We start from the raw sequence: 72,089 nt of genomic DNA on the forward strand, positions 1-72,089 counted from the left end.
TTTCTAATGCCTTATATCTGATGGGTCCAGTAAGCCAGTGGTATATCAGTTTGGAATACAAAATCAAGGTATGGGCTAGACTAAGGATGGGGGATCTATTCGGAGATAATTGGTAGTTTGAAGCCTGAGGATAGTGCAGAGTTGAGGAAAAAAGGCCTGAAGTCCGAACTGGGAAAAGATCAATTATTTAAGGGAAGGGCAGATTTCTAGAGCACACTGAGATTAGCTTCTCCTAGTCCTCCAATAAAGTCATGACAAATAGGGGCAGGAAAGTAGCTAGGAAGAGAATGTTCAATGGTGTCCAATGTTTCAGAGATGATAAGAAATGAAAAAAAAAATAAACTTTTCCTGGTGAAGAGATCATTGGTGACTTTGTTTAGAACAATTTCATTTAGCGGGGAAGGTTGAAGTCAGACTGCATTATACCACGTTAGAAATGAAAATGGAACAAAAAGGAATGTTTTTCAAACAATTTGGCTAAATTGCCAATGATGTAGATTAATAACTATATGAAAAGATGTTCATATTGTTAATCAAATAAATAGATTATGCAAAAGTATATAGTATAATTTCACTTGTTCCAATTATCTATCACTACATAAAAGGCCACCACAAGATGCACTGGCATAAAACAGTATACTTATTAATGTCGTGAGTTAACCGGATTTAGCAAGTGATTTTTTTTTATTAATGAGTTGATTTTTCCATGTTTTTTATTGGTGCATTATCATTGTACATAATGATGGGATTTGTTACACATTTGCACATAATACAATGATGTAATTTGGCCAATACCACTCCCCAACACTTTCCCCTATAGGTGATTCTTTCATGTTTGTGGAGTTCCTCTCTCTCTCTCTCTCTCTCTCTCCCTCCCTCCTCTCTCTCCTCTCTCTCTCTCTCTCTCCTCTCTCTCTCTCTCTCTCTCTCTCTCTCTCTCTTTCTCTCTCTCTCGGTACTGGGGATTGAACTCAGGGGCATTCTAACACTGAGCTACATCCCAAGCCTTCTTATTTTTTGGTGGCAGGGTCGCCCCAAGTTGCCCAACCTGACTTGGAACAGGGACAGTCTGCAAATTCATCTGAATTTCTCGAAAATGTCAATAGGGCTGGAGATGTGCCTCAGTAGTAGAGTACTTGCCTAGCATGCCCAAGGCCCCAGGTTTGATCTCCAGCAACACACACACAAAACACACACAGTCATTGGAGGCTTATTCTAGATTAAAGTAAAACAAAGCAACATGACAACAAAATGCATGATCTTATACTGGGTCCTATATCTGAGGGGGAGAGTTATCAAGGACATTATCAGAACATTCCCTGGGGGAATTTGCATTTGTTAATTATAATATTCTGTCAATATAAAATATTCTATTTATTATGACTAGGTAGGATAATGTCTTGTCATGGAAATGTCAACAAAATTTCAACATGTTTTAAGGATATAATTTACTTTTATTAAAGATCCATGAATTGGGAAGCATTTCATCTACACAATAAGGGAAGCAACTTCGTGAAATTCTGTCTCAAAATAAAAAAAGACTTGGTATGTAGCTCAGTTGTAGAGTGTCCCTGAGTTCAATCCCCAGTACTGGGAAAAAAAAGTACATATAAATATATACACACATGTATATATATATATATACACACACACACACACACACACACAAATACATACACACACATATATATATGTGTGTGTGTATATATATGAATGATATCCTTGATTATTGGAGATCAGGAAGTGAAGGGTTTCCAGGTCAGACGATTTTGAATGTCAATGGGTTGGCTGCTTCCTATTCTTCAGCTCCCAAGGAGTTGTGCTTCTCCAGGCCTATTCTCAGATTCTTAAGTTCATAAGCTCTTGATATCTTCCAGGAAATTCTCTTTAGGCATGGTGAATTTCTGTCATTGCAGCTGGGGACCCTGAACATAAAGCTAGCATGCATACAATACACATCGCAGAAGGGATTTATTCAACACAGTTTTAAAGTAATCAATTGAATATATCTTGAAATATGTCAAGAGTATTATGGTGTTTATGCCTAGTTGTTGTCAAATGAATTCTAGTGCACTTTAACAATCTGTCTCTCTTTGCATATGACTAAATATAGGATTAATCCTTTGCCCCAAACTGCTCTTATTTTGTACCTTCTTGTCATTCACTTCATGTACACTTCAATTACATTATATAAATAAAGCACTTATTATATAAATAAAACACTTTGGAATTCAGGGGCTGAGGGACACATGGCAAGAACCTGAACTACTAGCTTGCACTTTGAATACATTTGCAAGGCACTGACAAAACTCTTTAGGACCACACTTCACTTCCCATAAAAACAAGTGTACTTTGTACAGGAAAATTAGGAAGTGATGAAAATAATAGAGCAACATAGTGTTATTCTTCAAGAAGGTTATTAAAAGGGAAGAAAATATTTTGATGATTTACTAGGCACAGTACTCATTTGATGTCTCATTTTAAATCCTCACAACTCTGTGATAAAAGAATTGTTTATCTCCATTCTTCAGATGAAGGATCTGCACATGCACTGTGGGGTTGAACCTGGGTCATGGCCAAAGCTGTTTTTTTCAAAATGTCATGTTGCCTTGTAGTGCATAAGGTATGAAGAGGCCTTTCTGAGAACACTGTTTCCCAGAATTAGAGCAGAATGTAAATAAATGTATAAGGCAAAATATTACTGACTTCCTCTTTTCCCACTGGAACCAAGGAGGGTACTGAAGGAAGAAAAAAAGGTTCCTGCTGGACCAAAATCCTTAGGAAAAAGCAAAGGAATTTTGCAGATCTGCTCTTGATCAAATATCTAAGAAAGAGGTTTGCCTGGAAGATGCTTTGAAAGAAAAGGAGAACGTCATACTTATGGAAAAGCTATCCACCATCAAGAGGAATACAGAAAGTACAGAACTGAGATTCAAATGGCTAGGATGGCAAGTAAAGGTGACAACTTTTATGTACTAAGGTATTAATAGTGTGAGTCCAAAGATCTGAAAGGTGTTGCAGTTTCTTCATTTTCTCTTGCTCTTCAGTGGCACCTTTATTAAACTCAACGGGACTTCAGTTAACATTCCAAGGATTGTGGAACCATATCTTACATGGAGGTAACAAAACCTCTATGTGTCATTATGGTAAAATCTGTAGTTTGATTATGGCGAAATCAATAAGTAGCCAATTATTTTGATAACTCTACGACTGCTAGATCTCTTGATAAATATGGCATCATCTGACTGTAGGATCTAATTCATGAGCTTGGTACTGCTGGAAAACTCAGAGAAGTCAACTTCTTGTGATCCTTCAAATGATTTTCTCCATGAGACAGAATGAAAAAAAAAAAAAAAAAACAACTCCCTATTTTTATTTTGTATAATTTGTAGAAAGTGAAGATGATATTATCAAGAGACAAAATTACAATAGATTCAGATTAAATATCTTAACTGGCTTTGTGATTCTAGAATCAGGCAACATTGTAAGATGGGATAAGTGTTCCAGTGAGCTAAGCAGAAGAGGTTGGCTTTACATACAGAAAAGGACCAAAGAAAGCAGGAAAAAAACAAACAAATAAACAAACAACAACAACAACAAAAAAAAAACACAAAGAATGGATTGGTCATCTCAAAGTTATTTTCCTTGTGTGAAAGGGCCAGGGAGACAAAACAATGGAAAAATAACTGATTTTTCAAAACAATAGAAAATTTTCATTATTATGCAGATTTAAACTGGCCTGTTTGGAAAATTTGGTTGTTAGGTCTCTGTCCTGATTTCTTTGGAAGATTGAATTATTTAGTTTTGGTTTAGTGAGATGTAACTTTAGTAGGAGTGACTGTTTCGATGAGTCTGATCTGTTGGAGGCCAGAGCAGGAGTTTAGTCCAAAACAAAGACATCCTATAATTTTAACAAATACAACAGGAAACACCATAACATCAGGTTTATTAGATGAACTATTATTAGATAGACATCTACCATTATTTTTGTAATATGGCCAATTAATAAACTGTCACTGCTTTCAAACTGGGAAAACAACAACAAAATGTTGACTTATTCCTTCAGGACCAGAATATACTAGAACAGCACTTTTATAATAGAGGACAATACCATTAGCTTCTATGCTTGCTTTCAGACGTTTTAAGATAAGCGATCCTATTCTCAATGAGGAAAAATACCAAGTAAGGAACAAAAAGCAATTGTGGAAAACAATTTTTAAAACTGTACATTGGCGTTAATCACAATTCAATCAGAGTGAGTGCCCTGAGACAGGGACTCCTGAGGTGTGGGACAAACCTCTCACGTCTAAATTCCACGTCCAAGTTCTTTCTAGAGGAGAATACCAAAAACGACTTCGACATTCTTCCAGATCGGGAATACATTACATGTTTCCCAGTAGGGCACCCCAAGGTGTGAACCACTCCCACAAGAGGGTTAGGCAAAGAGGTAGAGAGCGTCAGGGGTAAGGCCCGGCCCGGCCCGGCCCAGTTACGCACAGTCACGCACTGGCAAACCTCGCGCCTGCGCCCATGGACGTGCTACTGTAGGCGGAATTCGCACATGCGCCAGGTAGGAACCTTGTTTCTTCTCTCCCAACCTTTTTCTCCGGGGCTGGCTTAGTACGGGAGTGCTTCCGGGCTGGAGGGTTTGCTTCCGGAGAGCGGGAAGGCTGAAACGCGGTGCTTAAACTGGAGCCAAATTTGCAAGTTTCTGAGTGGAGAAGACAGTAGCCATGGACAGGTCAGCCCTGATGGTGAAGACTGGGCCCAAAGTCTTGTCCCTGTTGCCTGTTAGCGGAACGGAATAACTGAAACCAGGCTTCCAGAGGAAGCCGGGGAGGTCCGGGGGACTGCTCACAGGACTCTTTCCCCGGGCTGGGAGATTTAGCAATTGATGAAGGACAGACTGTCTGGCTTGGGCGCGGAAAGGGACACCGATAAGGATAATCTTTTACGTTCGTACCGCTGCTCTGCGCTTTGTTCGGCGCTTCTTCACAACAACTTTGTTTACTCGTGAGGTGGGCGGGGGTATGTGGTAGACTGGCAATGGAAACGCTAAGTGATCAGTCCGAGATCACAACGCCGGTCAGTGACAGTACTGGGATCTCAGCCTGGACTTTACGATTAAAAAATGTGCAAGCATGAGATAGAGTGCTTTCTAATGACCTCCTGATTATGCTAGTAGCCTCAGTTTCAAGAATCTTGCCTTCAGGGAATTTATAGTGTAGCAGTGCAAATGGTAAGTTTTGTACTGCACTGTGGGGAAAGAAATGAAGGAGCCAGGAGGTCTCCCTGTCACAGGGGTATCGGGAAACTTCTCAAAGAAAGTAACTTTTTTTTGATGGTGCATTGTTAATACCCAAAACTTGAAGCCAGCTCTGAAGTGAATATCTGTAATCCCAGCTACTTGGAAGGTGAGGTAGAAGGACACAATTTGGAAAACAGCCTGGGCAATTTAGCGAGACCCTATCCCAAAATAAAAATAAAGAAAAAGGGCTAGAGTTTTATAACCCAGTGATAGAGCACTTATCTAGCATGTGTGAGTTCCAGAGTTCAGTCCCTAGTAATCCTAACCCTCCAAAAGAGAGAGATTTCTGCAATTAAGAAATTACTTGATTCAATAGGGGAAGAAAGATTTACTTTCATGAAGTGATTATATAAAACAATGTTATATATTCCAGTGTTGAAGTAGGACAAAGTAATATCCTGAGTGATAGAAAGTCAAAATCTTTGTGTAGTTATGACTATAAGAAGCAGAAATTGGAGCCAGGAGAGGATTCTTGGCAAGAATATCTAAGATTTGACTATTGGTGATTTGTATCATGATTGACTTAGGGTTTTTTGCACCAGTCATGATGGTAAAGATTTTTGCAAATGCTATATTGGTTGTTTTTGCAGGAGATATTAATGGTTGAACCCAGGGGCACTTAACCACTGAGCTACATCCCCAGCTCGTTTTATTTATTTATTTTTAATTGTGAGAGGGTCTTGCTAAATTGCTTAAGGCCTCCCTAAGTTGCTGATGCTCATCTTGAACTTGAGAAACCTCAGCCTGTCTCCCAAGTGGCTGGGATTACAGGAGTGTGCCCCTGAACTTTCAGCAAATATTATATTAAAAGAATATAATTATACTGTTTTAGGAGTGGCTTTGCAGAGATGTCATCCCCTGTGATCCGGGAGGCAGAGGTGACACGGACTGCCCGAAAGCAGAGTGCACAAAAAAGAGCCTTAAGTATCCTTTGCATTTTAAGGATCAGTATACAATTGTAGCATGTTTTGAATCAATGTTGTAGAATTTTCTTATGAGAGGTATTAAACATTAACTGTAATAAAATACTGTAGAAGTTAGTTTTGTTCACTCCGTAGATATTTGGTCAACATAATGCTCTCACTGAAATTCAATGAGATTAATATTTATGCTTCCTTGATAAAAGGGATGTTCTATTTTACTGCGATGTTGTAGTTAGAATTTCTTCTTTAATTTGAAATCTGGCTGCAAACTATAACATCAGTATATAATTATCTAAGATTGACATCAGAATTTGAGTGGCAGAGGAAATTAGTTACTTTACACTTTACATAAAAAAGGTAACCCTAAAATACACGTTCTTGAAAAATGTATTCATATATTTTGTGTGGTAAAACTGTGGTTAGTTTTGAGTTTAATGATCTTTTCTCTACAAGGCAAACTTTTCTTAACTCTTCCTGAAGTCCGGGCTTCTCAAGATGAAAATTTTGGAAATACTACACCAAGAAACCAGATTATCCCACGAACTCCCAGTTCATTTCGACAGCCTTGTAAGATTGTTTTTGCTTTTAAAGCATTTAATAATAATGATAGTTAAAGTAGCATCTAGGATTTATTGTGCACATAATAAATATTTGGTTTTAATTGAGTAAGCACAAATAATAATGATTACAGTTATTTGTTGAACTCTTACTATGTACAAGACACTGTTCTTTACATAAATACACAATAACTATGACATAGATATTGTTATCTCTATTTTAGAAAACTAGAAGTGATAGAGAAGTTAATATGAGTATTTCTGTATATAATGGAACTAAGATTGAAATGCTAGTCTTGTTTATTCTTAAGTACAAGCCCACTATATTGTACTGCCTCAGTATGCTTTATAAAATTGGAATATGAAAGATCCCTTGACTAGTGTTTGTTTTTTTTTAAACTGATCAGTTACAGTATAATGAAATATCTCTACTGTGTAAAATTTTTCCTGATAGACTAAGTATCAAAAGTTCAAATTTAGAAAAATAAGTTAAATTTTCATAGATGTGTTAATATTTAAATATTTATTTGGCTAGAATCCAGATAATTGAAAAGTGAAAATTATTCTCTATTGTTTGCTTGCTTTGTTTTAATAATCAATACTCCCACAATTTGGGTTCTTTTTTTTAACCTCCTGTTTGTAGTTACTCCACCAAACCGAAACTTTCTAAGGCATCCAGATGTTTCCTGCATTCTTGGAACAGGAGGGAGGTCTCCCCGGCATACACAGTCTTCAGGGTTTTTGGGAAATCTGTCCATGGTATGTATAAAATTAATGCTAACTGGGTACAGTGGCACCTTCCTATAATCCCAGCTACTCACGAGGCTGACGCAGGGGGAAAACCCCATACACATTCAGTCACAGACGTAATCTGTGTTATATGTATATAAAGAGAATTTGACTAAGTTGGTTTTTTGTACTCTAGGGGTAAAATAAAAAATTTTGGAAAAATGGGATGCGATGGATTGCTTTTTAGGAATCATAATGTCATAGTATTGAAAATACCAGAAGAGATGTTATATGAACTATGATGCAGAATGGCTTCACCTAGGTATTAAAAATAGCCTATTAAAAAAATTGTTGCTAAGAAGAAAGGAACAGAAAGTTTTTGTTGGAGTAAGAATATCATGGCACACTTAGTTCCAAAAACAAGATAAAAATCATTCTCCTATCTTTGGCTCTGAGCTTTATTAAACAGGTCAGAAATTTTATTTTTATTTCCGTAATTGTTGTGCTGGGATTGAACCCAGTGGTGCTTAACCACTGAGTGACATTTCCAGCCCTTTTTATTTTTTATTTTGAGACGGGGGGCAGGGGTTTTACTAAGTTGCTGAGGCTAAACTTGAACTTGCAATCCTCCTGGCTCAGCTTCCCAAGTCACTGGGATTACAGGCAAGTACCACCACACCTACCCAGGCACAGAGATATTTATGCACACATTAAATTGTCTAAGGTGTTTTCTGAAGAGTAGTTTTGCCTGTTAAACATCTCCTTATTATAGGTTTAATCTTTTTTTTTTTTTTTTCTTTCTTTTTTTAAATATGGTGCTAGGGATCAAACTCAGGGCCTCATGCATGATAGGCAGGAACTCGTACCAATGAACTATACTCCCAGCCCCAAATCTACCTTTAATATTGATTATATTGGCCCTGGGAATATAGCTCAGTGGAAGAATGTATGCTTAGCATGCACTAGGTGTTGGGTTTGTCCTTCGTAGCACTACAAAGGAAAAAGGAAAGGAAAGAAAAATATACTTTGCTTATGAAACTTGTTTATTTTGACAGTGTTTGGGTTTTTTGTTATTGTTTCACTTAAAAACTTGAGTGAATTTCCTGTTTTTGGGTTTAAGCAAAAGAAGATGACTTTTATCAATGTACTGCTTCAGAACTACAAAATTAATAGTAAAATTTTTTTTCTTTTATAGTCAAAGGTATTTTCCTGATGTTGCCAATTTGTATGTCATGAGAGATAATATTGGGTATAGATTTCCCTGAATTAAATAAAATTATTTGCTTTAATATTTTTATCATATGTCTGCTACCAAGATTTAATTACAGACCAAAGTACTTTCTTAAAATGTCATTACTACTTCAGATTTTCAGTTTGATTCTTATATTATTGAGGATAAGTACTCAAAAGGAAACAAATTAGTAATCAGTCTCCAATAGCAGCAACTAAGCTCTGCAAAGCCCATAGATACTTTCTCATGAATATCAGTACTCACCTTTGCATTTTTTCCCTTGGGGAAAGTGTTTTAAAGATGACATTTTGACATTTTTTTTTTTCTATACCTGGATTTTAAATAAAGGTAAATTTTTAAAAACTTTTATTTTGGGTACTTTGAAACATGTCAAAAATGTAGAGTAATATAGTAAGTCCCCATGTGCCCATTGCTGAGCATCAACAGTCACCCATAGATGGCCAATTTTATTCATGTACCACCACATGCATTTCCCCTACATTACTTGAAAATTTCCAGATATAACCATTTCATCCATAAATACTTCAGTTCCTGTCTCTGAGATATGAGGATACTTTCTTTAGTATTACTATTAACACATCTAATCAACACAGAGTAATTTATCATTTCAGATATTCATTTAGTCAAATGATAAGGATGCTTGAGTGGTTTTGTTGTCGTGGTCATAGGGTTTACTTACACAAACTAAGATAAGATGCTACAATGTGGGTTGGGGAGATGGCTCAGTTGGTAGAGTGCTCACCTCGCAAGCACAAGGCCCTGGGTTCAATCCCCAGTACCGCAAAAAAAAAAAAAAAAGATGCTACAATGTCACTAGGTGATATATATATATATATTTTTTTTTTTTTTTTTTTTTTTTTTTTTTTTGGTGGTGCTGGGAATTGAACCTAGGGCCTTCCTTGTGCATGCGAGGCAAGCACACTACCAACTGAGCTATAACCCTAGCCCTAGGTGATATAATTTTGTGTGACACTGTCATATATGTGGTTCATTATTGATTAGAATGTTGTTATGTGGAACATAATATATAATACATGATATAATACTGACAGTAGTCATTATAGTATGTATTTCAGTAAGTGGCTTGGATTTCCTCTTGTATCAAAATTTTTAAGTTCTTTTGTTTAAATCAGGATCAGACAAGATGAACACATTAGACACTTATGAATTTTTAAGTTTTCTGTGTATAGTTCCTCATCTTTTTTTTTTTCAATTACCATTAATTTATTAGAGAAACTGAGTTATTTGTCCTGTACAGGTCCCCAAAAGTAAAAAAAAATCAAGGTGAACTTACAGGTAGGACTTAATTTTGCCTATTAATATGAGCATAAATTTTATAAAATGTAATCTTAATTGGCTTTTTTTTTTTAAGGCATGAAATAGTACATTGAAGAAAACAATTTAAAAACCCATAGACTCTTTAACAAAATAAAGCCTGCTAGCTGTCTTTTAAAAATGAAGATCATATATGTAATGCTTAAAGTTTTTTTAACTTTATTTAGTATTAAAATATTTCTTCACCTAATAACAATAGCTCCACTGCTTTTCTAAATTTTTTTCAAGGTAACTAATCTGGATGACAGTAACTGGGCAGCTGCATTCTCGTCACAGCGTTTAGGGCTCTTCACAAACATAGAGCCCCACAGTGTAACAGAGGATGTAAATCTCAGTGCTGTTATGTTACGTGAAGATGATCCTGGAGAAGCTGGTAAAATGGCTATGAGCTTTGTGACAAAGTAACTTTTCATTTTATAGAGATCAAGGAAACTATCTCCTGTTCCTGAACATTATTAAATATTTGGGGGAGGGGATGCGATAATTTTTTTTTTTTTTTCCCAAAATACTGGAGACTAGAAGTCAAAGATGTTGGCAAGGGTTACTTTCTGTTAAGACTTCTGTCCTTGACTTACAGGTGGCCATTTTCCTCCCATGTTCTATATAGTCTTCCGTCTGTATATAACATTATTATGTAGGTTTTTCATCATTTTAGCATCATAAGCTAACATAGATGAATGCTAGTCAGTGTGCTTACCATTAATACCATGGTCCTTTCCATCGTCCACTAAAGAGTTATAGTAATCATTCCCATTTTAGAGGAAAGGAAACTGCTGCTCACAGGGGTTAAATTAGCTCGCTTTGGACTGGGATTGTGGCTTAGTAGTAGAGCACTTGCCTAGCATGTGTGAGGCACTGGATTCAATCCTTAGCACCAGATAGGAATAAATGAATAAAATAAAGGTCTATCAACATCTAAAAAAATTTTTTTTTAAATTAGCTTGCTTAAGATCACCTGGCTAGGAATTAATGGCAACTTGATTTGAAACTAAGCAGTTAGATTTCAGAGCCTTTCACTTAATAATTTGGTAACCACTGTTTTCTTGTAGTGTTTGCCAGTAATATGTACTCAGATACTGAGTGACTCAAAAATACTTTCTATTTAATCTATAAAGTAGAAGAATGCTATTTTAAAGGCAATACCTTAAATATTATACAACACTGTGGAGTGTGTGTCTAATACGCCCATAACTTAACAACAAAACATCAACTCAACTAAAAAAAATAGGCAAATCTGGGCATCACAGTGTTGCACACCTGTAATCTCAGCTACTCATGAGACTGAGGCAGGAGGATTGCAATCAAGGCCAGCCTGGATCTCAATTAGTAAGAACCTGTCCCAGAATAACATAAAAAGGTCTAGGGACGTGGCTTAGTGTAAGCATTTCTGCTAGTATATATGACCTGGGTTCATTCCCCATTACCCACCCCACAACCCCAAAAAAGGCAAAAGACTTAAATAGACATTCTTGAAAGAAGATATATACATAGCCATTAAGCATGTGAAAATATACTCAACATCAACACAATCATTAGAGAAATGTAAATCAAAACCAGAAAATAACAACTATTGACAAGTTTGGAGAAATCAAAACTCTCCTGTACTGTTCTTGTATTGGTATGAATGTAAAATGGTATAGTCACTGTGGAAAATGGTATGGCAGTTCCTCAAAAACCTAAAAATAGTATAGTAACATTTTCATAGTAGCCAAAAAGCAGGAGCAGCCCTAGTATCCAATTTTGGATGAATGGAAGAACAAAATATGGTACGTACATAAAATGAAATAGTATTCAGCCAAAAACGAAAAACGCATAGTACAACATGGATGAACCTTGAAGACTTTATACTGAGTGCAATACACCAGTTACAAAAAGACAAATTTTTTTTATTCCACTTCAATGAAGTACTTAGAGCAGTTAGACTTCACAAAGTAGAACAATTGCCAGTGGCTTGAGAAATACAGGATGGGGGTTTGTAATGTATATTTTACCAATTAAAATGTATTTTAGGGGGTGGGGTTGTGGCTCAGTGGTGGAGCATTTGCCTCACACGTGAGGCACTGGGTTCAATCCTCAACACCACATAAAAGTAAACAAATCAATAAAGATATTGTGTCCATCTACAACTAAAAAATAAAAAAAATTTCTAAATGTTTTTTAGGCCTAGGATGTAGCTTAGTGGTAGAGCACATGCCTAGCATGTACAAGGCCCTGGTTGGATCCCAGTACCCCAAAAAGAAAAAAAGATTTAATAGCATAAAAAATTATGTTTGCATTTTCAAAGTTACCTAAAGTATGTCCCTTTTCTTTGTTAACTTGTCTTTGTTCTTTTTCTTTTTCATGTGTTTTAGCTTCCATGAGTATGTTTTCTGATTTCCTGCAGTCTTTTTTGAAGCACTCTTCAACTACAGTTTTTGACCTTGTGGAAGAGTATGAAAATATTTGTGGTAGTCAGGTAAACTAATTTCACTGCATTGAGGTCAAACTTCTGGACTTTTAGTTTTATTGAACAGTATAATCTTGTTAATTTCCATACTATTTTAAGAGATATGTTTTAGGAGCCATGTGCTGTGTCTTATGCCTACTTCAGAGGCTCTGGCAGGAGGATCAAGGTCAACCTAGGAAACTTAGCAAGACCCTCTCTCAAAATAAAATTTCCAAAGGAGATGGGGTTGTACCTCAGCACAAGAGGCCCTTGGTTTAATCCTCAGTAACACACACCAAAAGACATATTTTAGGGGTGCAGTGGCAGGAGTGATGGGGCGGTCAGCAAGAGCATCTCTGCTTTTTATATATTGAAGGTCCATAACAAGAGAGGGAACAAAAGAAATCTGGTGCTTTAAAGAAAATCTAAATTCAGTATTCAACAATAAGAAAACAATTGATTTTTTTTTTTAAATGTACCCTTGGCTCTTGTTGTTTAATCTGAAATCCAAAGTTAATCCCCGCATTCCCCCTGGTACTGGGAATTGAACCAAGGGGCACTATGCCGTTGAACTACATTTCCAGTCCTTTTTTAAAATTTTTTATTTTGAGACAGGGTCTTGGTAAGTTTCTGAGGCTAACCTCCAACTTGTGATCCTCCTGCTTCAGCCTCCTAAGTTGCTGGAATTGCAGGCATTCACAACTGTGCCTGACTATAAAACTATGTTAAACTTGGATTATATATACTTACATAAACACACCTTGCTCCAAATTTGGGTCATTTCTAGCAGGAATGTTACGTTTAATTCAGAAATGAAGAAATAGGCTGGACCTCATGGTACATGCCTGTAATCAGCAACTTGGGGAGGCTGTGTCAGGAGGATCACATGTTCAAGGCCAGCCTCAGCAATTTAGACCCTGTCTCAAAGTAAAAAATAAAATGGACTAGGATTTGACTCAGTGGTAAAGTGCCCCTGGGTTCAATCCTCCATACCAAAAAAATGCAGAATAGGAAAAATTTGCACTATGTATATATACATTTAACATTTTTTACATAACACAGTTACTAACAACTCAAATTTTTAGAAAATTAACCTCTTTAAATTTTATGTTTTTAATTCAGGTGAATATACTGAGTAAAATAGTGAGCCGAGCAACCCCTGGATTGCAAAAGTTTTCAAAAACAGCCAGTATGCTGTGGCTTATTCAACAGGAGATGGTAACATGGAGGCTACTAGCTTCTTTGTATAGGTAAAATTGTATAGAACTTATCAATGAAATGAACGCAAGGTAATGAACCAATAGAAAAATTAATTTATAAGTTAGAGTAAGATGAGTTTGGAAAAAACTTTGCCATTTTTGAGGCTTATCATTTCTAATATAGTTGTCAGGTATGAATTATAAGAAAAGAAGGGGCTTTCATATCATAAAGCTGGTGACTACAAAAATTGGCTATGTATAAAGATTTAAGGAAAGTGCTAAAAATAGAGCAATACTTAGATGAAGATCGATTTAGAAAAAGAACTGAAAGAACTTCTGCAATGGAAGTTTGAAAAAGTTAACCAAGTTTTCCATCTCTCATGCTCAATGGTTTTGGCTTTTATATTATTGCTTTCCATGCTGATGAGTAAATCATATTACTCTTATTTTTCCATGTGCATTAGCAGGTAGTCATTAGAGACCTTTTTGTAGTGTGTATTTTTAGTAAATATCAGTTTTGTTCAGGTGTTCAGTAAATTCAGGAAGTATTTACTACTTGTATTTTGTATTTAAAGTTCAGTGACTAAGTTAATTGGAAACTCATTTGTTAGTGACAGATAGAATGCAGGTGTTCACATGCAGTAGCTTACAAGGTGAGTTCATACATTCAGTTAGACTTTCATTTTATGTTATTTTTTCCTTAGAGACAGAATACAGTCTTCCTTAGAAGATGAAAATATGTTTGCAATTGCCGTAAGTTTTATATTTATTTTTCCTTTATAGAGGCTTAAGAATTAAAATAATTCTTAGTAATAAGATGTGATTTTTCAACACTCCATCTTGAGTTTCTGCATTTAAAAATTTTACAGGTATATAAAAGATAACAATTCGGTAAAAGATCAAATACTGATTTGTATTAGGGACTACAGGTAAAAGTCCTTCTTATCTCTCTGACTATTCAACATACCAATTTGGCTTATATCCTACCAGATATTTTTCTATGCAACTTTGTGTGTACATATTTACTTACACATAAGTTGTTTTCTTAACGTATAGTCGTTTTTGATTTATTGATATTTCTTAAATATGTCAATTCATATAGGTTTTCCTTATTTTTTCATAGTAAATCAGAATATAAAAATGCCTTAAGTTTTTAGATTTCCTCCTGGACAGATTTAGGGTGTTTCCAGTATTTTTGCTGTAGTAGTCAATAATGCAGTGAGCATTCTTCATGCTTATTAATGTATTCCAGTATTTCCTTTATTTCCAAAAGTGTAATTGTTGGGCCAGAATTTGAGATTATCATTACTTAATATTCCAGTTCTTACTCTTCATTAATAGTTTATGAAAATCTTTATTCTGAAGACATATTAGCAATTATTTTATAGTCCCAACTGGGAAAGTATCTCATTTTAATATGCAAATCCTTGGTCATATAACATAGTGAAATGTCATATTTTTCATTCATATCCATTTATATTTATGAATTTGCATTCATATCTTTTACTTATTTCCCTATTTATTTTCTTACTGATCCTTTCTTATACATGTTAGCAATATTTTTCCATTTTTATCTGATCACATCTCTCATGTTTTCCTTCGCTTTCATTATCTTATGTCTTCTAAGGAAGGCCTTTTCTACTGATTTTACTTTATTTATTTGTTATTTCTTGATGCTGGGGAATGAACCCAGGGGTGCTTAACCACTGAGCTACAACCCCAGACCTTTTTGGTCATTTAGTTAGAGATAGGGTCTTGCTGAGTAGATCGGGGCCTCAATAAGTTGCTGAGGCTGGCTTTGAACCTGTGATCCTCCAGACTCAGCCTCCAGAGCCACTGGGTTTACAGGTGTGTGCCACCACACCTGGCTATTTATTTGTTTGTTTTTTTAGTGTTACTGGGGCTCAAACCCAGGGGTGCTTTACTACTGAGTTGAGCACCCTGATTCAATTGCCAGTACCTCACAAAAAAAGTTGCAATGTTTTCTTCTAAATTTAACTTTTTAAAAAAGTCGAACAGCTTACATAATAAGCTCTTGAATTATTGTCTAGTCTGAGTTTATCTATAAAGTAGGCAAGAAATTTAATTTTTCAAGTAAATATCCATTAATCCCAACAAGTCAACCTTTCTTCTCTGATTTATAATGCTAACTTTATATATATATATATCAAATCATATTTATACATGGAATTTTTTTAAATTGATTCATTTGAAAGCTAGTACTGTACAAATGAGTAACTTAAGAAATTTTTATATTTGGGTAGGATATGTCCCCTTCTCCCATTTATGAATATAATTTTGGATATTTTTGCACAGTATTTTCCCCAAACTTTACACCTGCCATTTTTTAAAAATCCTTATCATATATTTATTGAAATAATAGTGAATTTGTAAATTAATGTGGGGGGAAATGTCATCTTTACCATGTTGAGTGTTCCCATTTGTAAAATGGTATCTCTTTCCATTTAGATCTTTTATATTTATGTGTATATATATTTTTTTAGGTGTAGATGAACACAATACCTTTATTTTATTTATTTATTATGATGTGGTACTGAGGATCAAACCCAGTGCCTCACATGTGCTAGGCTAGCGCTCTACCATTGAGCCACAGCCCCAGTCTCCAGATCTTTTGTTTTATGTAGATCTTGTTGTCTTCTCTATAAAATTCTCTGTGACTCCTGTGAATAGATTCTCTTATATTTTTTAATTAGTTATTACTCTCAAATGGAAAGTTACTGATGTATATGTAGCATTCTTTCTGCACTCTCTTTACTAGCTTTAATAGTTTTTCCTTTTGATTTTATTGGATACTCTGTGTCTTCAGTAATCATCTGCAAATAGTTTCTCATAATCCTTTATAATCATTATCCCTCTTATTTCTTTTTGTTTTTGTTGGTACTGGGGATTAAACCTGGGGGCCTGAGTTATATCTCCATACAACATTGAATTATATCAGTAATAGCAGACATTCTTCACTTGTTCCTGAAAAGAATGCTTCTCTTTCATCTTTACATTTGATGGTTCCCCATAGATTAAGAATATTTTTTCCTCCTAATTTACTGAGATGGAATGGGTATTGAATGCAGTCAAATGTTTTTTGGCTTCTGAAGATACTTGCTTTGCTTTATTGGTGCAATGACTTGCAATACTAGTTTCCCTAATATCAGATTCTCTTAGGATAAGCTGTCAGTCATGTCATATCCCTAAATATGCTAAGAATTAGCTAATATTTTATTTAGGACTCCACTAAGTATGTTTTCTTCCTTTCTTTCTTTTTGGTAACATTATCATCCTGTTTTGGTGTATAGAGTACTGCTGGCTTTCTAGAACATGTTCAGAAATCTTCCATCATTTTTTGTGTCCTGTTGAGGAATGTAAAATTATTTGTTCTTTGAAGTCTTAAAAAAATATGCCTGTACCCAACACTCAGGAAGCTGAGGCAGAAGGATCACTTAAGTCCATGTGTTCAGACTAGCATGAGCAATGATTTAGTGAGAACCCATTTAAAAAAAAACCATTGAGACAAGATGCCTTTTGAGGGTTTAATTATTTATAGTTTGATTTCATAAGTAATTGATGTTTGAAGCAACTATATAAGAAAAAACAGAAAAATATGTTTTTATAATAATTTTAGCTACATCTACTAGACTACTTTTTTTTTAAGCAGTTCCTGATCTTTTTTTTTTTTTCTATTGTAAACAAATGGGATACATGTTGATTCTCTGTTTGTACATGGCGTAAAGGCATACCATTTGTGTAATCATAAATTTACATAGGGTAATGTTTGATTCATTCTGTTATTTTTTTCCCTCCCCCCCACCCCTCCCACCCCTCTTACCCCTCTTTTCCCTCTATACAGTCCTTCCTTCCTCCATTCTTGCCCCCCTCCCTAACCCTAACCCTAACCCTAACCCCTCCCACCCCCCATTATGTGTCATCATCCACTTATTAGCGATATCATTCGTCCTTTGGTTTTTTGAGATTGGCTTATCTCACTTAGCATGATATTCTCCAGTTTCATCCATTTGCCTGCAAATGCCATACTAGACTACTTTTTAACCTAAAATATTTTTAGTATCTTTCTAACCCCTTTATTTATTCCACAAATACCAACAAAGTAACATATATATCTAGGAAGATACTTACATTTGGATACTTATTGAGCTCATATTTTCCTAGTAACTATTTTGGTTTTCTAAGAAGGCAATTCTTTTATCTACATATAGTAATGAGTTTGAGTCTTTTTTTTTTTTTTTTTTTAACTTTGATTCTTTTTTTGGTACTTATTAGTATATAGTTCTTTTTCTGGCTTTATTATGATAGCTAGAATTTTTTAGGTAATGTTGAATAATAGAGATTCTTCTTTTTGTCTCTGCATTTTAAGCAAGTGTTTTGGTTTACAGTTAGAAATAATCAGTTTGTTGCATTATTCTTTCTAATTTGTGAATTGTGAGTGTGTGTGTATTACTAGGGATTGAATCCAGAGCCTTGTGCTTTCTAGGCAAGTGCCTTCCCACTGAGCTACACCCCTATCCCTTCTTATTTTTTATTTTGAGACAGGGTCTTGCTAAGTTACCCAGGCTGGCCTTGGACTAAGGATCCTTATGCCTCAGGTTTTTTGAGTAGCTGGGATTACAGGCATTTGCCACTGAGCCCAACTCGAAGGTATTTTTTATCAAATGATATTTTGACATTGATTAAGAAGTTCATGTAGGCTGAAGATACAGCTCAGTGGTAGAGTGATTGCCTAGCATGTGTGAGGCCTTGGGTTCAGTGGCCAGAACTATTATTTTAAAAAAAAGAAGTTAATTTAGTTTTTCTCTTTTAATCCATGAATAAAATTGATTAATAGATTTGACTCATGCTTGAAGTAGTCACCATGTATTGTCCTTTTCATATACTGCTTAGCATTACTTTACTTCTATTTCTGTAATGTCATTTCAAGTCAGTCTTAAAAGCCTTGGATTGCACTTTCTGCTATGTTAATGAAAAGATTTTAAAGTTCATTTTGGTGGTTGTTTTGTTTTTTCCCCCCATTTAATTTTTCTTGTTTTTCGCTGAAGCAACATATCTGGGGAAATAGAATTTTTAAATTCTAATTGTAACAAATTGAAATACCAGGCAAGAGCAGCTACAAACTAATCTAAGCAGGTTAAAATTTATTTATGAATATTTTTCAAAGGTGACTATACATGCTGGGCGTGGTGACACATGCCTGTAATCCCAGTGGCTCTGAGGCTGAGGCAGGAGGATCAAAGCTGCCTCAGCAAAAGCAAGGCACTGAGCAACTCAGTGAGAGACCCTGTCTCTAAATAAAAGACAAAAAGGACTGGGGATGTGATTTAGTGGCAAGTGCCCCTGAATTCAATCTCTAGAACCCCCTCCCCAAAGTAGATGAATATGCAGGACTAGGAGCATAGCTCAGTGGTAGGGTGCTTGCCTAGTACATGCAAGGCTCTGTGTTCAATCCCCAGATGAATTTGTATAGTTACTGCATAGTAAGATGTGTGGGTAATTAAATATACTTATTTCTGATTGACTTTTACTTTTCTGTTGAAATAATATTCTTATAGCATCTTCTTTTCTTTCTTTCTGTACTTCAAATAATTTTTGTAATAGGCTATTAATGCCAGTGAAAAAACAGTTGTGGAAGCATTATTTCAGAGAGATTCACTTGTTCGACAAAGTCAGGTATGTCTAGAACATTTTGTTTCTAAAGAAACAGACAAAAGGTAAATGACTTAAAAATTACTGAAGTTTTTTAAGTTTAAAACTTTTTCTTTCTACTTGATCCTTTATTTGTAATTCAGAGGAATTTGGGAAGTTGTTCTTTAATTTTTAAATAACAATCCTATTTCCAGGAATTGCCTATTATAAAACTATATTGTTCCTATAGAAAATTTTAATTCTTTTCTCAAAATATTTGTCTTAAAGAAGTAGAATAGTGGTTGGAGAAATTGTTCTTGATATTTTTGAAATTAGAAATTATTTGAACAAAGGATAAGAGTACTACTACAAATAAAACACTCACCAGATTTTATAGTTATTACTAAAATTTTTTTTCCTAGCTGGTGGTAGATTGGTTGGAGAGTATTGCCAAAGATGAAATTGGAGATTTTTCTGATAATATTGAGTTTTATGCAAAATCAGTTTATTGGTAAGTCCCTGAGCTTTTGTTCTTGAATTCAGTTAATGTTTATTTTGTTTACTTCTTTCAATAAATGTTTTTTTCAGTTTTTACTTTGTTCAAATTGTGAGCAAAACAGATAAAGCTCTGTCTTTTGCAATTTATAATTGTTTAAGACAGTTAAGCAACAAATAAATATATGTCCTATTGAGAGTTAAGAGCTTTGGAAGAAACATGACCTAATTCCTAGAGGATGGCAATGAGTCTTATTTCAAATGGAAGAGATGGTCAGGGAAGGGCTTACTGAAAGATGGTAAGTGCCGGGCACAATGGCACATACCTAGTGACTTGGGAGGCTAAGACAGGAGTTTGGCAGGTTTTGAGGCCAGTCTTAAATGTAGCTCAATGGTAAAGTATTCCTGGGTTCAATTCCCTGTACCACTACCCACTCCTGGGAGGGGAAAAAAAAAACAAGATAGTAAGAGACTTTAAAGAAATAAAGAAGGGCTGGGGAGATAGCTCAGTTGGTAGAGTGCTTGCCTTGTAAGCACAAGGCCCTGGGTTCAATCCCCAGCACCCCCCAAAAAAAAAGAAAGAAAGGAGACTGGGAGCATAGGCATATGCCCAGGAGTCCCCAGTTAGTTAGGAGACTGAGACAAGAGGATCACAAATTCAAAGCTAACCTGGGCAATTTAGTGAGACCCTGCCTCAAAAAAGAAAAAAAAAGGAATGGGGATATAGCTCAGTGGTAGAGTGCTTGCTTGGCTAGCATACATGAGGCCCTGGGTTCAATCCCCCGTTATCACCAAAAAAAAAAAAAAAAAAAAGAATGAAAGGAGACAAGCCATGCAAAAATCTGGGGGACAGATGTTCTGAGGTAGAACAGAAACTTCAAAGATCCTGAAAAGGAAAAATAATTGCACAATTAGGCCAATGTGAACAGAGTAGGAAATGAGATTGGAGAGAGCCAGGTCAGATGAGACTTACAGGTGGGCCATTATAAGGATTTTAGGCTTTATTCTAAATGAAATGGAAGTCCTTGAATAAAAGAATCACACGATCCAATTTATATGTTCAAAAAATCACCTTGGTGCTTTTTAAAAATAATCATACTTTGATCATCAAGAAGATAACTTCTATTTCAAGCTACTTATGTTTTTGTTTTTAAAATTTTTTCCCACATCCTTCAGTGCTTCTAAATTATTATATCACCTGGAAGCCAAAAACACCCCTAGGTTAAAGGGACAATTAATTTCAGTGCTTAAAGAAGTTCAGATTGCCCTTGAATTCAATAACATGTTTGTATAGCATCTATAGCTCTTTTCTCTGCTTAACTAGGAAATTAGTACTACTCAGTGTTTGTTAAAAATTAAATCTTGAGTAGTGATTTTTCTGAAAGGAAGAGAAAGTTTGAAAACCTTTTTTTGATTGATTTTTCCCGTTAAGGTTTTTGCAACTTTTTCATGAGCTAGTCTTTTCTAAAAAATTATCAGTTATGCAGAACAAAGAACTCCAAAACAGATACCCACTTATATGATTTTTTTTTTTTTCTTCAATACTGGAAATTGAACTTAGGGGCGCTCTACCACTGAGCTATTTCACCAACCCTATTTTTTTTTTTTTTTCCTGAGATAGGGTTTTGCTAAATTCCCCAGGTTGGCCTCAAACTTGTAATCCTCCTGCCCCAGCTTCCTGAATGACTGGGATTATAGGCATGCACCACCTGCAGTTTGGTTTTCAGCCAAGGCATCAGATCAATCCAGTGGGAATGGAATATCTTTTCAGCAAACTGTGAAGAAAATACATCTGTGTGAAATAGGATTAACTTTGGCATGTTCCTCACAGTGTACCCAACAATTAATGTAAAATGTATCATCATCCTAAATGTAGAAACTAAACCCATGATGCTTAAATGGAAACATAAGAAGATATCTTTGTTACCTGAGGATAGACAAATGTTTCTGGGTCACAGACAGTAATTATCAGGGGGAAAATATTGACTTCATCAAAGTTAGACGCTTCTCACTTAAAGATACCATTAAGAAAATAAGTGGGCAAGCCACAGATTGGTGGAAACATACAGAGCATTAGTTCATGAAGAATACAATCCTACTAAAAAGGATAACCCAGTAAAAAGGGCAGAGACTTAAAAAAGTACCTCATAGAAACCGGTGCTGGATATGGTGCCGCACACTTTAATCCTAGCAAATCAGGAGGCTGAGGCAGGGGGATCACAAGTTCAAGGCCAGCTTCAGCAACTAAGTGAGGCTCTAAACAACTTAGTGAGACCCGGACTCAATTTTAAAAAGCTAGGGATATGGCTTCTTGGTAAAGTGCCTCTGGGTTCAATTTCACAGTACCAAAAAAAAAAAAAAAACAGGTGAATGATAAAATGTTCAACATCATTAGTCATAGTTAAACTGCCTCTTGCATGTTTTTTCCCTAGGTTTGTAGTCTTCTTACTTTGACTTGATTTCTTTTTTTTTTTTTTTTTTTTTTTTTCTTAAGAAATAGGCTTATTTTAAATGACCTCTTTAAAAATATTTGGTATTTTTTTTCTTTCAGGGAAAATACTCTCCATACTTTAAAACAACGACAGCTAGCTTCTTACATGGGAAGTGTCCGTCCTCTTGTCACTGAATTGGTATGTATTCTTGAAATGAAGGATGTCTATAGTGATTTTTTTTTTTTTTTTTTTTTTTAAAGCTGAAAATTTTCTCTTGGATTCTTGTTTTAGTCTCCTAAAGGCTTGTATGCACTAACATTTTACCCTAAAACAACTAAATTTCATTTGAATTTGGAGGAATGTATTTGAACATATCCATGGCCTGTAAATTGTAAAAGAAGATACAGAAAATATACCTGATAATACCTGATAAACTCAGCATTAAAAACAAATTAATTTTGATCTCAGCAGAGTTTGACTCTTCAACTGTAAGGAAGTGGCTCTTCTCTATAGAAAGTACAGTAAAGAACAGATCCTTTTTATTAGTGTGAGGTTAGATTATTTTAGGTTATGAGATATAGAAATAACAGTGGATTTGGAAAGAACAGGAGCTAAACCCTCTCAGAAATAGAGCTTTGAGACTGGCAGAGATATGTGAAATGTTTATAGTGATAAGCGAGGGAAATAAACAGCAGTTGGAAAAATTTATAAAATTCTATTTGGTAACAGAGGTGTTTTTTGAGGAAAATTATCTAGAAATTACCCAAACAATAAATTAAAATAAATTGTTGCTAAGTTACTTTGCAGCAAGCAGCAACTGAAAATCTTTTTTTTTCTTTTTGGTACCAGGCATTGAACTCAGGGACACTTAACCCCTGAGCCACATCCCCAGTCCTTTCTTTTGTATTTTATTTAGAGACAGGGTCTCACTGAGTTGCTAAGGCTGATTTTGAACTCCTGGCTTTAAACAGGCATGTATCACTGTGCCTGGCTTATTTATTCTTCATAGCTAGAAAGTAGTGATTTCCTTATGCTAGAGAATCATGATCCAAAACTGAATGATTGTGTCCTCAAAATATTTGTGTATCGACCTATTATGCATTACATTTTCTGAATTGATTTTCATAGTTCCATATACTCAGTAACACTTAAAGTACAAATTACCTCAAGTCACATTAAAATGTTTTCGTTTGAAATTCATCATATAGATCATGTGGTGTTTGCTGCTAAAGTGAGTGCAGTATATTATAATCAGTGTTTAAAAGCATACAAAATGTAGTAAATAGGAATAAACATTTTAGAGGATCTTAACTTATTAGAAAACTATTTAAAGTTTTTTTTTTTAATTGGAAATTGTTGTGTTCTACATGACATTAATCCTCAAATGGGTACTTAACAGGTTCTCTTTCTATATGTTCTCAGAAAGTGCCAAATAAATACGAGTCAAATAGATTCCTTCAATTTTTACTCTGTATTTTAATTACCTTGGCTATGTAGGTGCAATGACAGAGTGAAGCTCATGTCATCCAGTGTTAACTTGGGTTAAGTGGGGCTAAGCTAGTGGTAATCCTACATTAACTGATCTAGGCATGCACAGTTGTGAGCCAAGATTGTTTTTTGTTTGTTTGTTTCTTTGGGTACTGGGGATTGAACCCAGAGATGCTTTAACATACTGAGTTACATCCCCAAATTTTTTATTTTTTATTTTAAGACAGGCCCTCACTCAGTTGCTTAGGGCCTTGCTAAGTTGCTGAGGCTGGCCTCAAGTTTGCCGTTCTCCTACCTCAGCCTCCCCAGCTGCTTGGATTACAGGTGTGCACCACTGTGCCCAGCCCAAAATTGTTTTAAGTGAGGCATCAGACAATTGAGTGACTATTTTGTATACTTGTGACACTTTCATTTTATTTATTAACTAAATTATAAAGGAGTTAAATTCAGAATATAAACTCAGGGTCAATTTATTATCTCATAATGGTGATTATAATGTATGTAGGTATAGGGTTAGGACTATAGTTCAGTGGTAGAGCACTTGCCTAGCATGTACAATGCCTTGGGTTTGATCCCTTGCACCTCAAAAATAAATGAATGGATGAATGAATGAATGAAAGATCTATAGTTGATGATGATTTTTTTTTACAGGATCCTGATGCTCCCATAAGACAGAAAATGCCACTTGATGATTTGGATAGAGAAGATGAAGTTAGATTACTCAAATATCTTTTCACTCTAATTCGTGCTGGAATGACAGAAGAGGTAAATCATATAATACCCTGCTTACCCAATTTTATTTATTTATTTATTTTGGTATTAAAGATTGAACCCGAGGATGCTTGACAACTGAGCCACATTCCCAGCCTTTTTTTTTTTTTTTTTTTAATTTTGAGTCAGGGTCTTGCTACTTTTTTAGGCTGACCTTGAGCCTTGAATTTGTAATTCTCCTGCCTTAGCTTCCCAACCTGCTGGGATTATAGGCATGTGCCACTGTGCTCAACTTCTACTTCTGCATTTTTTGGTACTGGGGATTGAACCCAGGAGCACATAAACCACTGAGTAGATCCCCATTCCTTTTCATTTTTATTGGGTCTTGCTAAGTTGCTTAGAGCCTAGCTAAGTTGCTTAGAGCCTAGCTAAGTTGCTGAGGCTGGCTTTAAACTGGCAATCCTCCCAAGTTGCTGGGATTACAGATGTGCACCTCTGCACCCACCTCTACTTCTGATTTTTAAGAGTTCAAAATAGGGGCTGGGGATATAGCTCAGTTGGTAAAGTGCTTGCCTTATAAGCACAAGGCCCTGGGTTCTATCCCTAGCACCAAAAAGAGTTCAAAATAAATCTAACCTATACTTGATTTTGTTGAACCTGAGGAAATATCATCAGTGAACTAAATGAACAGCATTCTCATCATTATAGAGACAAACAGTATTTTTGTAATACTTTTATATTAATTAAGAGACATCAGCCTTTTAGTCCCATTTGTTTCTAGCAGAATTAGATGCCAATGGGTACCATGGGAACATATTGACAAGCCTAAAATCAAAGAGAAAGGCAATTAGAAAAACAGAAATAAAGGAAGAGACTACAGAAAGATACACATGTGTTGGTAAAGTGGATTGCCATTACTAATTGCTTACATCATCCTCTGTAACATTTGTGCTATTAAGTTACCTTGTCATATATTGTTATACTTTTACTATAAGATACAAGTGTTTTTCAGTGCTACACTACTGATGTCATTAACTGCTCTTTCTTGTTCCCAAAGGCACAACGACTCTGTAAACGTTGTGGTCAAGCATGGAGAGCTGCAACACTTGAAGGCTGGAAACTGTATCATGACCCTAATGTTAATGGAGGTATTTTAGTAGATTTTATTCTGAGAGTTAGGGATAAATGTATTTAGCTCTAAATGCCAATCTTTGTGAATTACAGATTTTCTTTTTAGAAGTGATTGAAATAAGATCTTATTTTAAACTACAAATTATATTTCTTTTACTCTTTTATAGGAACAGAATTAGAACCTGTTGAAGGGAATCCATATAGACGCATTTGGAAAATTAGTTGTTGGAGAATGGCAGAAGATGTAAGATAAAATATTCACTGACACTGATTTTTGCTCCAGTTTAATTAAGTAATGGCCTACTGAAGGACTGAAACATTCTGAGTAGCATTAGATTAAGTTTCTGTTTTCAAATAAGTTCTACAGAAATTGAGAAATAGGATTAAATATTTATCAGAATTATTAACATACCAAGTACTAAAAACAAAACACTGTTTAGATTGCAAAATCAAGGGTACCGAATGAATTTAGAGGAAAAAAAAACAGTGGGCTGAAGCTTAAAGCTGACTTTTTAGGAGAGACAATTTAATGGAACCTTTTTTCTTTTTTTTTTTGTATCATTGGGGATCTATCCCAGGGTCTTATACATGCTGGCAAATACTCTACCACTGAGCTATAGCCTAGTTCTGAATTGAACTGTTTAAAATCAGTAGGATTTGGGTTGTTGGTAATGAAAACAAGAGGAAGGAATTCTAGGTAGGACACGTAGTTGGGAAACTCAAGAAATGTACCAGATTGGAGTAGAAGGCTAATGAAAGGAAATACAGTCAGTTCTATTAGGACATGGCATATGCATTCCAAAAAATCACTATAACATGCAAAATTGTGCAGAAACCCACAGGGCTTATGGGGAAATGGAGTTAAAAGAATAATACTTTAAAATTGCATCTGTGAAACAAAGATAAAAAAATCAGTAAAATGTTAGCATAGTTTTACATCTGTTAAACAGTTAAGAAATAAATACTACCATCAATTTGGAACTTCACCCTGAAAAGAACTGAAATTCGCTTGTAAAATAGAAAGGTTGCAGAACCTGGAGGGCACATGGTAGCAGTGTTTTAAGATTTGTCTGGCAATCTAATCTCAGTGATGTGGGAGGTTGAGGCAGGAGGATTGCAAATTCACAACCAACCTCAGCAACTTGGTGAGGCCCTAAGGATTTAGCGAGACCCTTCTCAAATAAAACATTAAAAAAAGGACTGGGGATGAGGCTCAGAGATTAAGTGACTCTGGGTTCAGTCCCCAGTACCAAAAAAAGATGAGGATGGCAGTGGAAAATAAACTTAAAGTTGAAAGGACTAAAGGCATCAGAAATGTTTGCCCTCTAAATAATAAAGGCCTGTCATAGGATAGTATTGATGGGAAAAGAAAGGAAGGGAGCATACCTGTTCAGGACCACTGACTAGAAACAGATGACAGAGGTGGATTCAGCTGTTTAGTGACAGTCTCTGAAGACTCTCTCGTTTGGATGGCAAGGAAACTGGAACTGCCATTAACTGTGATCTAAAACTAAAATGGGATAATCAGGTGAATATAATTAATTCCACTTAGGAATCAGATGCAAACTGATGCCTGCTTTGTTTGGTGTCATTCCTAGGTCAGCATCAAGGAAGTATAAGGTACTTAGAAACATTTTAGGAGAAAATACCTATACAGGTTCTATAGAAGAAAATTTGTTTATAATAATCAAAACATCCAGTAGAATTGACTCTGCTTTCACCCTGAATTTGAAATTTAAATGTTTGGCTTTTTTCCTCAAAGATTTCAGTATTTCATCAAACTAAGAAGTCATTCCTTCTTAATAATACCACTCAATCTTTCACTAAAATTTAGAAACCATCAAGTGAATAAGTTGTCTAGAAGAAATTATAAAACTCCAGATTATGAGAAAAACTAACATACTAAGAAAAACAATTTATTTCAAATCTGTTTATTCATTGTATTTTAGGAGCTCTTCAATAAATATGAGAGAGCGATTTATGCAGCTTTAAGTGGAAATCTAAAGCAGGTATACGATCTTTTGATATTTAATTTTTTCTATAGATTAAATCCAGATACTAATAATTATATATAACAAACCTACTAGACTTAAGTTGCTTTCTAAAAGCAGCAAGGATAGAGATAATCATGAAATAGAATAGTTATTTGTATTGCTTAATTTGATGTATCCCATAACATGCACAATATTTTAATGAGTAAAATCAAACTAAAGTTATAACTAATAATTGTCAGTTGCAACACACATATATTGATGACTTCTAGTACCCAAAACTGTATCCAGAAATGTAGTGACTGCTTGGGTTGTCTTATGTGTGTGTTTCTGATAACCCTATGTATAGCTATTTTGAGAGATGCTATGATAATCAATTGAAATGCCATCTTATATAAGCATGTAAGATTAATGCTACTGTGAATTTGTCATGAAAAAAAGTGTTAGAAGTTCAGACTTCTTAGAAGATTAGTTTGGTAGAAAAAGGATATTTGGTATAATTTTTTAAAAATTCACAATATTTTATATCATTATACAAGTGGCTAGTCTAGTCTGTATCAATGGTGTAATTCTTTTTATTTTTCTTTTTTTTCTTTCTTTCTTTTTTTTTTTTTTTTTTTTTTTTTGTTGAATATGTTTGTGTTTCTCTTTTGGAATGGGGGAAAAAGCTTCTTCCTGTCTGTGACACCTGGGAAGACACAGTATGGGCCTATTTCCGGGTGATGGTAGACAGTCTGGTGGAACAAGAGATCCGGACATCAGTAATGACGCTAGATATAACTGAAGAACTCCCTAGAGAATATTTAGAAGCAAAGTGAGTGTGTTGGTTAGTTTCTGGTCATAGTGGGTTGTAGTATGCTCCTTTAAGTTTTATTCTATGGACTTTTTCATATTATTAATATTATTATATCCCTTTTCTTTTTGTTTTTTTGTTTTTGAAGTTGGACTTTAGAAAAGGTTTTTGAGGAACTTCAAGCTACTGATAAAAAGGTAAATGTTAATATGAACTTGCTAGTAAATGTGAAATAGAAGGTGTTATAGTTAAAAAGAAGAAAATATGTGGAGCTTTGTTCTTCTTTCCCTTCTTTTTCTTGCCTGTTATCTAAATAAGAGCAGATTCTTTAAAAGGAAAAAGCTTAACTATGTGAGTGATACATCATTTCTTTGGTTTAGGATTGGTTTCATCCAAATACATGCATATAAGCTACCTTTTTTCAAAACTGTAAATATGCAATGGAGAACTAATAAGACTTTCTTTTCCTAGGTTACCAAAAGTCTAAAATTTAAAAATAACTAATGATCCATGATCTTTCAAATATGTGTAAATTACGCAGATATTCCAATATAGTATTTTGGAATTTGCTTCACATTGCATTACTCTACAATTTTTTTTTTTCATTTAATGGTATCTTTCTAAGTTAGTTGCTATAAATTTCTTTCTTTTTCTTCCATTTTCTTTTTTTTTTTTTCTTTTCTTTCTTTGTATGTTTATGTCTATCTCTCCTGTCTTTCCCTTCCTTCCTCCCTCCTTCCCTCCCTCCCTCCCCTCTGGGGATCAAACCTAGGACATCAAGAATGCTAGGCAAGTGCTTTACCTCTGAGCTATACCCCTAACCCTTTCATTCTATTTAATAGGGACATACTATTCTGAAGAATGATGTATAATTTTTTTAGTCATTCTCTTTTGGGTGATATTTAGGTTGTAGAATTTCTAGTGCTATAATGAATGATTATATGGTATGGCTTTGTATACATGAGTGAACTTATTTTCTCATCCTGTTTCTATGGGATAATTTCCCTAAAAGCAGGGTTGCTGAGTTAAAGAGTACAAATATACTCTTCTATTATTTTTTTTATATTTTATTTTTAATAGTATGGACCTTTATTTTATTCATTTATTTATATGTGGTGCTGAGAATCAAACCCAGCCTCACACATGCTAGACAAGTGCTCTACCACTGGGCCACAACCCCAGCCTCATATATACTCTTTATACATGTACATGTACATGTATATACAATGTTTCTAAATTAATAATTATTGGAAAACATCATGTTATACACCTTAAATTAATACAATTAAAAATAAAATTAAAAGAAAACATTTAATGGAAAATAATTACCAGATTATAGCAATTAGTTTATACTTCTACAAGTGATTTATTAAATTGTATATTCTCACCATTACCAAATGTTATAACCTTTTATTTTTTTCCAGTCTATTGGAGTAGGTGGGAAATAAGGGTTCACTGTTCTATTTTTTTTTTTTTTACATATTTTTTAGTTGTAGATGGACACAATACCTTTATTTTTTTTATTTATTTTTATGTGGTGCTGAGGATCAAACCCAGTGCCTCACACATGGTAGGCAAACCATTTGGCTCTACCACTGAGCCAAAACCTCAGCCCTCACTGTTCTACTTATATGTCCTTGTCTGTTATGACTGAACATATTTCCCTATATACTGGGAATTTCTTGTCTATATCTTTTAGTTATTTTCCTGTTGGGATTTATTTTTCCTTATTATTGTATGGTAAGGAAATTCATTCTTTTTCTGGCAAGTGTTTATTACTAGTCTATTGTTTTGGTAATTAATAAATAATAAAATAAATAGATGTAAATATTGGAAAGGGGGTAAACATTTACATATGACAGAAATGTAAGTCTTAACAACTTAAGACTGAATAAGTTACTAGAATTAATAAAATAGTTTAATAGCTAAATATAAGACCATGTTACCAAAAAACAGCCATTCTCTACTTGTTATAACTAATTAGAAAAGAATACAGCTCCCCATCCCCCAAAAGTTCCATTTAAATGAATGACCAAAACCAAAGGTGTCTAGGAATGAAAGCAATTAATAGTTTCAGGACCTACGTAAAGAAACATACAATCTTACTGGAAGACAAAATAAGACATGAATAAAGAGATAAAACATTCTTGGGGTCTGGAGTTGTGGCTTGGTGGTAGGTGTAGTGCTTGCCTGGCATGTGTGAGGCCCTGGGTTCAATACTCAGCACCACATATAAATAAATAAAAGATCATTGACAGCTAAAAATTATTTTAAAAAGATTTTTGTATAAGAGGACTTACATAAATGTCAGTCATTCTAAAATTAACATACAATTCTAATGCTTTGGAGATTATTTCTGGACGGGAATTTCCTGAGTAAAATAAGTGAGAATGGCAGAAAATTTTGAAAATGAAGAGTTGTGGTACTTGTCTGACTGAATATAAGATACAACAAAATAATACAGCATTAGCCTGGGAAACAAATAGATCAGTGGAACACAAAGTCCAAATCAGATCCAAGTAGTTATGAAAGCTTAATGTCATAGGTGACCTTTCATTTCAGAGGGGACAAAATAGTTTATCAAAGGTAAATGGTCCTGGTATACTTGACTTTCCATCTGGAAGAAAACAAAGCTAGATTTCTACCCCTTGCCATATAATCAATAAACAGAGCAAAGGTTGTGAATATAAAAAAGAACAAACACTGAAAGAAAATTGACTGCTAAGTAAAAATTAAAATATGCTTAACAAAAATAAATGATCCATTTTCAAAAGCCAGGTTGCATGTAACAATAATTGGTTTACTCTGTACCTGATTATTGTTTTGGTTCATTACTCTTGATAGCATGTGCAGAAGAAGATACCTAAAGAATGGTTTCAAATACTACTACTCATATTGAAAGAAATCTTGTAGTTTATTTTGCTGAAGTCACATGTGTCCTTCCTTTCTGATCCACATGAAGTGCCAAGGTAAACAGGAATAAAATATAAAGAACAATCATTTAAAAACATTCCCAAAGATTAGATTATTATGTCATAGTTCTCTACCTTCAAAGGTATTATTTAGTCCTAGACTCATAAGCCACAAGTATATTCCAAAGGGAGTATCTTTTCTATGTTTTATTTTTTTTTATCTTCCTAAGGCCCTTCATTTCCAACTTTTATATGTTCCTTCAAAAGTTTGACGTTTTTAGTTTAACAATGAGTACATACTCAAGAACAACCATTAAAAGATTAATGGAAAATGTAAAAAAATTTTTTCAGAGAGTTTTGGAAGAGAATCAAGAACATTATCATATAGTTCAAAAGTTCCTTATCCTGGGAGACATTGATGGTAAGGTATAATTTTATTCTACTTTGTCTGAGTTCCTTACTTTTTTATAGTCATTTTTGTAAAAGATACCAAACCAATGCATACGACTCACAACATCTTTTAATCTTTTTAAATATTCACCTATTTGAATGCAACTATTTACTTGTTATTCTAAAGTTTGTATTTAACTCAAGTCTGTTTAAGAGGGTGTAGAGGGTTATATGATGGCTTCTAACAATGAGACAATGACTTAATACCACTTTATTAGTGAGATAAAATATTTTTGGTAATGTTTATTTCTCCCCGACTTTATTTCTGTTGTTGAATCTTTGCTTTGATGGCTTGTAGGTTTGATGGATGAGTTTAGCAAATGGCTTTCCAAAAGCAGAAACAATCTACCTGGACACCTCCTCCGCTTTATGACTCACCTCATTTTGTTCTTCCGCACTCTGGGACTGCAGACCAAAGTAAATAAAAGAGAACGATTTATCCTTCACTATAGGGTTGATGCTATTTACCTATTATTGGTAAAACACGTTACTTTTTTGTTACTTTTTTCTAGAAATGGTGATAAGTGTAGAAGTCTTCCATATAGTTTCATGTGGCCATTCAATGATAATTCACTGTGAGTGATGCTCAGGGTTCTAGTCTGTGGCCACACAATGCTGATGGTTAACTGATTTTTAAGAACTTCATCCTTAATGGTATCCAACTTTACTTTTTAAATTTTAATTTTATGGTACTGGGGTTTGAACCCAGGGGCACTTTATCCCTTTTTATTTTTTATTTTGAGACAAGGTCTCACTAAGTTGCTTATTTAGGACCTCACTAAATTTCTGAGGCTGGCCTTGAACTTGTGATCCTCCTGCCTCAGCCTCACAAGTTGCTAGGATTACAGGCATGCACCACCATGCCCTTGTATCCATCTTTAAATCAACCATCTGATCTGAATGAACCAGTCTAAGTTCTATATGAGATTTTAAACCTTTCTTTTCTCTTTTCTCCCCCTGCCCCACCGAGTGTGTGTCGGTGTGTATGTGTGTATAGTACTAAGGATTGAGCTTAGGGCCTCACACATACTGTGCAAGCACTCAACCACTGAACTACACCCCCAACCCTGATTTTCATTTTATTTTGAGACAGGGTCTCCTCTTTTGCCAAGACTGGCCTTCAACTTAGCAACCTCCTGCCTCAGTCCCCTTTGCCACCCCCCCCCCACCAGTAGCTTAGATTTCAGGTATACACCACCATATCTGGCTTGTTTCTTTTTTTTTTTTTTTTTCCAGAATATTTGATAACATTTGGTGAAGTACATGTAGAAGCAGAATGATTAAGAATCTTGAGTTCACATCCTTACTCAGCAACTTCTATCTTTATTATTCTGTGTAAATAAAACTTCCTTGGGTCTTTGTTTCTTCTGTAAAATGTGAATGATAATGGTAACTACCCACCAAAAGTTATGATAAGATGAAACCAAGCAACATATGACCCTTTCCAAGCACTTAGCCTGGTGTATAATTATCCTCAGTGATAAATATTTAAATTATTAAATTATTTAATATCAGTATTTTTATGGGAAACTATTACTGGTACCATAAGCAGTTGTGTTCATAACTGAATTGTCTTTTTTCCTATGAAGGAAGAAGTTTCTATTGAAGTTTTAAAGACATACATACAGGTAAACTATGAGAATCCACAACTTGATTCTTTTTTTAATGTTGTGATGAGAACAAAAAAATCAGAATGTTATTTTAATACCCAGTGGTAGCAAAGTCATGAGAATCCATAAGAGAACTTTGAATTATGCTGAATGTGTTTATGTCTTTATTAGTACATTATAGTTTTACATGATAATGGGGTTCATCTTGACAGCCTTTACTGCATGTGACATAGTTTGCTCCATTTCAGTCCCCAGTACTTCCCCTTTCCCTCCCCAGTCCCCTTCCTCTGCTGTATTGCTCTTCCTTTTAATTGGTACATTATAGTTATATATGAAAGTAGAATGCATTGTAATATGTTCATACATGCACATGGTATAATTTGTTCAACTTCACTTCCTGCTTCTTCCCCTTTCGTCCTCTCCTCCCTTCTCCCTTTTCCCCACCCCTCCTCTGCTCCTGAATACATTTTTGGAATTTAAAATTATCCTGATGAGTAGCGCAAATCCGTATCTCTTGACTTTCTCCTAAATACATTTGAAATTCTGAAGTAAACTTTTATAAAAGCATTGTTGATCCTAGAACTTTATTATTGACCTACTTCGATCTTTTTCTTATTTTTAGCTTTTAATAAATGAGAAACATACAAATCTCATAGCATTTTATACCTGTCATTTGCCTCAAGATCTTGCTGTTGCCCAATATGCTTTATTTTTGGAAGGTGTTACAGAATTTGAACAACGCCATCATTGCCTGGAGCTGGCTAAGGAAGCAGGTAAAAATGGTTATGTCATCCATTGGCCAAATTTTCATTTTGGTTCATATAACATTTGTTCTTTAAGTTTTGAATCATATTACTCTTGGAGAGGGGGAGGAATAAAAATTCCAGTAAAGTTCTGTTTTATAAATAAAATAACTTATACCGTAATGTGTACATTTTATAAATTTTGGCATTTTCTTTTATAATGTGTCTTTAGATTTTACATACTTTATATAAATATACTTATGTGTGTGTGTGTGTGTGTGTGTGTGCATGCATGCATGTGTGTACATCTGTATCCCTGTTCAATACTGGGAATTTAACCCAGGGGCACTCTACCACTAGGTCACACTTCCAAGCTCTTTTTAAATTATTTTTAATAAGGTCTCACTAAATTGTCCACGCTGATCTTGAACTTGCAATTATCCTGCCTCAGCCTCTGGAGTTACTGGGGTTATGGGCATGTGCCACCAATTTTTTTTTTTTTTTAATTGTAGTTCCAGAGACTGGGAGTGTAATTCAGTGGTAGAACACTTGCCCAGCATGCACAAGGCCCTGGGTTCAATCCCTAGTGGGGGGGAGGGGGCGTAGGGGGGAGGATTGAATTTACCAAACTGTTGGGCTGTTTAGAGAATATAGAATCAATGATTACTCTGTGTTTCTTGTTACTTTAAAAACTTTTTTAGATTTGGATGTTGCAACAATAACAAAAACTGTAGTTGAGAATATTCGAAAGAAAGATAATGGTGAATTTAGTCACCATGACCTGGCTCCAGCCCTAGATACTGCCACTACTGAGGTAATTCGTGGTATGGGGTAGCGGGTGAGGGGTATTGCAACTTCTGATAATCCTTCATCTTGTTCCTTGGTGAATTTCTGTCTTAAAATATACTAGTTTCTATTTGTCACCCTCATCCCCTAGAAAGAATCTTTCTTAAATAAGAATGTTTCTTTGTCAACTGGGCATTTTACAAAAATTGGCAACAAATTTAAGGTCTTATATAAGGGATTATTTATACTACTTAGTAGTATGTTAAAGGAAGCTTCTCTAATAGAACAGGTCTGAGCATTGGCTTTTTGTTCATGAGGTTATTTTAGATATTTTTTAAATCACTAACTCTTGTATTTTCAGGAGAGAAGTTATATCTAAATAAAAAAACTATTTTATTGCATTTATTTTTTTTCATACCCCATGATGATTAAACCCCCCAGGGGCACTTTACCACTGAGCCACTTCCCCAGCTCTTTTTTAAAAAAAATTTGGGGGGGGGGCTGGGGATATAGCTCAATTGGTAGAGTGCTTACCTTGCAAGCACAAGGCCCTGGGTTCCATCCCCAGTACCACAAAAAAAAAAAAAAAAAATTTGAGACACAGTCATGCTTAGGACCTTGCTAGACTATAGATTGTTGAGGCTGGCCTTGAACTTGTGGTCCTCCCACATCAGCCTCCCAAGTTGCTGGGATTACAGGTATGCACCACCATACCCAACAAGAAAATAATTTTAAAGTAGCTCTTTTAAAAAAATCATATGGTTAAATTGGTGGAGCATATAATCCAGATATCACAGTCCACTGAATTTTTTTCTATAATTTAGTAGAGAGCTGTTAATTAGGAAAATAAATTAAATAATTCGAGGGGAAATGATGTTTACTAGAAGTGCAGATACAAGTTCTACCAATGTGCAGATTATTGTAGAGGTAAAATTGGTGTTTCTTTTTCCTTTTTTCTCCCTTTAAATGAACAGGAGGACCGTTTAAAGATTGATGTAATTGACTGGTTGGTATTTGACCCAGCACAGAGGGCAGAAGCACTGAAACAAGGCAATGCGATAATGAGAAAATTCTTAGGTATTTTATTTTTATTCTTTGTTCAGATCCATAGATTTTTGAATTTTGTTTCGTTTTTGTTTTTTTAATCCTTTACTGAAGGTGAGAAAACCCAGCTACTCTTCTTTTAGTATTGGGGTTGAACCAGGAGCACTTTACCACTGAGTCACATCTCCATCCCTTTTAATTTTTTAGTGAGGCAGGGTCTCACTACATTGCTGAGGGTATTGCAGGTTTTTGGGGTTGGCTTTGATCTTGCAGACCTCCTGCCTCTCGGCCTGCCACGTTGCTGAAATTATAGGCATATACCACTGTGCCTGGCCCACCTATTCTTTTATATATCATTTCGTTATATAAAAACTTACAATGGAAGGGCTGGGTTTGTGGCTCAGTGGTAAAGTACTTGCCTAGCATGTATGAGGCACTGGGTTCAATTCTCAGCACCATGTATAAATACATAAAGGTTCATCAGCAACCATATATATTTGTTGTTGTTGTTGTTAAAACCTTTAATGGTGAGTTTTCATTATCCTAACCAATTTTGCACATAATCTCATGGCTGTCAGACTTTGAAAAATTTAACTGCATTTAATATCTCCTTTTATGTTACTGTTGCATGGAGCTAAGAAGAGAGCCAGCCCATTGGGTAGAAAGATCATTAAGATCTTTAATAAAAGTACCTTCCGTACTTCTATTGGTTGCAGCTCACAATAAAAGTTGTAAACCAATCATTGGACTCTGAGAAACCATTACACAGAAGTTTATATATAGTGAAAATTGTACATTTCTTTTTTCACAGCATCAAAAAAGCATGAAGCTGCAAAAGAAGTATTTGTGAAAATTCCTCAGGATTCTATAGCAGAAATCTATAATCAGTGGGAGGAACAAGGAATGGAAAGTCCACTTCCTGCTGAAGATGATAATGCTATCAGAGAACATTTGTGCATTAGAGCTTATTTGGTGAGATTGAAAAGAAAACCACAACTTTAGTAACAACTTTTCTGATTCACTTTCAGAGTTTAACTCTTTTCCCAGAAGTGGTGATTGATCAATCTTATCTCTCTTGTGATGATAGCAATGACTGATCCACAGGGAATTGAAATCACGACTTTATCTTCATTAGTATGATTCTCTATTCATTGCTAACCAGCCAAGATCAGATAGTATATATGATGTCTGGAACTGATGTTTTTATTAAGATTCTGTGAATGCTCTCATGATGAAACCATGTGCCTCTGAGCTGCCATGATTCTAGCTTCAAAGTAAATGCTCTGAAGAGATTGGGGAAAAAACAGATTCTGTGAATGCTTGTCTCAACTTTAATATTTTTGCTTTTGGCAATAACTTAGAATAGCAAAATATTCTGTATTTGTTGGAACTAAAATAATAGCCTATTCATTCAAAATTTATTCAACAAATAATCAAGTGATTATAGTGGGCTAAGTAATAGAGCTAAATTTATGGATAATACTCATCTTTGCCTCTTATAACCAGTAGGCCAATCAAAAGAAGGTAGATAAGTAAACATGCATACTAGAGTGATGTCAAGATACATAAATAATTAGGATGCTGAGATAGGAGTAGGTGCTAGAAAACACTCTATATTTTGGTGGTATTTGTCATTTGATAAAACATTTATATGTTCCAATCATTTGTGTATGTGTGTAAAATATAAATATCGAACAGTTTTGTGTTCTGGTGCTGCAAAATTATTTCTAATAACCACATTTTTTAAAAGCCTTACTGAATAATAAAAGTGGAAACCTTTTTTTTTAAAATTTACATTTTAGGAAGCTCATGAAACATTTAATGAATGGTTTAAGCATATGAATTCAGCTCCACAAAAACCTACTTTGATACCCCATCCAACTTTTACTGAGAAAGTGGCTTATGAACATAAAGAAAAGAAATATGAAGTAAGTTGAATATGGATCTAGAATGAGTCTGTTGCATCTTAAAAATATATGTTAGTATTTCTAAAGGTCATTTTTTTCAACAGCTATATTATTTTAACAGGTACTCTTTGTGTTAATGTTCTGCTTTGAAAAAAAGTCATCTCTTTTGTTACCTCCCTTCCCCTGCCCTGGGACTAGGGATTGAACCTAGGGGCACCCTATCACTGAGCTACCTCCCCAGACCTTTTTACTTTGTATTTTGAGACAGTCTCACTAAGTTGCTAAGACTAGCCTCAAACCTGATCATACTCCTACCTCTAAGTAGCTGGTATTATAGGCTTGCACCATTGTACCCAGCTGTTTACTTACTTTTCTGTGGGTAATTAATTAATCTTGAAAAATACCTTCAGGTATCTTTAGCATTCATTTACAAAGTTAACATTTTAGCATTTTATTCAACTGCTGTCTGTTGATATTTTTATATCTGGCTAATGAAACACCAACTCTTGAATTGATGTTCCACATGTATATTTCTGCCTGTACATTATAAATACATTCTTCATTGATTTTTGTACATTATGTCTGCCTTGTGTTTGTTTTGCAGATGGATTATGGTATTTGGAAAGCGCATTTGGATGCCCTAACTGCTGATGTGAAGGAAAAAATGTACAACGTCTTGTTGTTTGTTGATGGAGGCTGGATGGTAGATGTCAGAGAGGTAAGCTGTGTGTTTTGCATATAGCTTAAAAAATATATATATATAATATATGTATATGTATGTATGTATATATACATATACTTTTTTTGTCAGATGTGCTCTTTCTGAATAGGAGAATCTAAAGATTTTATATTATATAACCTTTATAGTTATAACTGAATATCCCATATATTCTTGGGTAAACTATTACTTCACATTTAATATGTTTGCCCAGGATACTAAATCTCATTTTTAAAAATTCTGGACCTAAAAATTTAATTATACATGTATTAATTTAGAGATAGATAAGTCTAGTAGCATAAGACATATATAAAGCATTGACTTTCATCTCTGAGCTGTCCATTTAAACGACTTGGTGAGCTTTTTAAAAGTACAGGAGTCTATCCCCAGAAATTATGGTTTAATTAGTTTGAGGCAGGGTTCAACTGTTCGTTTTTTGTTTGGTTGTTTTGTTTTGTGGGGGGTACCAGGGATTGAATTCAAGGGCACTTGACCACTGTGCCACATCCACAGGTCTACTTTGTATTTTATTTAGAGACAGGGTCTCACTGAGTTGCTTAGCACCTCACTTTGCTGAGACTGGCTTTGAACCGAGATCCTCCTGCCTCAGCCTCCCAAGCTGCTGATATTACAGGTGTGTACCCTGCACCTGGTGGCTGGACTGTTTTCTTAATCATCTAGAAACTTTATAATGTGTGACCTAGATTGAGAACCAGTTACAAAAGTATTAAATGCCGTAAAGATAGTACAAATTAAGTATTTTTTTTAGTTCAAGTGGAGAAAAGATTCTTTGGGCTGGGAATATAACTCAGGAGATAGAAAGCTTACCTAGCATGAGTGAGGCCCACACACAATGAAAAAAAAAAGAAAAAGGAAAAAATTGGATTGTTTTTTTTACCTGGAAGGGCTCTGACAGGAAACTTGAGAGCTATAGCATTCAACTGAATCTTGGAACAAATAGGTAGAATTTGGATGAGGTGAAATGGGGAAATGGAAGGATACTACAAATGATAATAACATCAGAGAAAAACACTGAGGCCTGATTCTGGGACACGACAGGATGGTAGCTCAGTTTTGCGTCTGTAGACAGATATCCAAGGAGAAATGGAAATCTTAGGTTATTGTATATTTATTTTGAACAGAGAACAACAGTGTTCTTGATACTTTTTCTTTTACCACTCCTAATATCCTCTTCTATTTATCTCTTATTCTTTCATTAATTTTAGCTACTACAGATTTCTGTCTCCTCTAGTTTCCCTTTTCTGACCAGAAGCAAAATGCAATAAAGATAGAAGACTAGATTGGAACTTCTGCTTGCTGTTATTACTGATAGATTAAGGTTTTTTGTTTTTGTTTTTGTTTTTACTGGGGATTGAACCTGGGGACACTTACCATTGAGCCACATCCTTAGCCCTTTTTTATTTTTAGACAGTTTCACTAAGTTGCTTAGGGCCTTGCTAAGTTGCTGAGGCTGCTTTTGAACGTGCTATCCTTCTGCCTGAGCCTCATGAATTATTGGGATTGCTTGTTGCACACCAGGGTGCCTGGCTTAGATTAATGATCTTGAAAGTGTCCACTTTTTAATCCTAAAGTTCATGATAGAACTCCCCTGACTAGTTTTAAACCTTCAGCAGTTTCCTTAGGATAAACCTATCCCTTCTGATGCATGCTGGTGTTAGTGAAAATAAAATTTTCCTGTTACAAAATGCTAACTGTCACTTGAATTTTGAAAAAAACTTGAGTGTCTTGTTGATGCATAAGTCTTTGCTGATTAATTAGTCTTAGATTAATGAAAGCCACAAAACAGTGCTGAGTCTTACAAAAATGATGTTGGAATGGCAGACAACAAATGATACTGTATTGTTTGGGCATTTTATAAATCAGTAGTTTGTCTCAGTCATTTCTTCATAACTAATCTAGAAAAGGAGATTCCTTTAACAGTCAAATGATAATGGTATTTTAATTACTCTACTGAGTTTAGTTTATTACTCCTAGACATTCAACAAAGTAGGGAATTATCTAGGGCTCCTGCTATCACATAGATTATTTGTATATGAATTAGAATATTGAACCCCTTCCCTTACACAGATAGGTTCCACGCTAGGCGCACATGACCTGTAGAATGGAGCATAGGCTAGATTACAGCTCCACTCACTCATTTGGCCAGCTGCCCTTGTATAGTGCACAGCTATACATATCTCTGGCATTATACACTGTTTTGTATAGCAACACCTCAAATTTGTAAGGAGCTATAGAATGTTCCCATTAGTATTAGAGGTAGGTGGCAGCTGGAGTGGAGTTAGGCAGCTCAGCTATACCTACTTTCCACTACTACAACTATCTCTACCTCTGTTTCTACTACATTCTAGTCTAAGCTTCTATTGTGTCTCCTTTGCTTGCATTCTCCTTTAGATATTTCCTTCCTTATCAATTAGTGATACTTTAAAAATGAAATATGTCACTCTCTTACCCAGAACTTTCTGACAGTTTCTCATTATAACTTGAATAAAATCCTCGTTTCTGTTCTTGACATACAAAACTGTACATATACCTTTTTTTTTTTTTAAACTACCTCCTCATCTTATATCTTCCTGCCCCTCATTATGTTCTTGACTTCTGGGCCTCTTTGCTATATCTCTCTCTGCCTAGAATGCTCTTTCCCCAAGATATCTGCATGGGTAGCTTCTTAATGTTCTCAACAGTCTCCTCAGTTTCCTTAGAGAATCTCTGCCCCACCATCAAGTCACTCTTATTTGTTTTTTGCAATGCTGGGAATCAAACTTGTGCATGCTAGACAAGTGTTCTACCACTGAGCTGTGTCCCCTGCCCTAACCACGCTAAATTTATTTATTTATTTTTAATATTTTTTAGTTGTAGATGGATATAATACCTTTATTTATTGTTTATGTGGTGCTGAGGATCAAACCCAGTATGCACTAGGCAAGCACTTTACCGCTAAACTACAATCCTAGCCCCACTACCCTATGTTATATAGCATATATAATAGACATCTGCACTGTCTCCTTGTCCTATATTAATTTTCTTTCTAGAACCTACCACATTCTGATATGTACTGTTTTTTGATTCTACTCCCATTACAGTATAACCTTCACAAAGGGAGCAACCTTGGGTTCTTCACTTCTTTGACCTTAGCACTTAAATTAATGCCTAGCACATTGGTAAATGAACAGTACTGCATTGCTGGCATGAATTCACTGTCTTCAGATTAGGGATTTCTATAATGTCAGTACAGGTCAACTCTGCTGTCAACGTATCAGTTAATGAGTTTTTCTCACATAGAAGGTACTATAATGCCCCTGGTAAAAATATTTTTGTTGTAAATGTTGCAGTATATTTTAAAACTTTTTAAATTATTCATACAAGCGAAATAGGTTGTAGTAGAGCAGTTTATTTCTTTTATCTTATGGCAAATTACTGGGCCTGTCTGGTGTGATTCTGGATGGTTGATAGCAGGCAGTCTGCTGGTATGGGAATAATAGGAAAAGAGATCACTTGCAACACCCCCCAATATTGTGGCAGCAACCACAGGATTTAGGAGGAGCAGGTACCACAATTCATCTTGTGAGATGAGATTATTAAGCCTGTTGTGACTTTTAGGTAATAAGGAATCCAAGAACCAGGGGTACTTTGCCTTCTTAGCACAGTGGAAAGACTATATAAGAGCATAAATGGAAAGCCCCAGTAAACAACAGTACTCATCATTCTTAATAGGTTCTGCATAGGGATCACTAATGTAAATGATGAGTAAGAATTTTAAATTATATTTTAAACCTAACACATTTAGATAATCTAATAAGTACCTTATTTTTTTAATTGGTGCATTGTAATTATACATAATAGTAGGATTTGAGGGGTGGGGGGAAGGGAAAAAAATAACAGAATGAATCAAACATTACCCTATGTAAATTTATGATTACACAAATGGTATGCCTTTACGCCAAGTGCAAACAGAGAAACAACATGTATCCCATTTGTGTACAATAATAAAAATAAATAAATAAATAAAATTAAAAAAAATAGTAGGATTTATTAATCATATTTGTATATACACATAATTTGATCATTCTCATTGCCCAGTATGTTTCATTTCCCTACCCTCCTCTTTCCCCAGTGAGTGCCTCACCTTGAGAAAATAAAAGTCCTTTCATTTTTAAAGCTAAGAAAATACGAAGCATGCATTTTAATATTTGCTTTTATGTATTTATACCTCAAAACAAGACTAAAAGATTAATAGGTGATAATTTTTCTAGTGTGTTGAAGCCTGGCATAAGTTAGATAGGTTAGCCTAAGTTAGTACAGTTACTTCTTGGTAGAATTACCAAGCCACATTTTGTTGCTTCACTCCATTTATATCTACATTTGAAAATGAGTTCTTTGGGGGAGTTGTAGGGGGCTATCGGGGATTAAACTCAGGGGCACTCAACCACTGAGCCACATCCCCACCCCTGTTTTGTATTTTATTTAGAGAAAGGGATTACTGAGTTGCTTAGCACCTTGCTTTTGCTCCTGCCTCAGTCTCCCAAGCAACTGGGATTACAGGCATGTGCCACCACACCCCATTGAAAAATGTTTTAGCAGTTTAGTTTTATAGCCTCTCCCAAGAAAATATTTTTAGATATTTTATTAAGCTTTTCAAAGGACCAGTTATTGCTTCACCTTCTTCCAGCTTTTTTGTTTTGTTGTATGTGTTTTACACTGAGTTTTGTGGGTTTCCTTCTGATTTTACTTTTTGCTATAGGGATCAAACTCGGGGCCTTATGCATGCTAGGCACATGTACCACCACTGAAATACACCCCAGCCCTTCCTTCTTGTTTGAAAGATTTTTTCAGAAATTTTAATGTGTTTGAGTACCTTTTTATTATTTTCATTATCTTAATTTTCAAGTGTGTAGTGAGAAAACATGGTGGCGATAAAAGGGCTACTCTTTTTTCTGCAGTTTTGCTTCAGAAAAGGACTGAAAGACTTTTTCTTTACATAAGATTGTCCTCACATCTCTCTTTCCTCATTACTTATATTATTCATAACTATAGGTTTTTTCAGTTTTTCTGTTTTTAAAAAATTATACAAGAAAATCATAAATTTATTCTCCTTGTTTAAAAACAAACCAGAAATTTGCCACATAGTTCTCTCTCCCTGTGCACCTCTCTCTGCATCCTAACCCTTTTTCCCAGTCATAATCACTGCTATCAGTTTGATGTGTCTTCTTACATCTCCTTATATCTATCTGTAATTACATCTGTACAAATCCAGTGAAATGGTGATGCGTTCTATTCTGATTTTTGCTCTAATGGTATTCAGTTTCTCTTATTCCTTTTATACATGTTATTATAGACATATTAAATTTATTAGAAATACATTCAATAGCATTTTCATTATACTGTACCCTCTGTAGTATACCTTGTTCATCGTCACACTTTCTTGGCATAAAATCTCGTTGGCTAAATAACATGATCAAAACCTTGCCTCGTTTTATTTTTAATAGAGCTAAATAAGCCTTAGATGAACCCTTTAGCTAGTCATGGTAACACACACCTATAATCCCAGCTTTTGGGGATGTGGAGGCAGGAGGACTACAAATTCAAGGCCAACCTGGGCAATTTAATGAGATCCTGTCTCAAAATAAAAAAATTTTTTAAAAAGGGCTCAGTGATTAAACACTTGCCTGGCATGCGTGAGGCCCTGGTTTCACTCCCCAGCACTGCAAAAATGAAATCTTGTAGTTCTACCTGTTTTGATTTTGATTCAGCACAGTCATCCTTCAGCGTCTATGAGGGTTTGGTTCCAAAATCCCTGTGGATAATAAAATTGCAGATACTCAAAACCATTATATAAATGGCATAGTATTTTTATAGAACCTGCTCATACCCCCCATATCCTGTAAATCATCCCTAGATTACTTATAATACCTAATACAATGTAAATGCTATGTAATTAGTTTTTATATCATATTGTTTAGGGAATAATGACAAGAACAACAATTCGTATATATATGGTACACATGCAACTTTTTTTCCCCAAATATTGGTTGAATCTAGAGATTTGGAACCCATTATACACAGGACCAACTGTACATGACTATCCATTTGTAAGGGTATTTAGCTTAAAGTTGTTAAAATGATGACTTGAGGTTTGTCCGTAGGATGCTGAAGAAGACCATGAAAGAACACATCAGATGGTTTTATTGAGAAAGCTATGTTTGCCAATGTTGTGTTTTCTGCTTCACACCATATTGCATAGTACTGGTCAGTATCAGGAATGCCTGCAGTTAGCAGATATGGTATCCTCTGAGCGCCATAAACTGTATCTGGTAAGTGCTAGACTACTTGCTGTTTTAAATTTTATTGATTTGATATACCCTGTGGTGATACTTAATTTTGTGAAGACATGCTTACATTTTTAGTTGTTTTTGGATTTTAGTTGTTCTTGGATTTCCTGAAAGTAACAATCTAGTTTGAATGTATATACTTTTTTTTTATAAATATGTATATGAATGTATAAGCAGTTAGAAATATATGGACTAACTCTGAGAAATAGCCTGAGGTTCCTAAACTACAATTTCCTAGCTTCTGTTCATATAAATCATAAAGAGGAATTTCTTCTGATATTAATTAAAATCATCAGATTAATTAGGTAACTAGAAGTTCATACCCTTTTTTCTCATTCTTAATTTTGTTTTTCTTTTTTAATATCAGGTATTTTCTAAGGAAGAACTAAGAAAATTGCTGCAGAAGTTAAGGGAATCCTCTTTAATGCTTCTAGACCAGGGACTTGACCCATTAGGATATGAAATTCAGTCATAATTCATTCACTCGTTGTATTGTTACTAATTCCCATGATAAATGGAGTTTTTTTAAAATATAATATACATATTTGTAATTACTGGACTTTTTTCTTTGCATTATTCTGAGGGAAAATGTAAAATTTAGACATTTGAATTTTGTACTTTTCAGACTATTGCTGAGGGTATAACCAGAATAATATGGTAACACTTTGAAAATCTTATGTATTTCTAAAATTGTTATTTCCCTAAGTGTTTTTTATTTTTTTATTTTTTTTGCGGTGCTGGGAATTGAACCAAGGGCTTTGATGCTTGCAAGGCAAGCACTCTACCAACTGAGCTATATCCCCAGCCCCTAAGTATGTTTTTTAATATTATTATGTAAAAATTAAAATATTCCGTTCTTTAAAATTTCAAGATTATCTCTTTTATGTATAAGGAAATTAAATTGTTTATTCCAATTTTTTCATGTAATCTTATACACTCTTAATATCTTAAAATTATAAAGAGGATGGAGAGTAGATTCATTTTCAAGCCAGGTATGTAATTTTTCATTTATTATAAAATTCAGTAATTTAAAAAAGTATTACAGTTACTAAAATGAATATAGCAAAAATGTTTCAACAATAATAATAACAACAACATACTATTATTTTCTTTATTTGAAAAACATTTCTAGTTTACTAATTCTCACTTAAGAAACCTGCTATTCAGGTAAGTTAGGGGAGAATAAAAGAAAGTTAGAGCATATAAAAAAAATAGTATCTGATACACAGTAAGCACTGAATACATTGGGAAATACAAAATAAGTAAAATCTAATCAAGTCCTTCTTGTAGGGGAAATATACATATTTAAAAGAAAGGTGCCATTAAAAAATACGAATAGTTTGGTGGTGTACTCCTGTAATCCCAACTACTCAGGAGACTGAGGTGGGATCAAGAGTTTAAGACCAGCCTGGGAAACCTAACAGGATCATGTCTCAAGGGGAGAAAAAATCTGAACAGAAAGAAGCTGTCTCCAGTTAAAAAGTCTCTGAGCAACCTGAAGTTTGAGTATTTCACTGAATTTGCAAAACCATAAAGATAAAATGCAAGTATGGTGAGGCACTGTAGATTAGGAAATCAGTAGAAGCAAAGCCAAAGATGGTAAATGCTAGGCATATTTATAAACTAGCAAGTAGGCCAGATAAACTAGATTATGTGGCTTATGAATGGGAGATACCTGAAAGAATACTATTTTACCAAAGCTGACTAATCATCTGAATTTCTTAAATATTTACTTATAGATGACACCCTGGGGATGTCTGGGAATGGGTCACAGAAGTTGTATTTTTAAATACAGTATTCCACTTGTGATTCTAATTAACCATTTGGGAATTATGGCTTAAATCAGAGATAGGTGTTGGCATTCTTCCTGTACCCAAGGCAGACAACACTAGTTGCCCTACAACATTGCCCTGTAGACATCAATAGAAAAGAAGTGTAGAAGCAAGGAACTCTATCTCAAGTTTTACTTATGCCAGCTAAAATGATTCAAAGATGGAATATTTTGCTTAAAAACTACAGTGAGCTAGGGATATTGCTCAGTTGATAGAGTACTTGCCTTGCATGCACAAGGCCCTGGGTTCAATCCACAGGACCACACACACACACACACACACAAAAAAAAAAAAAACTATAATGAACTATCACTACATATCCATCAGAATGGCTAAAACCCAAAAGACTGATAAAACCAAATCTTCACACAAGGATGTGGATTAGACTATGGACTGATACATTGCCGAGGAGGGAGGTAAAATGACACTGTCTTTGGGAAAATTTGTCCTGTACTTCCCTTCCCAGAAATTGAGTCCAGGAGTCCTCTACCATTGAGCTCTCTCTCTCCACCATTTTTTATATTTTATTTTGAGACAGGATCTCACTAAATTGTCCAGGCTGGCCTCAAATTTGGGATCCTTCTACCTCAACTTCCCCAGTAGCTGAGATTATAGGTATGAACTAGCTTGTCAGCCTGTTTGGGAAAATTTTCAAACATTTTTGTAATTTACTTGGAAATTTCAACCTACACACCCAAGAGAAATGAAAATAAATTCCACAAAAACATGTATTAAAAAATGATCATAGCAATGCATAGCATGTGCAAGGCCCTGGTTCTATCACAGCAACACACACACACACACACACACACATTTGTAACAGCATTATTTATAACAGCTCTAAACTGGGAATAATCTACATATCCATTAATAAGAACATCTAAACAACTTGTGATATCTTCATACTGAGTAATATAAAAAGGAAATAACTACTCATAAATTCAACAGAAGAAGCCAAACTACATGCTGTCTTGTCCATTTTTTTTTTTTTTTTTTTTTTTTTTTGGTGGTATTGGGGATCGAACTCAGGGACTTGTGCTTGCAGTGCAAGCACTCTACCGACTGAGCTATCTCCCCAGCCCGTGTCTTGTCCATTTATATGGAGTTCTTAAAAAGTTAAAACTAATCTATGGTGAAAAAAATTAGAATAGTGATTTCCTTTATAGGGGAGGGACATAGGAAACTTTTGGGAGTAAAGGAAATGTCCTGAATCTTGATAGGGGTTACAAAGGTGTATCAGTTGTCAAAAAATGTACAGTTCAGACCTAGGTGTTTAGCTCAGTAGTAGAGTATGTGTTTAGCATGTGAAAGACCCTGGGGTTAGTCCCCAGCACTCCACCCCCACCCCAGTTATGCTTTACACGTTTAAGTATAAATTTACCTTTTAAAAATCAAATGGAAGGAAAAATCAAATGTACTTAGACATGGTGGTACATGCCTATAATTCCAGCTTCTTGGGAGACTAAGACTGGCGGAGCTGAAGTTTGAGGCTAATTAGCAAGACACTATTTCAAGGGATAAGGGGGAGCTGAGAATATAGCTTAGTGATAAAGTGCACCTGGGTTCACACAAAACAAAAACTAACAGAGCTGGGTGTAGTGCCGATTGTAGTCCCAGCTCCTTGGGAGACTGAAGCAGGATTGATGGAGCCCAGGAGTTCAAGGGCAACCAAAGCAACTGTGATGAGATCCCTATCTCAAAAAAAAAAAAAAAAAAAAAAAAAGGAAGAAGAAGAAGAAGGAAAGAAAAAGAAAGTGGACTGTAGAACCAGAGATTTGGGTTATTTTACTCTCATCCCATTCTAGCTTCAAGATTATACTCTTGTTTTGTTTTTATTTTTGTTTTTTTGGGTACGGGGAATTAAACTCAGGGACACTCAACCACTAAGCCACATCCCCAGCCCTATTTTGTATTTTTATTTAGAGACAGGGTCTCACTGAGTTGCTTAGCGCCTCACCCATTGCTAAGACTGGCTTTGAACTTTGCAATCCTCCTGTCTCAGCCTTCCGATCCACTGGGATTACAGGAATGCACCATCCCGCCTGGCCACACTGTTTTGACATACCTAAGTGAGACTAATAATCACATTTCAGGACTGTAGTTAGGATGAGGGCACCTGCACTTTACATAAATATACTTAATCAACTAAGTTGGCCCGAAGAGGTATATACTCAGAAATAGTGAAAAACTGGATGATTTTCAAAAATGGTGTTAAGGTGCAGGGTACAGTGATTCATGCCTATAATTCCAGTGATGTGAGGCTGAGGCAAGAGGATCCCAAGTTGGAGGCAAGCCTGAGCAATTTAGTGAGACCCTATCTCAAAATAAAAGATAAAATAGGGCAGAGGAGGACTGGAATTGTAGCTCAGTGGTAGAGTGCTTGCCTGACATGTGTGAGGCACTGGGTTTGATCCTCAGCACCACATAATAATAGATATTTTTTAAAAAGTGGGGGCAAGGCAGGAGATGTAGCTCAGTGGTAAAGTATCCTTGGGTTCAATCCCCAGTACCACCACCAACAAAAAAAAAAAAAATATTAAATGTTATGGTTTGGATCTTAAATGTCCAACCAAAGGCTGTGTGTTGAAGACTTGGTTGCCAGCCTATGGCACAATGGGGAGGTGGTGGAAGTACGGCCTAGTGGAAGAAGTTAGGTCATTGGGGCATGCTCACAAAGTAGGTATTGGGACCCTGACCGCTTACTCTCTCTCTTTTGCTTCTTGCCCACCATGACGTGAAAATCTTTGCTCTGCCACATGCTCCTGCCATGATGTTCTGTGCCACCACAGGTACAAGTGACCAATGGACTGAAATCTCTGAAACTGTGAACCAAAATCTTTGCTCCTAATAAGTTATTTCTTCAGGTATTTTTGTCACATTGACAAAACTGACTAACACAGACTCAGGAAGGCCTTTAATAACAAGATTAGTAAATGTAAGTCAGTTGAGATCCACTATAGCTTTGTTCTTGGTTTTTCATTGTGCTGGGAATCTAACCCAGGAACTGGCACATGCTAAGCAGATGCTCTACAACTGAGCTACATCCTCAGTCCTAATATTTTTATCTTTTAGCCCAAATTTCAGAGTGCATATTTTAACTACAGATTCTCGTTGATTTTGGAGGAGGTCATCCCAATAAAGTTTCATAAATTGAAAATGCCATAAGTTGAAAATGCATCTAACATGCTTAACCTACTGAACATTATAGCTTAGCCATCACTGTACACTATGGAGTGTAAAGTTGTTCCTGCTTGTGATTGCATGGCTGACTAGGAACTACAGATCTCTGCTATTGCTCAGCATGGTGGAAGAGCATTGTTTCACATATTGCTAGTCCTGGAGATTAAAATTTGAAGTATAACTTCTGCTGAATGTGTTAGCACTTCTGTACCTTCAAAATGTCAAATGATTTGCATTGAACTATGGTAATCCAGGAACCATCTTCATGTTAGTCAGCTTTTCATTGCTGTGTCTGAAATGCCTGATAAGAGCAACTTAGAAGAGGAAAGGTCTATTTTGGCTTACAATTTCAGAGATTCAGTCCATGGTTGGCTGATTCCATTGCTGTCAGCCTGAGGTAGGCAGAACATCATGGCTGAAGGGCAGGGTGGAGGAAAGCTACTCAGCTCATAGCAACCAGGAGGCAGAGAGAGATAGAAAGAGGGAGAACTCAAGGAGCCAAGGACAAAATATAACCCATGGTATGCCCTGTGACCTACTTCCTCCAGCTACATTCCACCTGCCTGCAGTTCCCACCCTGTTATCTATTCAAATTATCCATCAAATGGATCAATCCACCGATCAGGTTACAGCCTCATAATCTAGTCATTTCACTTCTAAACATTCCTGCATTATCTAACAATGAGTTCTTGTGGGGACATCTCATATCCAAATCATAATAGTCTGTAGTTTCAAATATTAGAAATAGAGGGATTACAAAAATATAATTTGTCAGACATGCTAAGATTATCAGCCCAAATCTTTAATCAGGATAAGTGAATTGAAGCGACTAAATGAATAGAGTTCCTGGGCTCTTAAAGGAATAGCTAAGGGTAAGCATTGTAAATCGATCAGATGGGCTTCTATTGTTCCAAACTGGAAGGAAAGATGAAAATAAAATATACAACGGAAAAGGCATGCAGTACAGTAAGAATTAGTAAAGTCTGATGACAGGAAGAAGAGCACACACAATAGATTATATCAGGAAGAGCATGTTAGGAGAGCTAGACTTTATAGACAACGCTGAATCAACTTTTACTCATTCTTTTCTTAGCTTAAGAACCATTTCCTTAAAGAAGTCTTTGACCATCTTTCTTCCCCAAGTTTAGGACAGATTCTTATATACTTAGAATCATGTTTTATTACTTCAGAACACTCATTATAATTTCTAATTGTTTAATACCAATCTTCTCTCACTTAAGTTCTATGAAAGAGGGTCTGGTCTGGTTCAGATACATTGCCTGATACATAGCAAGTGTTCAATAAATATTTGAATGATTTTTACATCAAAGAGAAAATTAAAACCTTCAATCAAACTACTAAGAAATTAAGGACAATGAAAATACTACATTGATTTGAGGACTGTGGCCAAAGCTATTCCAAACTTTCCTCATTTAAATAAAAATATCTGTAATGGGATGGGGTGTGGCTTAGGGACAGAGCATTTGCCTAGTGAGGCACTGGGTTCAATCCATAGCACCACTTAACAGATAAAGGCATTCTGTCCATCTACAACTACAAAAAATTTTTTTTTTTTTTTTAATATCTGTGACACCTGTAATCCCAATGACTTGGGAGGCCCAGGCAGGAGGAGCACAAGTTTGGGGCCAGCCTCAGCAACTTAGTGAGACCCTGCCTCAAAATAAAGGGTTGGGGATATGGCTCGGTGGTAAAACATCCCTGGGTTCAATCTCCCCATTACCAAAAAAATAAATAAATAAAACTACAAAAAAATTAATCACTTGGAACAAAATCAGTAGAAAAGACCAATGAAATACATAAGGCATTGACAATGCTAATCAAGGGACAAACCCAAATGTGTAATTTTAGAATAAAGTGATATAGGACAACAGGTGAAATACTATATACTACTCTAATCAAGTATATTAAAATATTTAAGTAAAATGGACAATTTTCTAGAAAAATAAAATTTCAACATTGACTTAAAATGTGGAAGGAACTCTGAATTGTTTGCTAACCATGACTTTGGAGAAGTCATCAAGAACTTACGGTGCCTCCAAAGCATAAAAGTCCTTTTATACATCAATTACAAAAAGCCAAGTACTCCTCAACCAAATGAGCAGAGGATAGATAAAAACAAGAAATTTATCATAACTCATCTAATCCTATGACGGCTCAAGTCATTGGAAATTTAAAAAGCTACAAATTAAAAGCACAGTTTCTCGCTATTTTTATCAAAATATTGAAAAATCACACCTGGTTTTTCAGGCAATAAGGAAAATCAGTCTTATACTGTAGCCATGTGATATAAATTCGCACACACTTTCTACAGACTAATTAGGGAGTATACACCCAAAGTCTAAAATTCCCTCCACAACCAGAAATTTGAACTTGGACTGGCTCTTTGATACTACTAAGGTATTCTTGTTAAGCATCAGGAGTGAAATCAGTATTGGGGTAATACAGAGAAATGTGCTTACTTTTTAGGTTCACCGAAGTATTAGAGGGTAATAAAGACTGGTATATGAGTAAAAAATGTGCCAAAATATTGTTGTATCTACACTATAAGTGTGTGACGGGCCATCAAACTACTTTTCTGTATGTTCGGATGTTTTAAGTAAGTCGTCTTAAAATATGCTTTCAAGTACGTAAAGCTTTCCCTCTGTAGTGAAGACTCAAAATTGCTCACCACCTGCCTCATAGGTAAAAGTGGCCAACAGTATCTGCACAGCCCACTCCGCAAGCTTGAGAGAAGCAATGTAGCAACTCCAGTCAGTTGACACACAGGAAAGCGTCAGAGAGGGGTCCCGACTGGCCAGTCAGGACTGGAGTTGGGCAAAGTGCGCGGGACCTACAGGATAGGAACCAAAAGGCAGTAGTTCCGCGCCCAGAACCCAATGCGCCTGCGCAGCGTAGAGCGGGCTCCGCCTACCCAGGCACCTCGGAAGCGCGGGCGCCCCGAGTCACGTGGCCGCGGGCGGAGGTGGGGCGGGGCAGGGACGTGCTGCCGCGTCCTCACCGGCTCGCTGGGCGGCGGCGGAGCATGTGTAAGTTGCTGAGGTTGTTGCTGGCTCGGAATTCGATTAGTGAATGCCTGGCCGGACCGTGAGGCCGGCGTCTGTGAGGACGCGGCAGTGGAGGGAAAGGGTAGCCGGAGACCGGTTGGGCACCCCTCTCGGAAGCTGGACGGCCCCGGTTTCGCGGGGGTTGCCGCTCAGCCAGCGGCGGGGATCATGGCATCGCTGGCGGACCGAGTACGGGGCAACGGGCGAATAGCCGCCGGGCTCTTGTTCAACCTGCTTGTGTCCATCTGCATCGTGTTCCTGAACAAATGGATCTATGTGCACCACGGCTTCCCCAACATGAGCCTGACCCTGGTGCACTTCATGGTCACCTGGCTGGGCTTGTACATCTGCCAGAAGCTGGACATCTTTGCTCCCAAAAGTCTGCCTCCCACCAAACTCCTCCTTTTGGCCCTCAGCTTCTGTGGCTTTGTGGTCTTCACCAATCTCTCTCTGCAGAACAACACCATAGGCACCTATCAGCTGGCCAAAGCCATGACAACGCCGGTGATCATAGCCATCCAGACCTTCTGCTACCAGAAAAGCTTCTCCACAAGGATACAGCTCACGCTGGTGAGTAACTCCAGCTGACCCAGACGCATCCCTAAACACGTACCTCCTGGGCCCCACCTCCTGGACGTCTTTCTCTCCGGGAAATTTGAATGTACATTGTTTAACCTGCGTCACGCTCTTTCCCATCTTCTTGAATCAAATGAGTCATGTTCTATGAGCATGTGAACTTCGTGTTTATTTGGGAAAGCCGGGGTAAGAAAGCCTTCGTTGGGCTTTTAGCCCAGAAGGGTGTGCTTGTGTGGATTTTAGCAACTACTGTTTAATGGAGTCTTTAGATTCTTTGATTGGAAAGAAGAGAAAACTGTAAAGAGTGGTGCAGTCCAGTGTATCAGGATATCTGTGCAAACTCAAACTGGAAAACAGCCCACCTCCCGAGGGGAATCAAACCACAGATAATGAATGTGAAAAGGTCTAGAATAAAATGTCTCAGAATATGACTGCAGCGACATACTGCAGAGGCATCTGCATCTTTAAATCAAAGGAGATTCACTAGAGTAATATTAGCACGTGGTAATTTTTAATACTTAAGATCTTAATGCTTTCATTGTTATGTGTTTACACTTATATGTTGTTTAGACACTACTTTTGTGTTCTATATGGTTACCTGTGCATGCATGCATGTGGTATTTTCTTGCAAAACAATACATAGACTCATTATTTTACCCCAAATGTAAAATAGAACAAAATGTGAGCATCAACATGGAAGTATCATATTTCACATTTAGGAAAAGAAATTAACAGTTTTCAAAAGTGAAAGAAACATTTATATAGATTCATTGTTTCCCAGTTATGTGTTTATGATTAGCCTTGTAAGACACTGTGAAAGGAATTTTAAATTTGTTTCTTGAATCTAATCTGAACAGAATTTACCTCTTTTTCTTTACAGATTCCTATAACCTTAGGTGTAATCCTAAATTCTTATTACGATGTGAAGTTTAATTTCCTTGGAATGGTGTTTGCTGCTCTTGGTGTTTTAGTTACATCCCTTTATCAAGTGGTTGGTAATTTTATTTTCATTATGTGCCTTTTTAGCAGATGTCATAAGTTTTGAAGCTGTATCCCAAGGTTTAGAAAATACAGTATAGAGACAATAGACTGTTGGGAAGAAAGCATAATTGCATAAATTGACTCAAGGTGAAGAGAAGAAAACAGAGAAACTTGGGTGTGTGATGATCACCAAATACCTACCTGTTTGTAAGTGTATAATACCCATGCTTAGGAGTGTGAGTTTGCGGTGAGATTTCTGGGAAATCTTTACAAAATGTGAAGTGAGACTTTACTTCCTAAGTTCATTGGTTATGTTTATTATTTACTCTTTAATTTTAAAATTGCTGTGAAGAAGTGAGTGCACTTCCAGAAATCTGAACAGGAAAGGAAATTTTTACTTTCATATGTTTTTTGCCACAAAAAGTGTAAATATTGGCTTTTGATAATTTGTTTTTATCAATTGAGATTTTTGTAGCAATGGGTATTTCACTTCTTGTTCAAGCAAGAAGTCTTGCCTGTAGTAGTATTCATTAAAAATTTGTTCGTGGGTTCATTTACTTCATTACCATAAAATCCCAACAAGGTTTTTTTGTTTCTCATATAGTGGTGAAAAAGAACATGATACAGAGTGCAGTGAAACAGTATTCTCTCTATACTGAAAACCTTGGTTTGGAATTGCTGGGTGTGCCTGCATGGGGAATCAAAGCCGAAATGTGTAACCAATTTTATTTTTTTCACAGACATCCACTGGTTATAAACGGAGGCATTCTTGTTGGGAATGTTAGGAGTTCAGTATTGCAGCCCTAGCATCTTAAATTCTCTGGTAACGATCATTTCAGCAGCATTGTCATGAAAAAATAGTATAGTCATGAATACATTTTTTAGTGACAGAGAAGCAATTTAAATGAAAGACAAGACCAGTGGCATAAAAGGATGGAGCACTCTCTTACTTTTGTTACTTGGCCCCATGTTATGCTGTGTTTTAGTACAGAGAATGATCTAAACAATAAGGGAGTTTAGCTTCATTCTTTTAAAAAAATCATATTTGGGTACACTTCAGTGGGTTTGAATTCTGTTACTTAGACATAGAGAACATTACTATGTTTCATTTTTGTTAAATTCATTTTCACCTAGTAGGGATTAAATATTTACTAAACAATAGCAAGAAATTTTATTTGTTGAATATTAGAATTTCTTGTACATATACATAATTTCAGTACAGAGTACTCACTATGTCATTATGACCATTTTTGTTCACAAAAGTCTCAAAACTACTATAGATTAGAATCAAAGAATTCTTTATCTCTAAGATAGATATTTGAAATGAGACTGACCAAGGAGTGATTGTAAATTAACTAGTGGGTAAATGTTCTATTATCAGTAAATAGTAGATGTAATATAATGCAATATAATGATTCCCAAAGAAAATTTCTTTTAAAGAAATTTCTATCTGCCCATTGTATTCCAGTGTGATTCTAAGTTATTTCTTCTTATACTGCTAGGGTAATTAAAAGGAGTCAAAGGAAGAGTGATGAGCTGTTAACGTTAGTTGTAGAAAATAGTTGACTCACTCATTTACTCAGCTGACATCTTTCTGCTTTATGCTCTTCCTTGAGGATACAAAGATGAACATCAGCTATAATCCGTCATTATAGAAACACATGTAGACAGCTGGTCACTTCAGCATGTGAGCCAGTTCCTGAGGAAGACCAAGGAAGAACTGGCAGCTCTTCACCCAGGGTGATGAGGCGAGACCTGAGGGAAAGTTAACAGTTTAAATTGAAGGATGCACAGGAGTTTGCTCAGCAGTGTGAAAGTACAGAGCCCTTTGGGAGAACTCGATTTGTGAGTGAGGCTAGACTGTAGGTATACTGTGGAAAGATGAGGCCGAGGAGTGGGTGAAATCAGATGGCAGTCTTGATGTCATGCTGAAGAAGTGTCTTCATTCTGCAGGCACCACATAAAGTTTAGGTGGGGAGTAACTTGGTCATTCCCTGTGTTTAAGAAAAATCATTGGTGGCAATGAAGGGTGCATAAGAGAGGTGAGAAAGGTGAGGGCAGTCAGGAACCTACCCATGCTTCTAGGGGAAGACTGGAGGGGCCTGGGTAGGCAATGGGAAGCTGCAAGAAACTCCAGAGACCTTTGAGAGGAAGTATCAGTGGGATCTGACTAAATGTGAAAGTAAGGAGTCTGCTCCTTGGGGGAGACGATGGCATTAATCATTGAGGTGACACAAGAGGAGTTCCTTGGTGGATAGAAGGAACTTATTTTAAAGAAGTTTCTGTAGACTAAGGAAAAATGACCAGAAAGTTAGGGAAGGTGCTAGGTTAAAGATACTCAAGGAAAGCAGTGGGTGTAGCCCTGTGGTAGAACACTTGCCACACATATGTGAGGCCCTGGGTTCCACCCCAACACTGTGGAGTGAGTGAGAAGAGTGGGAGGTGAGAGGAAGGAGGTCAGAGCTGAAGATGTCAACAGATAGGAAAAGAAATTAGTCAGAGTTGTCTTTTGGATGTGACCATCAGACATGATGGTGCCCTTTGGGAGGCCATTAGACGGGTTGTGGACAGAAGCCAGATTGCACTGCAGTGAGGGACAGCAAGACCCACCATTCCAGGCCTTCCAATGGCAGAGGTGGAGGCCTGATGCGGCCTAGTGAGGCTGTGAAAGGGAAGGTGGCTCTGCATCCATCCATGTTTGCTCACTTGCTGTACCCCCAGTAGCTGGCAGCAGAAGAATCAATTCTTTGTCCTTCATATTCACAGAAGACTCTTAGTTAAAACTGGCAGGAATATGGCTCAAATTTCCTGCTCTTCTATTTTTGTCTTGGTGAATTTCTATAGACTAAGAGTTTGTGTAACAAGATACCCAGACCTGCAGGAGAAAGGCATGTAGGAGTTATTCAGAAACCTGACTGTTTTTGCCAGATCTTACTCACTTATACTGAGCGTCCTTCAAAGCTTTTTCAGTCATATTTGTGAAGCATTTTGAGGTCTGTTGGGATTTGAAGTTTTGAGTTGTTATTTCTACCTAAAGACAGTATTTTGGGGTTTGTGATTTTCCAGCATACCTGGGTATATTGGGGGATGGGGAATACTGCCCACAGAAAAGTCATCCAAAGAGAGGAAACTTTCTTCTGCCTTTGGATTTTCTGAAGGAACTGAAAAGACCACACACTTTGGCAGCCACCTGGAATAACTGAGGTTAAGCTCTTAGTCTCTCAATTGCCCTGTGCCCCCTTTTTAAATTTTTTTTATGTTGGCCATTTTTAGAAAGAAATGAAAGAAATGAGGTCTGTCACTGCATCTATATTCCTATTTATTCCCTAAATTTCCATTCCTGCCTTATTTTTCGAAGATCTCTGAAGCATATGGCTTTCTGTTTCCATTTACTTTTCCCTGATTAGTAGGATCAGGAAGATAGCATTCCTTGTAAGGAATGGAGAGGAAAATAGGTCATCAGAATTTGAATTTGTAGACCTCCTTTTGTCCATGGTACTTACAGGGCATTCAGATATCCTACTAATCTTTGAAATCTTGTAGAATAATTAGGCATTTCCTCTTCCCCCAGCCCGTACCCCACGTTTCTGTCTGTGTGTCTAGAGTTGCACCTTTGATTAAGTGATACTTTTCTCTTGTGCCTGACTTATTTATCTCCTGATTTTCAGTGGGTAGGAGCCAAACAGCATGAATTGCAAGTAAACTCAATGCAGCTGCTGTACTACCAGGCTCCAATGTCATCTGCCATGTTGCTGGTTGCTGTGCCCTTCTTTGAGCCAGTGTTTGGAGAGGGAGGAATTTTTGGTCCCTGGTCAGTTTCTGCTTTGGTAAGTTCTAATTGTTTCAGTGCCCTAAGAAGCAGTGTAATAATATCTCCGTTTTTAATGCTTTTTTTTTTTTTTTTTTTTTTTTTTTTTTTTTAGTTTTAGAGCACTATCTCAAAATCCATTCTCATGTTTAATCTTCATAATCACCCTTGTTTAAGGAAGGCAGAGTAAGGATTATTTTCCAGACAACAAAACTGAGACACAAAAGGTAAAGGGATTTGCCTAGGGTCCAATAGCCAGTTAGTGGCAAAACCAGGATTACAATTCAGATCTTCTTGTGCCTGGTTACTTTTCTGACCATCCCAGGCTATAGCCAACAAATAATTTGGGCATTTAATTTTATTGACTTTGTTTTAATATAAATAGTACATCTGTATTCCCAGCAACTGGGGAGGCTAAGGCAGGAGAATTGCAAGTTCAAGGCCAGCCTGGGCAACTAAGTGAGACCCTGTTTCAAAAAAAGAGCTGGGGTTGTAGCTCAGTGGTAGAGCACTCCTAGGTTTAATCCCCAGAACCAAAGAAAAATTTTTAAATAAGTAAGTAAAAAGTACATGGTCATTTTGTGGATTTTGAACTTACATAAAAATGTGTAAAGAAAAGAGAAAGTGGAGGCCCCCTGACATCCCACCACACTAAGATATTACATTGACCATTGACCATTTCATGGGTGTGTGTGTGTCTGTCTCTCTCTCTCTCTCTCTCTCTCTCTCTCTCTTTCTCTCTCTCTCTCTCTCTCTCTCTCTCTCAATATAAACATGCATGTGTGTGTGTGTGTAATTTTATCTAATAGAATCATATCATACTCTGTTTTTATCCTGAATTCCTTTTCCCTGTCCCTCCTATCCGTGTACACTTCAGCATCCCATTCCCCAAGTGTACCTAGTGTTCTTTAATGTCTTTCTCCCTGTTACACATACCCATGTAAAGATGTAATACACACAGATTGTGTTTTTTGACAAAAGTAGAATTATACTGGCCTTTTCTGGTGGGGCGTGTGGGGAGTTCTTGGGGATTGAACCAGCTGAAGCATGCACTGTCTCACTGAACTACACCTCCAGCCCCTGCACATGCTTTTTTAACAATATCATAAAAATCTCTCCAAATCATACTTTTAGTATCTGTATAAATAATCCCTTTTAGGTATTCAATTTTTTTCTAGTCCTTGACCATTATGAACAACGTTTTAATAAACATTCTTAGGCATTTATTTTATCCCCTGATACTTTATATTTTCCCCCTATGGACAGAGTCCTAGAAGGAGCATTGGCAGATCGAGTGTACTTTGGGGACACTTTAATTAGAAAGTCTAATCACCATTGTCAGTTCAAACTGCTTTTACCAAAATATCATGGACTGTGTAGCTTAAACAACAAATGTTTTTTCTCATAGTTCTGGAGGCTGGAAGTCTAAGGTTAGGGTGCCAGCTCAGTTGGGTTCTTGGTGATGTGGCTCTCTTTGTTTACAAATGGCAATGAAGATTGTATCCTCACCCGGGGGAAAGAGAGGAGAAGCAAACTCTCTTTTGTCTCTTCTCATAAGAGTATTAATCCCCTTAGTGAGGACCCTTATAATCTGATTAGTCATCTCCGCATACTATCACATTGAGGGTTCAGATTTCAGTATACAGATTTTGGGAGGAAACCAAACAGTCCGCAATACCTTACTTATCAGGAACTTTCACTTCCAACAACCTTAGCCTCTGAAACAGTCAGTGGGAATGTCTTTTTAGTTGGTGGTGTTAATTTATCAAATACCTACATAGCCCTTCGTCTTTTCCAAGCACTGTTCAAAGCACTTTGCAAATGTTAACTTACTTACTCTTCATAACTTTATGAGGTTAATACTAGTATTACTATTTTTACTCAGGAGGAAACTGAGGGAACAGTATGTAACTGGCCTAATCCCAAAGCAGAGTCAGAATTTGAATCCATGCATTCTGACTCCAGCGTTCATGTTCTTCACCTCAACCCCTCTCACAGTGCTGGGGACTAAACCCCCCGAGGCAAGTGCTCTACCCCTGAGTTATGCTCCCAGAATCCTTCCTACCTTGTCGCCCTCCTTTTTTTCCTGTTTTTGAGTTGGGGGTCTGGCTCTTGCCCAGGCTATTCTTTAGCTCCTGAGCTCAAGCAGTGTTCCTGCCTCATCCTCCTACAAAACTGGGACTATAGGCAGGTATCACACAATCTCCATATTCTTGAGTACTCTACTGTGTTGCCCATGAGATCAATAATGTTTCAAATTCATATACTGGATTTTTTATAATATATATATATATGTGTGTGTGTGTGTGTGTGTATATATATATATATACACGCATATATGCATATATGTGTGTGTGTAACAAAATATATGTATGCATGCATGCCAGTAGGGTGTATTTTGACATATACATACATGGAATATAACTTATTCTAATTAGGATCCCATTCTTATAGTTGTATATGATGTAGAATTTCACTGGTTGTGTATTCATATATGAGCATAGGAAAGTTATGTCCAATTCATTCTACTGTCTTTCCTACTCCTATCCCCCATCCCTTCCCTTCATTCCCCTTTGTCTAATCCAATGAACTTCTGTCCCACCTCCTTATTGTGTTAGCATCCACATATCAGAGAGAGCATTCAGCCTTTGGTTTTGGGACTGGCTTATTTCACTTAGCATGATCATCTTCAGTTCCATCAATGTAGTGGCAGATACCATAATTTCATTCTTCTTGATGGCTGAGTAATATTCCATTGTGTTGCTATCATAGTTTGCTATTATAAATTCATATACTTTGGCATATATGCTTGTTCCTAAAGTAGAAGCCATTAGCTCATCTCTCAAATAATATTTCCTCTTACTTTGCAAAAGTTCTACCATCTGGATTATTGGGTCTTCAACTACTACAGCTTAGACACTTGAAACTAGGAGAGAGGCTTTTCACGGTAGCCCCCTGACAGGTTTTGAAAGAGGAAAACAGCATGAAGTCCATAAAAAGCACAAAGAGGGCTGGGGAGATAGCTCAGCTGGTAGAGTGCTTGCCTTGCAAGCACAAGGCCCTGGGTTCGATCCCCAGCACTGCAAAAAAAAAAAAAAAAAAAAAAAAGCACAGAGAAACTAAGAGCACAGCCAGCTGAGGCTAAGTAGTGTAAGGGAGTCATCTTGGTTCCTTGATGTCCCTAGGTGGCATCATTGACTTAAAGTAGAACTGTAATTGTCTTTTTCATCATGTGCCAAGTCATCAAGAAATAGGTGTGTAACGTTCTGTGAACTCAGTAAAATTAACAGTGATGCATTTTACGTGCATTTTCCTACTTGACTAGTTAGCAGACATATCAAATCAAATGAGGTATTATGGTGTTTACCTAAATAGGACACAAATTCAACTCCTGGTCATCTTACAACTATACTGATTTAAAAACTGATAAAATTTACATGGGACAGAAAATATCTTCATATATGGCATTTTCATTGGAACTTAAACTTGTTAATTTAAATCATAGCTAATATTTTATCTAAATACAGAAAGAGAAAATGATTCTACATTTATTAAAGTTGTGGGGTAAATGTGAACAAAACACTTGTTGTGTATACAGTGGTACAGCACATTTGTCCCCTATCCTCAGCCAGGTTGGTTTCTTCCCTGTCCCATGAGCATACTCTGTACTTTCATGACTCCACTTTGACCTGTACTGTCCCTCTGCTTGAACCCTATGATCTTTCTTTAATCTATACATGCTTTTTTCTGTGTGCCCCATCCCAGAAGGACCTCTCCTTCCTTGAGATTTATGTAGAATCTATTGTCTCTTTGCCTGCTAATGAGGTAAAACTCAAGACTTGTTTTATTTCATCCCATGAGCTGCAAATCTTGTATTGCACTATTTTTCATGTGATTGAGAGGTAGCATAGCAGAGCAGATTAAAGGCCAGGACTCCAGAACCAGTCTTCCCGGGTATGAATCTCAGTGCTGCCCTTTACTAGCTATGTGATCTTTACTTTACCTTTCTGTCCTTTGCTCTCTCATGTGTAAATAGGGATAATATTTTTTTCATACCTATTTCATGGCTGCTTATGAGGATTAAATGAGTTAATACATGTATAATATTTAGAACAATTCTGGTCACATAAGTATTATGTAAGTTTAAGCTTTGATTATCATGTCTCCTACAGTTTCCAAGCTCTTTGAGGGCAGGGACTTTGTATATATTTTGTTTTTCAGAAGGCCTGAACTAATATTTTTGATAGTAAATGAATATTCATTAACTTTATTTGAATAAGACTAAAAATGAGCAATTCAACAGAAAAAGACCTAGAAGGTACATACCAAGATATTTACAGGTATAGGGGTTGGAATTATAAGACTTCATTATCCTTTTTTTTTTTTTTTCTGATTCTCCTAAATACATGAGTATTATTTTTATAATAAGAACTTATTATGCCTGGACATGGTGGTGTGTGCCTATAGTCCCAGCTACTTGGGAAGTTGAGGCAGGAGGATTCTTTCTTTTGTTGTTTTTTTGTTTTTCGGTACCAGGAATTAAACTCAGGGGTGCGTAAGTACTGACCTACATGCCCAGCCCTTTTTATATTTTATTTTGAGACCAGATCTCCCTGAGTTGTTTAAGGCCTCGCTGAGTTGCTGAGGCTGGCTTTTAACTCTCAGTCCCTGTCCCTGGGTCTCCCAAGCCACTGGATTACAGTGAGCCATCCCTGACCAGGAGTATTCTTTGACTCCAGGTGTTTGAGGCTATTCTGGGCAACAAAGCAAGACTATGTCTCCAAAAAAAAAGTTACAAAATCTTTCTTCCTTAGATGAATAAGAAAAATGAACCTAAAATTCACATTCAGAGACAGGCTGTTATTACAGACTTTTCTATTGATTCTTGTGGACAGTTATATTTTTAAATACTGTTCATTGTGCTCTTATACTCCCAATTTTTTTATTTTATAAAACATTTTGGTACTGGGATTTGACCAGGGGTACTTTACCACTGAAACCACATCCCCAAACCTTTTTATTTTTTATTTTGAGGCAGGGATCTTGCTGAGTTGCCTAGGACATTGCTAAGTTACTGAGGCTGGCTTGAACTTGCAATCCTTCTGCCTTAGCCTCCAAAGTCACTGGAATTATAGGCATGTGCCACTGTGTTTGGCTACTCTCAATTTTTGTGGTTTCCCATATGGATTTTCTTTTTCTAATCTTGTTTTTAATGACTGGTATTGGAGGCGTGTTTGTTGTTTTAGTGCTGGGATTGAACCCAGGCCTTGTGCATGCTAGATAAGTACTTCACCACTGAACTATCTCCCAGCCTGATATTTGAGTTTTTAAAATGCCTAATGAAATGTATTTTTACTTGATTACAGTGCAGTGCTTCACATTAATGATTCTTTTGACTTATTTGTAGGTTATGGTGCTGCTATCTGGAGTAATAGCTTTCATGGTGAACTTATCCATTTATTGGATTATTGGAAACACTTCACCAGTCACGTATCCTTTTCACAATAACTTACAAATGTCTTTTGTGTTTCCAAAATTCACATTCAGTACCTTCTTTGAGTCTTATACTAACTATATGCATGTCCTAAATTGAGTAGTGTTGGTTATTTTTACTCTTTTTCTGTTTATTTTCACACTAAAGTCTTCAGAATTTTAAAGAAAGAAGAACTGAGGAAATGAGTTTGCTTGCTGTAGCATGAATGTTTTTGAATTTTCTTAAGTAACTGGTGACCATTTCTCTTACAAAAATTAGAATACCATTCCTTGCAGATAGTGGATTTAAATATTTGTTGAATGAATAACAGGGTGGAGTCTTGAGTTTCAATCAGTTTTCAATTATATACAGTAATAAAGTAGAGGAGTGGTTAACCCACATAACAAAAGATAATTTCAGATTCCTGGCATCTGATTTGGAGTATGTCTTTGTACTTATTTGGATATGGGTATTTCTACTGTTTTCAATATTTCAAAAATTTATCTGAAAAATGAATTCATTTGTTGAAGGTCAAATTTAGCTGCCCATTTTCACCACTCAACTTGTCATTCTGTTTCTCTTGTATTTCATTCTGCCCCTACTCCTAGGCAAATGCAGATCTAGATCTTAGAAGTAGTTTGGTAATGTTTATCAGAATATACTGATTAATACAAATGAGGAAATGCTGAGATGTCAACAGAATAAAATAAATAGCTATCTAATTGTTTGTTTTTTTATATTTTAAAGTAAAATAAATAAATAAAGGTATCAATAAATAATAATGATGGCACTTTTTTAAAAAAAATTCTTAATAAATATTTATACCAGGTACTATTAGAAACATTTTGTGTATATTGGTCCCTTTAATTCTCACAACAGCTCTTTGAAGTGCATTCTCTCATTTTATTTTACAGACAAGGAAACAGAGGCACAGAGATGTTAAATAACTAACTCACTTAAGGCCACGCAGGTGAGAAGTGTGATGTCCAGTTTTGAAATCATAGTCTAGTCCCATGTGTTCATGTGGATCATGTTGCCAAATCAAGGCACCCAAGAATGTGTTCTAATTAAAGATATTCATTCATTCAACAAATATTTATTGAATGCCCACTATAAACCATTCATTGACTCAATAAATACTTACATATGCCAGCCACCCAGGATACAGTAGTGAACCAAATAGAAGAAAGTCCTTTGCCTCCACAGGCTTAAATTCTAGTGCGGATTACAGACTATACCAAAAAGATTTTAAATATACATATGCAGTGTTGGGTAGTGTTAAGTGCCAAGGAGAAAAGAGAAAGCAGGAAAGTAGATGTGAAATGTTGGGGGCAGGGTTGAAGTTTTAGGAAGGGTAGTCAGAAGGCCTCTACAGGAAGGTGACTGAATAAAGACCTGAAGGAAATGAGGTTTTTCCATGCAAATTGGGAGAAACATTCCAGGCAGAAGCAATAGCAGGTGAGAGACCCGAGGAAAAAGGATACCCACGTGGAGCAGCATGTGCAGAGGAGGGGATGTGGTAGGCTGAGAGGTAACGGAACCAGACTGAATGGGACTTCCACATAAGGACTGTTACTCTAAGTGAGATGGGAAGCCATTGGAGTTTGAAGCAAGAAGGTGACATCAGAGCTGTTGACCTTGTGAGCTGGACAGGGCTTTGTTGTGGATGCCTGTCTGGTGTATTGCAGGTTGTTTACCACATGCCAAGTCTCTGCCCATAGCACACCCACCACTCAGTTGTGGCAACCAAAAATGTCTCCAGACGTGGCTCATGTTGCAAAATCATCCTGGTTAAGAACCACTGGACTAAAAGACCTAAGAGAAGAAGGGAAACTGACAGGAGGCCACTACAATATTTTAATTTAGAAATTATTGTAGTTTATTGCTAGGATGGTAGCAGTGGAATGGTGAGACCAGTTAGATTTGGGATATATTTCCAAGTAGAGCCAATAGGTTTTGCTGACCAGTTGGATGTGAAGAAAGAGGAAACAAGGTTGACTTACGTGGTTTTGACTGAGGTAAGGTGGCTGAGATAGAGCAGCTCAGAGGTGACTTGAGATGTGGAAAGAGGGCAGGGTGCTTAATTTTGGATAAACGGTTCTGAGGGTTCAAGGACAAAGTCTCAGCTAGGGATATTTCAGAGTTGGTAGCGCATAGGTGCCTGGTTGAGATTACCAAGCAAACATGTCCAAAGATTGAGTCCTGGGGCACTTCAGTGTTTAACGGAACTAGGTGGAAGGAAGGAGAGTGGTGAAGGGGCAGGAGTAAACTACAGAGTCAGTTGTCACTGACAGGTCAAGTATAAGGAAGGGTGGTCATGGAACAGTGAGCTTACGAAGGTGAAGGGCACTGGCAGGGGCACTCCAGGGGTGGGTGCAAAGCCTGACTGCAGCAGAGTGGAGGATTGAGAGAGGAAAGGAGAACTGGACATACCACGGCTAGACTGCATGTGCCCCACCCCCTCTCTCTCACTCTCATAAAGACAGTCACCGAAGAGTTCAAGTTTGCCTTCCCTTTATAAATATATATAACATATCATGAACTGCTTAAGAGAGGCTGGGGAGTAAAATTTAAAACTAAAGCGTTGAAGCCTGTGCATGGATTTTATATGAATGACTTGGAAAAACCTTAATCCCAGGGAGAATTACTGGCAGTATACTAGATTAGAGCTTGGACTTACTATTAGAGCTTGGAGTTAAATAGATTCATCTAGGTTTGGATGTTGACTCTGCCATTTAGGCTCTGTGATCTGAAACAAGTTACTTAAAATCCCTGTGCCTCTCTGGTTGTAAAATGGGAAAAGTGGGAGTGCAGTGAAGGTAAATGTGGGCAAGATGGTGTTACATAAAATGCCTAGCGTGGCATGGTTAGCAGATAGTATCACTCCCGCCCCCCTCTCCTTTTCCCTCTTAGCCACAAGCATTCTGAAAGCGTTTGCAACGAGTCACCTTCCTGGCACCTTTCACATCTCACCTCATTTGCCAGGGAAGGTTTATTAGAAATGCACTCTGCAACATAACCATAAACTGTTGTACAAAATATCTTCTCTGTACCTTGTTCTGAATTTCTTTCCTAACCTTGTACTGCAGCCTCTTTGCTTTTCTTTGAAAAGGTCAACAAGAATAGTTGAGGCAGTCTTTTACACTGTGTGTATGTGTGTGTGTGTGTGTGTGTGTGGTGGGAGGGGAGGTGCTTAGGACCTGCTCAGAAGAGCACAGCATCACCATCTTGTCACTTTAAGTTGCTAAAACGTACCTGAAGAAACTAGAGCTGACCCAGCACCTCACTAAAGTTTCTGTTCTTTAGATGAGTGGCTGCTGTTTAGTCCGTGTTTAATGCTGTTGTTTCCAGCCATGGGAAGCCCCTACTGTGTATATGTGCCCAATATCTAGCTTATTACTACCTTTTATCCTTATCCAAAAACCTCAGCTATAACATGTTTGGACACTTCAAGTTCTGCATTACTTTATGTGGAGGATATGTTTTATTTAAGGATCCACTATCAATTAATCAGGGTCTTGGCATTTTATGTACATTATTTGGCATTCTTGCCTATACCCACTTTAAACTCAGTGAACAGGAGGGAAGTAAAAGTAAACTGGTACAACGTCCTTGAGATTTTGTGGAGAAAAGAAAGTTGCCCTCAAGAAGACAAAGAACAAAGTGTGTAAGTTACTTTCAAAAAAGGAAAAAACAAAATTGCAGTGCAAAATTCACTGAATGATTTACAAATAGTAATGCAAATTTTATTCATCAATATGACTTTTTTTAAGTACCTTCCTTTTGAACTTAATTCTCTAAAACCAAAATGACTTATGCTTCTTTTCAAAGTTGGTTGTGTGAAATATATAGAATGGTTTGGTTATGCCAGATAGTTGAAATTGGAAGTTCTGAAGTGATGACAGAGGAGTTTGTATTCCAGCACTGCAGATCTGCTGCGGCTCTTCAGGGTTCATTATCTTCTGAGGAAGAGCACATTGGACTCCTACTTGCTAGTAGATGGTTTCCCAGTGAGATTTATTATGATTTTGTTGACAGTGTTTAAGGGGTTCTGGGGATCAGACCAGTGCCTCACACTTGCTAGACAGGTGCTGCACTGCTGAACTGCATCCCCAGCCCAGCCTCAAATCAGAACGTAAATCTAGCATTTCTGTTTTAATTGGTTTAGTGGGATGTTTTGATTATTTCATTCCTGGAAATGAAATTTTTATAAAAACAAAATGTAAAGGAGAAAACGACAATAAAAACCAAATCAAGTTCTAAAAGTACTACTTTTCTAGTAGAAAACTGATGTAAGAAGTCTTGCATTTGGGGACAGGGTTGTGGCTCAGTGGTAAGAACACTTGCCTAGCATGTGTGAGGCACTGAGTTTGATTCTCAGCACCACATATAAATAAAAATAAAGGTCCCTTGACAACTAAAAAAATAGTAACAATAAAAAAGAAGAAGTCATGCATTTTCAGACCAGGCTTGGTACAGGAGGCTAACAGAAGGATCACTTGAGTACAGGAGTTTGGGACCAGCTATGGCAATATTGGGAGACCCTGCCTTTGAAAAAAAAGTCATACATTTATGAAAAAAAAAAAAAACTGCTATTTTGTCTTGTTTTTGAGCTTTCAGTAAACTCTAGAAATTATTGTGGAGTTAAAAACAATAATAACTGGGCACAGTGGTGCATGCCTGTAATCCCAGTGGCTTGGGAGGCTGAGGCAGGATGATTGAGAGTTCAAAGCCCGCCTCAGCAAAAGCAAGGTGCTAAGCAACTCAGTAAGACCCTGTCTCTAAATAAAATATGAAATAGGGCTGGGGTTGTGGCCCAGTGGTTGAGTGCCCCTGAGTTCAATTCCTGGTGCCAAATAATAATAATAATTAACAATGAACCCATATTTAAGTGGCTCAAAGAAAAGATTATAAGGCTTTCCATCAGTCTACAGGAAGCCCTATGTTCAATCTTCAAGAACAACAACAACAAAGACTACTATTGAGTAATTTTCCTGGTAACTGCTGTCTTGACCTTCTTGAGCATTTATTTCGTATTGGTAATTTCATAATACCTTCCTCCCATCACTCCCTATCCCCTATATATGCAGCAGCCATGGAGCTTTGTGGTGCATTGAAGAATTTGGAATGAATTATGTCCTGCCTCTAATAAAATCAAGGTTCATTTTTATGCAGCAAGTGAGGGTAAATGCTATCCAAATGCTAGGCACAACCTGAAAATATGCAGAAAGATTTGAAAAGAAGAAAAATAGTATTTAGTTCTTTGAGTTTCTAAAGGAATAATTTTTTTAAATTCAGGTATTGGGGAAATCTTGAGCAAATATAGTGCCACATACTTAATTGTGAAATGTATTCCTGCCTTCCAGTGTCTTGATATTTGAACATTAAAAGCAGTTGTTGATAATCTCACAATAAATTGAGATAGATCATTCTTATAATAAATAATTTTTTCTAAACATTATTTATAAATTTTCTGTGAGAAAGTTACTTAAGGCAAAGAGCACATGTATACAATGTACCTTCAGTAAAATGATAAATTTTATGTTAATGTTTTTACTACAATAAAAAATACAGATTTTTTGCATTATTTTTCCTGGTCCATTCAGAATAAAAAGCCTCACTGAAAATCTAGTTTGGAAAGTTCAGTTTGTTGATCTGTTGTATTATTAGCATATGTGGTATTCTATTTTTGTCTTAAATATTTTTGGGGTTTTCTCACTTTACAAAGATATATTTTAGTGTGCTAAGAAGTACAGAGCACATTACCCTGTGAACCTTGGATATTATATTTATCTAAGAAATTGTTCTCAGTGTAGGTTTAAATGAACATAAATTATATCCCAAAAGCTGAAGAAAAATGTTTCATCACTGTGAGGAATATTTGATTTGTGTATACTAAGAACAACTGAATTTTGATATGTGCCATATACAAGTTTTTACCTACAAATAAAATTGGGGACAGAGGGTAGTTAGAGTAAATGTGTGAGGTTATAATAAATGGTGTTGGTAGGAATGCAGTGACAAAGTTGGAGCACAACAGGTGAAGGATACTTGTATATAAATGAATAAAATATGTACTGCTAGAACTAGAGTCTGATATTGTGTTTGTCCTGAAGATGATCTTCACATTGAAAAAATTCCTGGGAAAAGTACACTAGATGGTGGGAACCAATCACAGAGACAGACCAAACACATAAGAAGGAAGCCTGCTGTCCTGCTGTCCTTTTGTTACCAGTGTAACTGAACTTATTTTTTATCTATGTTAAATGGCAAAATTTCAAGTTTCAACTATTAAAAATAAAGAGCAGCTCTTGTTTTTACTTTTGTCTTGGATTTTAGAGTCAGTGGAAGACTAGCTTCTGTGTATGCACAGGGCAATGTCAGTCTGTTCAACTTCCAGATGTGCAGATGCCAAAGCCAAATCCCATCTCCTCTGTAAAATAACATGAAGGACAAATCTTTCTCTGTGGAAGCAAACTTTCACATGTTTCATTTCTTTTTTAGACAGTTTGTTGTGTGTATGGTGGTGGGGGGGATCAAACCCAGGCCTAGCGGTAAGCATTCTGCCACTAAGATACATCCCTAGTCCTTTCTTGTTTCATTTCTTAAAAGTACTTTTCAATTCTTATAATATTTAAATTATGAATGTCTTAAAATTTATTTCAGAGGAATAGCATTGATCAAGCACTCCATGTTCACTTCATAAATAAATAGTTGGTGGGTGGATGAATATGCAAGAAATTACCATTTCCCATTGTTTGTTTAAGAGCAGATTAGAAAGATTTTGGTTGAACTTTTTAATACCTATTTTCTTCATGTGCATTTTTTTATTCATGGATTGTATTTTAAGAAAGTAAGTGAAAAAAAACTAAAATAATGTGATTTATTTTCATTTAATTTCTTTAGAAGACAGGATTTCTTTTGATTTTTCAAAGCTGCTTTATACTTCATATGAAGTCATTAGGAGGTGAATTATTGTCAACTCAATGGATTTTGGGAATATTTTTGCTATGCTATTTTTAACTTAGAAAACAGCACATCAACCAATCCATAATAATCTATATTTTTCTACTTAAATAAAAATATCTCATAAATATTATGCATGCCCCAAGAACAAATATGCTTATTTATTTATTTATTTAATCAGCTAGGACTATGGATTTCTTTTTCTTTTTGGAGGAGGAAAGTTTATTTGGGGCTCACAGTTTCAGAGGTCTCGGTTTATAGATGGCCAACTCCATTGGTCTGAGGTGAGGCAGAACATCATGATGGAAGGGCATGATGGAGGAATGCCATTCAGGACATAGCAACAAGGAAGCAGAGAGAGAGAGAGAGAGCGAGCTCCACTTACCATATAATAATATAAATCCCAAAGGCATGCCCTCAGTGACCTACTTCCTTCAGCCACTCCCCACCTACCTACAGTTACTGCCCAGTTAATACATTATCAGTGGATTGATACACTGATTAGTTTTTGAATTATTAGAACCTAATCATTGTACCTCTAAACTTTCTTGCATTGTCTCGCACGTGAGCTTTTGGGGAGCACTTCATATATAAACTATAACATTCTGCTCCCGGCCACCAATTGCTCATGCCCATGTCACAATGCATAATACATTTAGTCCATTTTCAAGAGTCCTTATAGTCTTAACAGTTCCAGGATTGCCCAAAAGTCCAAGTTCAAAGTCTCCTCTGAGACTTAAACTCTTAAATGTTTTCCCCTATAAAAATCAAAAGTAAGTTACATGTATCTGATATATAAAGGCAGAGAGTAAATATTGCCATTGCACAAGAGAAAATTAGGGGCATAGAAATAAGAGATGGGACCAAATCAAGACCAAAACTCAGCTGGACAACTGTAGTTCCCTGTCCAGCTTCTGGGGCACATGGCGTAATGTTCTCTCCAAAGGGTTTGAAAAGCTCTAGCCCTATGGCCATGCTGGTGGCAGCCTAGACAGTCTCTGTCTTTGCTTTTTTCTGCTTGATTCCTGAAGTTTCCTCAGCAGATATCCCACATAGCTGGCATCTCTTAATCTTGGGGTCTCTACTGTGACTTTGGCTTCCTTCTCACATCTTCACATATTGCCCTCTTAGGGGCAGCCCTCAGGAATTCTTATCCTGCCACACTTTGCCTGGTTTCTCAGGCCTTGTTTGAAATCTGGGTGAAAGCCTCCATGACTGACTGGTATCCTGCATACCTGCAGAAACAGCACCTTCTGGTTTCCACTAAGGTCAG

General features: G+C 36.3%; 2 protein-coding genes and 2 non-coding genes across 7 annotated transcripts; all 4 read left to right on the forward strand.

Moving 5' to 3' along the window:
* Window positions 1-4,640: 4,640 nt before the first annotated feature.
* Nup107 (nucleoporin 107) lies at window positions 4,641-45,757 on the forward strand. Of its 3 annotated transcripts, none has more exons than XM_047551742.1 (28): window positions 4,641-4,741; window positions 6,141-6,232; window positions 6,709-6,798; window positions 7,432-7,547; window positions 10,333-10,477; window positions 12,456-12,559; window positions 13,652-13,779; window positions 14,433-14,481; window positions 19,351-19,422; window positions 19,800-19,888; window positions 22,424-22,502; window positions 24,444-24,557; window positions 25,561-25,651; window positions 25,802-25,878; window positions 27,584-27,643; window positions 28,294-28,439; window positions 28,567-28,615; window positions 31,682-31,751; window positions 32,079-32,197; window positions 33,370-33,408; window positions 34,013-34,163; window positions 34,835-34,947; window positions 35,894-35,996; window positions 36,775-36,935; window positions 37,766-37,891; window positions 38,475-38,588; window positions 44,750-44,917; window positions 45,303-45,757. In XM_047551742.1, the coding sequence occupies exons 1-28, from the start codon at window positions 4,734-4,736 to the stop codon at window positions 45,408-45,410; spliced, it is 2,781 nt and encodes a 926-aa protein (XP_047407698.1). In that variant the 5' UTR covers window positions 4,641-4,733; the 3' UTR covers window positions 45,411-45,757. The 3 variants fall into 3 exon arrangements, with proteins under 3 accessions (XP_047407698.1, XP_047407699.1, XP_047407700.1); XM_047551743.1 differs by having other exon boundaries at window positions 6,712-6,798; XM_047551744.1 differs by lacking the exons at window positions 4,641-4,741; window positions 6,141-6,232 and having other exon boundaries at window positions 6,727-6,797; window positions 7,403-7,547.
* Window positions 20,368-20,441, forward strand: Trnat-ugu (transfer RNA threonine (anticodon UGU)). Its single transcript has one exon. It is a non-coding gene; the product is annotated as a tRNA-Thr (tRNA).
* Window positions 37,187-37,260, forward strand: LOC124984140 (small nucleolar RNA SNORD105). Its single transcript, XR_007108599.1, has one exon. It is a non-coding gene; the product is annotated as a small nucleolar RNA SNORD105 (small nucleolar RNA).
* Window positions 45,758-52,921: 7,164 nt separating the features above from the next.
* Slc35e3 (solute carrier family 35 member E3) lies at window positions 52,922-68,507 on the forward strand. Of its 2 annotated transcripts, XM_047550680.1 has the most exons (5): window positions 52,925-53,582; window positions 54,469-54,579; window positions 58,238-58,396; window positions 63,785-63,867; window positions 67,280-68,507. In XM_047550680.1, exons 1-5 carry the CDS (start codon window positions 53,181-53,183, stop codon window positions 67,464-67,466), a joined length of 942 nt encoding a protein of 313 aa, XP_047406636.1. In that variant the 5' UTR covers window positions 52,925-53,180; the 3' UTR covers window positions 67,467-68,507. The 2 variants fall into 2 exon arrangements, with proteins under 2 accessions (XP_047406637.1, XP_047406636.1); XM_047550681.1 differs by lacking the exon at window positions 54,469-54,579 and having other exon boundaries at window positions 52,922-53,582.
* The last annotated feature ends 3,582 nt before the right edge of the window (window positions 68,508-72,089 follow it).

This window comes from Sciurus carolinensis, chromosome 4 (assembly GCF_902686445.1).
Source record: "Sciurus carolinensis chromosome 4, mSciCar1.2, whole genome shotgun sequence".
Taxonomy (NCBI): Eukaryota; Metazoa; Chordata; class Mammalia; order Rodentia; family Sciuridae; genus Sciurus; species Sciurus carolinensis.

Coding starts and splice junctions, on each gene's coding strand:
- Nup107 (XM_047551742.1), top strand. Junction 6,233..6,708: donor TGCACAAAAAAGAGCCTTAA/GTATCCTTTGCA, acceptor TAACTCTTCCTG/AAGTCCGGGCTTCTCAAGAT. Junction 10,478..12,455: donor AGATGATCCTGGAGAAGCTG/GTAAAATGGCTA, acceptor CATGTGTTTTAG/CTTCCATGAGTATGTTTTCT.
- Slc35e3 (XM_047550680.1), top strand. CDS start 53,181: ATGGCATCGCTGGCGGACCGAGTACGGGGCAACGGGCGAATAGCCGCC. Junction 53,583..54,468: donor CAAGGATACAGCTCACGCTG/GTGAGTAACTCC, acceptor TTTTCTTTACAG/ATTCCTATAACCTTAGGTGT. Junction 63,868..67,279: donor GGAAACACTTCACCAGTCAC/GTATCCTTTTCA, acceptor CAAAAACCTCAG/CTATAACATGTTTGGACACT.